The sequence below is a fragment of the Ruditapes philippinarum genome, unplaced genomic scaffold (assembly GCF_026571515.1).
Source record: "Ruditapes philippinarum isolate M1 unplaced genomic scaffold, ASM2657151v2 ctg122_1_1_1_1, whole genome shotgun sequence".
Taxonomy (NCBI): Eukaryota; Metazoa; Mollusca; class Bivalvia; order Venerida; family Veneridae; genus Ruditapes; species Ruditapes philippinarum.
The window spans coordinates 67,695-139,783 of NW_026861047.1; the positions used below are offsets into that span (position 1 = coordinate 67,695).

The window sequence follows — 72,089 nt, forward strand, 5'->3', positions numbered from 1 at the left end:
GACATACCGAAGGCAATTAGTACAGCGTGTGAATTGATTGGTGCAAGACTTGATCCAAACAGGTTTTATAATTTTATCTTCTTTACTAATTTATTGCTATTAAAATGCCACGATCATCTTTCATTAGAAAGATGGTTCGTCTTTAAAGCACGAAAAGGTTTCTGTAACCAATTTAAATACTAGAGGTCTTCATGCTTTTATTCCAGTTTATTAATGTTTGTTATATTTAAGTGAGTTTTTCTGAAAATGCATTAGTCCGTCTACAATTTCTCACTGACATAGTGTTATGACTTCGAGCTCCAATAACTTCCAGTATTTTTGAGAAAGTTTGTCGTTTCCTTCGAAAGAAAGGGTGAAAACTGTTCGCTATATATAACTTGAAATACTACTTGAAGCGTTAAACCAATTTATTTAAATCATCGATTTATCAATTGTCTTGCACGTTTTTATCCTTATTAATAAATGATTTAATTTAATTTTGTATTTCACTTTCAGAGACTTCTATATGCACACTAGCCAGGCAAAGGTTTACCCTGTTCATCAATTCATGCCTAATTTCGATAAAGAGGAAGCATCCATGTTATATATCACACCTTCTAATGTAACAGAAATCACTCCAAGGCAAGTAAAGAAATACTGTTGTTTTAAAAATATCAGTCTTAACTCCAGATTTTCGTCCCATGAGAATTCTTGAACTTGATTTTTTTCCGACTGTCTATTTTCTTGTAAATTTCTAGAGCAGTCTATTATTCATTTAGACGTCATTTCGTCACCTGGATAAAACGTTAAAGTAAAGCAAAACCTTAGAATGTTAGGACAGTTAATAACGCTAGATTAGAAAAGTTAACGTTTCAGTCACTTCCTGTGGTCGTTCCTTTTAGAAGTTTAAATCATTTATTTTTTTAAATTAATAGCGTCTTTCTATTACTTAGAACACCAATCTGTCAGTATATAGATATAGTGTGAGAAGATATTCAGAATCTTTATAATATATGTAGAGTTTGGTTTTCTGTTGATTGATGTTTGTAAAACTCAAGGGATGATAATCAAAATATCTATAAAGTATATTCTTTTCTTATAGGAATCATTACTTCGACCAACCTCTTAGAGCTAAGCGAAAACATGGGAAGAGAAAAAGTGGAGAAATCAGCAAACCAGCCACGGCATGTAGAGGTGTTCGTCCAGTACGTGAGCATCATAAGTGCGACGAGTCAAAAATTCTGCCACATGTAAGACTTGGGATTGGGCTTCCTGAATAATGAACATTACAATTACGATCAGCTATGTCCATCATAGTCATTTTACTTTTTAAACTGAGTTGATGTGTATGTAGTTAAGACAGACACGTATAGAAAGTATATTATATTTTGATAGTACATGAGTACATGGACATGAGTGGTGATATCTGATCTATCTCAAAAGATATCAGTCAAAAGCAAAGTAATTCAGATTAGAGGACAACGGCTACGGATAGAGTAAACAATCATACAGTGGAAGTTTTTGTGCAAACCTCGAATGCAAAATCTTACCGCAGATCTCACAAATAAATGTTTGTCTTTGGAATTCTTCGCTGTGTACTTTATTTACGTGTAATTTATTTACGTGACGTGTTAGATTGAACCTTGATGGTGTTTTGTAATCACAAATGTCACAAGTTAAATTCTTTTCAAAGTTTATCTGCTTTTCACGTCTGTCACACTTTAATTTTGGTGCACTATAAGGACTCAGATGTATTTTAAGATGTGTCTTCAAATTATGTTTGAACCTTGTAGAGAATTGGCATATTTCACAACTAAACTTGTGCCGCTCCTTGTCCTTTGTAGGGCTGATGTGTAGTTCTGCCTTATCATTGGTACTCGTATCAATAAAATCAGAATGACGTATCGGGGATATAGCTACCTCATCAACAATAAGGCTAAGATCCAAAGGCTCCTCTGGCTGTTCATCAGCACTGGAGTGTTGAAGAAGATGTTTTTTAAGAATAAACTTGTTGCCAAAACTTTTCCCACAAATTCCGCATTAATGTTGCATTTTCAGGGGCGTGCTATGTGTGTTTGTTACACTAAAGCTACTGTCCATACCCTCAATTATGAATGATTCATCCAAATCCATCTGAAATGCATGTATATTGCGATTTATAGAAAGGAACTGGATAGATATGTATTTGACTTTAAATTACCATAGCCAATTATAATAAAGTGTTTAAGTTGTGTGAAAACAAAACTAACAAGTTACCTTAGACACTGGTAATACTTTAAACTATTTAAAAATAAGTGGGAATAAACTTGTAAGAGTGAAAACTACCTTTCAAACCTTGAACAACAATATGCGGGAAACTTCTTAATATGATTTATTAAGAGTGATCATAGTCGTACATGTCAGAAATAGAAAGTCAATGAATTTCTGAGGATATAAAACCGTGTTTTAAATAGCAGAATGAAATCAACGGTAAGTTTAAATCTTTTAACAGGTTGAAATTAGTTACATTGTGTATCTGCAAAAAAATCTTGTAATGATCTTTCGAGGTTTATTGATACGTGACGTTATATAACGGTCACGTCAAAACTAACAAAAATGCAGTTGAACTTAATATAAGAAATTTATAGTACATATGTAATATTTTAACTTTATATCTTAAAAAAAAACAACGAATGGTTAGTGAAGATGAGGTTTGTTAGTTGATTATTCCTATCAAGACTTTCTGATTCGTATAAACAGCCACTTCATGCCGGTATTTTCGTAGACAGTGAAAACATGATGAAGCTCCATTTATATGCAGTTTTAGTTACTTATATAGAATTAAAACATGCTCTTGTGACACAATATCTGCACATTATGCACAATAAAATTTGGAACATATGACAAAAACACAATAAAAATCATCAAAAGTGACTCGCAAGTTATGGTTCAGTGAAAACGCAAGTAGGGTACAGATCATTAAAATTGTTTTTGCAAGACGGGTACAGTTATCAGAAATGTCGTCTCTATTATTTACTATGTTTTATCAATATTCAAATATATTTTCACAAGTTTCTGTCCGGTAACATAAGGTTAAGAATATAAAGACTTAGTAAAGATTCGGATACGAGTTATGGTGAAGTAAAACAATTTTAGGCATTAATTTGCTTGTGTAACCGGCGTGTGTTGACATACACAAAACACGAAGCGAAGAGCACAGCGTTTTATGCGCATATATTTTATGAAGAAGGGTATGGATGTATATATAAGCAAAGATAAAGCATTTCTCAATATGATTCAAATGTTAACATACCGTAACATATTACATTCACGCCGATCTTTAATAGTTGAATGTGTCACCCCGCCCGATTTCACGTTTAGATGCTGAGATCTTCTCACAAGATCCGGTTGGGGTTCAAATCGTTTATATACTGTGAAATCCCTATAAATGTTAACAGTGCCTTGAAAACAGACAGTTTTAGAGAATAAAAAGTGCTATGCTTCATGTAAGAAAATAATTATTACTGTCTTTCCGGGGCCATTTTTTGTTATTCAGTAAGTTAAGTAAGTGTTCAAGAAAAATCATTCCCAAAAGATATATCAAGAATAAATTCAATTGTTGATAAAATATGATAACAAAAAATGAATAAGAAAATAAAGTATTTGGCTTCTCATTTTATTTAAAAATTGCTCAGCAAGACTTCTTTCTTACATAAACCACAGCACAGTAGTGTGATCAAACCATGAAATAGCAAAACTATATAACACTTACGTAAAAACAATGGAACGTGACGTCATATTCATGTATATTATAATCCCAAACTCATAGTCTGGAAGAAAATATCAGATAGCGAAAAACGCCCTAATGTTAACGTTTCACTATGGGCGCATCAATGAAAAATATGATTCATAAATGTAAATGGTTCTTATTTTGAATATATGATAAATAGTATATTACTAGTATATTCGTTATATTCTTCATTTATTGTACCAATTCTTATTTAATACCTTTTATGTAATATTGGGTTGTCTATGATCGGAAGAATAATTGGAAGTATCAAAAGAGTATTATACGTCAATCATATGTCGATCATATGTTGATCTTTTCAGTAATGCTTTTGTTCTTAATTATTACATTTCGACACTTTCAGTTTCTCTGACACTTAAGATTTAAACTGATAAATTAAATAACAATCGTTCAACAGAATAACCTTTTTCTGGATATGCTCACTTGCTTGACAAAGAAATACTTGGCAAGAACAATGTAATATACTTCATGATAATGACATGACCTGCGCATTGCTATTATATGTCAATTTTCTTTAATTTTAATTTTTAACCTGGGCGTTCAAAACGTACTTGGATTATAAAATTGGTTACTAATCACTTAATATTTGTAATTTTTATTTAAATTATCGAATCACTCTTTGTCTAGCATCAATTAAGTTATTTCTTATTCATGCGAATTTTAATTTAGTAGCAGAAAACATAATTGGATATTTTTGTTTGTTGTATTTTCCTTCAAATGAATCATTTATATGAAATATGAAACTTCCAACTTCGTCAATCATTGCGCTTATTTTTATACCACGCACTGCTTTGTCCTGTAAATAATTGACAAATAGTGTTTGAATATCAACTCCCACATACTGAATAAATATTTGACTGCGATAATCGTTAAGTGGTGTCAGGCTATTATAACTGAAACGGCTAAATGTGAAAAATTCAATGTTTAGCTTTAATTACATAGATGCTTTTGTTCCCTTTGGCACATTGATTAAATTTTTCCATTATTATAAAGGGCAAACATAATTTTTATAACGTTTAAATAATGTTTTTTTTGGCATGATAAATGCACATCACCTTTCGAGGTAGTGCTTAATGTGAAATAAATTGTTTGAAAGATGGGAAAATGAAAACAAAGTACTATCTTGTCTTCCAAACAAAATACTAAGCCATTATAACTGTACTACTTGCCAACAAGCAACATATGCATAAAATGGTGTAAATATTGACCAATGAGTAACTTATGGGAACTTGAAAAGGATATCAAAAAAAGGAGCTTTAAAGATCCATTATGCCTCAAATGTTTTTACTTATACTTTTGAAAAGCTTTATATATTTGGTGTACCTTTGGTGTTCTTATATAGATTCCATGAATCTTTTTCATCTGTTGCTTTTCTTGCAATAAGTACACTTAAAGTGAATAAGTAGTTAATATGGAACTAAAAATACTTCTTTGTTTATATTTTCCTTCTTGGATGACATATTATTTCACATTTATAACTATTTCCTTTAGGGATGTCATTTATCGTCCAAAACTTGAGGCAAAGTTCGTTGTTTGACGTCAAGGTTGTAACGAAAGTTAAACAGCACAACCACATTTTAGCAAATTTAGATTATTGTTGTATAACCTTGCTTGCTATTTTCAGGGGAATAAAACAAATCAATCTCTTTTTCTATATATCATCCAAAGATGTAACATGTTAGATGAATAAGATAAATCTGCCACGAACACATAAATCGACAGTTTAAAATGAGGTAAATACTGTTGTCTAGCAAACTATGTCTATCTATAAATGTATTGACATACATTTATATCAGAAATTTTAGCATCGTTTTCTTTTTATGATTATAAAAAGTCCTCTCATAGATTTCTCTTTGCTGTAAAAACTTATATAAACAAAATGCTTTATTTTATATTAACTCATAAATTAAGCATATTGTATCAAGTTGAACGTATATTATTTTTTTTACAATTTTAACATCATCGTTAGATGAAATTCATAATGCTTATTGTTACCTTCCTTGACTAGAAATGATTAAGGCAGGCTATTGTGTTTTGTTCAGTAGTGAAACACAAAGTATGACACTATGGCTATATTTTTACGCATAGGGGACCACAAGAAGATGCTACATTCCAATTATGTCTAAGTTCTTTGAATTAAATTTTCAGATAAGAAGTTTATATTAGTCTATGTAAAATAAGTAACGGGCATGGTTTATATAACTGCTGCATTTATCATTCAAAGCTCCATGCTTACTTTAAATTCTTGACATTACAACTACAAGCACATTAAAATGTTCTTTTCTATTTAAGTCTAATAACCCTATGGGCTGGATCAATTTTAAAACACACTGTCATGTTTTTAGAAAAATATTGTTGCGTCACAAAATAATGCTGCATGCAAATATTTAAATTCTGTGTATTGTAGTTTCTAAAAAGAGTGTTCTTAAATATTTCATTTGTCAAGTCTATTACAGCTTTTGTCAAAGACTTGAGTTTAATAATTACGAGGAAACGATTTTAAATTTTTCACAAATGGTTACCTACAGACAATAGTAAAATACATGTAAAATTTGGTCAAAATCCACAGAGCGGCACGGAAGTGTCACATTGAAGGTTCCATGATAACCGCCGTATGAACACATCTGCGGATGTTTCTAAATTCAAAATTTTACCATTTCATGTTTAAATGTTGAATTCTGCTTAAGCCGGTGCTAGGGGGCGTGGACGGTAACTTGCACTTTCCAATACCGTCCATGAACAGGCTCAATCAAACCGAGCCTGCAACATTTTCAATTTTGCCGTGTTGGGCTTTATTTAGGGATTCTGTTTTTATCTATTTTAATAGCACTTGCTATTAATATAAAATGAAGGTATGATTATTTTACTGTACTAAATATACAAGAGAATTATACAAAATTAAATCAAACAATGTTTTCATACTGACGACAACGTCTTATCATATCATGTATTTTCAATATCGAGGGAATAAATTTAATTACAAGAAATTATTTACAGTATACAAGAATTTACAAGGTGTATTGTTTCAAATAATAGCGTATAAGAATGGAAGAAGTGGACGTGGGCGAGGAAGAATCTTATTGCAAATACTATACAAATTTCAGGTTTCTATCACTACAGTAAGTGAACATTTTTGAGTTGAAGTATCACGACATTTGTACGGAATCTTTGTTCGAGTAGTAAGAAATGCAACATACTTTGTTGCACTAAATTGAATAATTAATTAATTCATTCATTCATTTATTCATTATTTTTAAAAATCTGATGCAATTGCAATTAAATTAAATGTCAACTTGCGTATGAAGATCTTTCAAAAAACACATTTATCTAAAGATTCTCTATATCCCCCCAAAAAGTGCAATTTTTTATCCGCTTTAACTTTTTTCCAAAGTGCAAAGAAATATCCATCTATAAACATACTCTTTCTCAGTTGTTTCTACGGCAACCGGAGCTCTAAATAGTATGTTAATAGACAATGAAATTATGTGTTTTCTTATAATTTGGAAACCTCATTAAGGCTTTTATATTTATATTTTATAGTCCCTGTTGCATTTAAGTAAGTACTTTATTCGGTTTCTAAATTGCGTTTTCTTGAATAAAATAACATGGTAAGAATTATATTGGTCACGATTGTCTCGTTTTTTTACCGTTTTTCCCCTTTTTCTAGAAATACATACGCTACGGAATTTAATTACAATGGCATTTAAAATATTCATTAAATTTAACTTATACGTCTTAAACAATTCTAATAAAAGATCATTCATTCTATTCCATACAACAAAGTGATAGAAATAAAACCCTTATAAAGACAATTCTTCCTATATTCTTTTTCTTAAAATTGTAACGACACTTTTATAGATTGATGAGCTGGTTTCCAATGAGATTATTTTAATTGATAGAAGTATAGATATTAGATAAGGAAAACAAACGAATTGTATAAACAACGTTCTATTTATAACTCAAGCAGTATCAAAGTTTGGCAAACATATGCTCCTAAAATATTGTATAACTTTATTGATATATTTTATGAATTCAATGATACAATTAAAATCATTTTTAAACATGGTCTGATGTTATTCATCATTGACACAGACAAAATCAAGTTTACAATTACTTTCTCTCATATTCTGTGCGTCTTGGCTTTCGTTTTGCCAATTCAATTAATTAAAATTTAAATGTATTTTACTAATGCAACTTTATACGCTTACTTCCAGACTATTTATCTCTGAACAAGAGATATTTTTCAAATGCATTTCACACTGGACGGAAATATTACGTGTAAGATATAGAGGATATTTGTTTGTTTGTGTGTAAGATGAAGTTTTATTTCATCGAGTGGGCTTTAAAAACAGTATTCTCAAGAGTGGCGTAGCCACGAGTGAGAATACTGATTTTAAAGTTCACGAGATGATATTAAAATTACATCTTACACAACAAACAGACAAATTTTCTTTTTATTTTATGCTTAAAAACAAGTTAAAACGAAATTTCCATACTTCAACGTTAATATTAAAACTGTTTCCCCCATTGAGAGCCCCATTCAGTCGGAATTTCTCATTAAAAACAAGAAGTCTTGAGCTGAAAATACGTCCGCTAAGGAATGTATTTTTCAGACTGTTAAAATGAAACAAAAAAATTTAGAGACGAAATTTGGTGATTGGAATTTGAATGAACAGCATTGTCAAAATTGTCAGCAAAAATAAAATTGAGGTACCACATGGGGAAAATCTTAAAAAGTAGTTTCGTCATTGAAAAGAGTGAAATTATATTTTGATAATTTTCACTGTGAAATTACCAAATATAATGTTCACGGATAAATCAGTAATCCACTGAAAAGCATAAAATAAAACCAAAAATTTGCCTCGAACTAAACGGCATTACCATTTTATTTGCAAACTACATAGATGTTCGATATCTTATATAATTATGTCTTCTAAAAATTTTGTTTTGCCTTATTCGTTTGTCTGTCTGTCCGTCCGCATTAAGCTTGTCTGACATTGACATTCACAGCTCAAACTCCTGGGGGGTTTCAAAAAAAGTTTCAGATGATTGATCAGTCCCAACTCTAGTTGCGCATATCGACAACATGTTCAACTGCTGGAGGGATTTTATGAAATTTCATGGGAGAAATCAGACCATATCTAGTTATGCATAACATTTGCATGTTTCGCTCGCTACACATTATGGTCACCAGAGCTATAAATCGGAAAATCTTGTCCAGAGTTCAGGAATGAACTGTACCATACCTTGGTGTGCATATTGCCGGTACATTATGCTTCAGTGCACATGTCAAAGCTAAAAGTAGAAGAAACTGTGTCCGTGTTTCACGGCAGGATTTAATGTCACTCAACAGGAGTGATGGGAACCAACAGTAGTTGTGCATATCACTGTTATGTTCCGCTTCACTGCACAAAATGACCACCACAGCTAACAATATAAAAACAAAAATGAGCCGGCCTTTAAAGGGATCTTTAGGCAAAAAAAATACAAAAATATTAAAATTATCACATGTAATGAAAATCACGCTTTAATGTCATTTCTTAAATCTCCAGCTTGAATTTCTGTTACAGTTCTGTATCTTTTGGTTTTGAAGCGTATATGATGAACAAAATTAAAACGCCAATAGAATCACCTAATAGTTTTAAAACAAGTGATGTGACTTGAACAAACCCATGTAGTTTCAATAACAGATATTGTGGATATTGTATCACTGGAACAAGTCATTCATTTAACATGTTCTTTAACGTTTCCAGAGTTCACTGTGACGGCTGTTGTGAAATCCCAGAGCTCTATCCTGACCTACGCGGGTCAAGTTAGGTAACTACCATTGTTTGAGATCATGTGAAGAAAAGTTTTGTTCCTTTGACTGTCTAATGTATTAATTTTGAGCGAATTTACAGAATAATGAAAGAAAACTCAAACCTAAGAAATGAAAATTTTATCTGTGTCTCCCTTTAAAGAACAAACTGCAGGTGGGACTTTAACAAAACTTCACAGGATTGATCAGTACCAAACTAAGTTGTGCATTTCGCCTGCACGTTCTGCTTTGCTGCACAAGATCGCCACCAGACCTAAAAATAGAAAAAAATGTCTCTAGTTTTTACAGGTCAAACAGATGGTTTGGTTTTACATGCCGCTATAACGCAGCACCAAAAGTCCCTGGTAACAAGTTAACTTTCTGAGCTACTCAGTGACCGAAAAGCCAATTTACATTTGTTTTTAACCTTTTGACTACAATTTTTACAACAATAGTTACAAATAATATTCAAAAAAATGACAGAATATAAATGAAGATAAAAGAGAGTGTAATATTTATCAATTGCATCCGATGATATTTTTTAACCATAATATAAATGAAATTACGCATTGATTTCATATAAGGATTTTTTTACTGATTTGAACACCCGACGTTTTACATATTTTCAAATTCTAAGCAGTGAGTATCCATGTACTATAAAATGAATTTGGTTGTATATTGTTATACTTGTAGAGAAAATGTGACACATACGTCTGTAAAAGACGAGCTTCTCAAATTTCAAAATATAAATGCTATTTGGCCGACATCCCATGTGTAGATTTTGTTTTGCAACAATCTTGCTCTTTATGGCAATGCATTCAATCATTTCAGTTTATTGACTTTCCGAGGACAAACATCTTAAGAGAATCTAATTTGCAGTAATTCATGTTGCATAAAGAAGTAATTATCTTCTTACCATTGTTTGTTTTTTCAATTTCAAAGAAAATTATGTTCCTGACCAAAATACACATCAGGAATCTATTGAGATGTCGAATACGTTTGTAAGTACACACTAGACAGGAATTAAGATATTGTATGTACTATGTACTCACTAATCTTTACAGAACCAGTCAGTGTTTGTGTGCACCACTTTAACCTTTCCAACGCTGCAGCATAAGATATCGGAATATTTATGGTAAAAATGCACATAATATAAAAACACACTGTCCTTTAACATGTTTTTCATAAATATTTAAGTTTATTTACACTAAGCACGAAATAAGAGCCACTGACTTTAAGACGCAGTGGCCAGCACTATAGATTTTTGTTGATGGATCCTTATACTTATATAAAAGAGATGTAGAGAATGTAAGATCTGAATGGCTAAAAAGTTATCTGAAAATAACTGTATAAACTTAAATGTAATAAGCAAAGTGCAATAATACTAAATATGTGGAAAAATATAAAAAAGTGTCATTATAGTATTATAAGTCGGCGCAATTTTCCTAAGTAGTTAACATGTTTTTCGTAGGTGTTTTATCTGGTACTTTTTATTGGCTTTTTGATTTTGTTTTCGAGGATAAAATATTTTCTTAACTGCATATTATTTACGCAACAAAATTTGTTGTTGTTTGGTTAACCTTATAGTCTATTTATATTCCAATTGTTTATTTTTCGAAGATGTTGACTCCCAAACGTTTCCGTATTGATAAGGGTAATTTTTTTATATTTTAAAGAATTGCGTACTTTGTCGTTAGATATCCGTTCTCTCATTCGTGAAAAAAGATTTGCGAGTTCCAGTGTTGCACCTCAAAGTGATATCTGTGAATATAAAAGATTAATAATAGTTGTCATATGTTGCTATCCGGATCTGTATATTCGTCCCCAAGGGAGGAACTGTTTTTCCGATCCGAACCGCAAAAATATGATTATTTTTCTCTTATTCTTATTCTTTACCTTAATAAAGCAATTTTTGTATGGAAATTTATGTAATTACACCCATAACAATTTTGTTTCAACAGCGTATGTATTACAACTTGATTCATAAGAGCGAAATTACGTCAGCTGTCGTAAAGCACGCAACTCATATGGCACCTCATGCCAGATGAAATGTATGGCAGGGGTAAAACTAACGGAAACACAAGTCTGTAATGCAAGAAAACGTTCAGCATCTTCTTTTTAAAATCATAGTTTACTGATATTGATAGTATCCGTCTCGGTTAAGATGCTAATAACGGTAAATTAGACTTTCATGGTATTCTATTTCTATCAACATTAATTTTCTATTGGCACTTAAGTGGCCAAAGTCTGTCGATTGACAAATATCATTTCAGGCATTTCCTGGTCAATGACCTCTTCAGTGACATTCTCTAGTCTTGTGTTTTATCTCTCAAAGATTACCTACAGACATGAACATGAACAAATGACAATTGATTAATTACATTTCCAAATTACGTTGGTACACCGAATTGAAATCCTGGTATATCGGTAACCTTCCCTTTCATTTGACGACTTAAGGTGTGTGTTATTTCCCAGATAATTATTTTTTTGTTTATAAACAGTTCCAACAGGTTTAGTTCGCACGTGTAAAATAATGCATTTGCTTATTCCATTTACCTTTAAAAACGAATTGTAATAATATCATCATCCATGCACATCTTTTAAATGCACATGTGCATGCAAAAGTACATTAAATGCCATAAATACAACATTTATACTAGTTTTATACTTATTACAAGTGAATGCCAATGTGATTATTAATCAGAATTGTTAAGGCGAACTTCTAATCGCACTTGTTATATCACGTGTTCTTTTTCCCCTCTTTTTTCAGTTGAAGAACAATAAATGTCATGTTATAACAATATTTGAATGTAAACTCCCACGCAATTAATATCTGCGTCTCCGTTAATGCATTCACGATGCGAGACCAGTAACGGTTTCATATTATTAGCTAAGTTATATGGCCTAACATTAACTACCATTTGTTTGCCTATCATTATTTAGTTTCCCACTTTTTCCCATGGCAATTAAACAATATGTATAAATTGATAATATTCCATTAGATATATAACATAATGTGCAAAGTTGACATTTCTTTGTTCGGGTTTGATGTTACACCGACGATATTAAGGTCACATTGCAACTTTGAAGCATGTTTGTTTTGTTATGTCGCTGACTTCAAACCACTTGCCTTTCAGCGCTGTTGGATTGACGTCACTCTTGAAAGGTTGAGAAATGTGCTTTGAATGAATGAATGAATGAATGTTGTTACATAAAATATATGAAAAATGGGATTAACATTTTGCGAATGTTTTAAGATTTTGCGTTTCTTTAAATCATATACAGAAATACCAATTGTGTAATTAAAAACTGCTTATCAGAAAATTTCAAAGCTCTTCGCAAATTTGCTCAACAATATAAGATTATTTAAAAAGGAAAGGGCGTTTTCCTAAATGATAAAAATATATATATAAGATCTAAAGGTTAACAATTAACATTTACAAAATAGTTAGGTAAACTCATTTCATGAAATAGTTGAGACGGAATTCCTGATTGTTTGTTTGTTTGTTTGTTTGTTTCATTTTACGCCTTTTTCAACAGTATTTCAGTCATATAGGCGGGTAGTTTCCTAACCATTGTTCCTGGAGAGTAACACCAGTTCTAGACTACCTTCCTCCGCGCTAAACTACCAAAGCATCTCCCGGGGATCGAACCCAAGCCAGAGAGGTAACTGGATTAGAAGTCATCGACTCTAACCCCTCGACCACGGATGCGGTCAGGAATTCCTGAAGTTAACAGAAATGTCTATATAGCAACAATGGTAACGGAAACAACAACCATGATAATAAAAGAACAATTGAAATTTTTAATCAGATATTAAAAAAATACTCAAAACATATTGTATTATTGAGTCGAAAGTAGGAAAACAAGGCTACTACATATAAGTGATAATAAACTTATTCAATGATAAACCTGAAGTTTGCAAAGATTTATTTTCAAATGTTTAAGCTGTCTTTATGGTGGTGTGAAATAAACTATATCCTTTTAAATTATATATATATAGTTATATTTGATTACAAATGAAAATTTTGTCACACACAGGTGCAAACCACACTTTATAAACTAATCCAAACACAACATTTTAATCTTAACTGTGAGATGAAACGGTGATAAACTGGGAGGAAATACTTGTTGCTTTAATGTCGTTCAGCACGACATTATTGTTGTGCTTGTGGTAATTTAGTTCTTTCTATTCGGCTTTTTTCTTGTTTGCTGGTTCCAGTATACCTCCCTTGAATACTGTTGAATCACCCTTAAGATATGTGGCCTGCTTTTAAAATTTGTCTTTTGAAGTCTTATCTGTGATATGCAGGCTTCATAACCTCTGATCCCCTTTCAAAAGTCCTTTTTATTTAGTTCCACCCATTGTTTTCTCGTTTAGGGCACCTGCATTTTTACTTTGGGACCATATGCCGCTTTTTAATGGAATGGCACTTACGTGTCACATTGAAGGTTCCATGATGACCGCCATATAGCACATCTGCGGAAGTTTTAAAATTCAAAATTGTACCAATTCATGTTAAATGTTGAATTCTGCTAAAGCCGGTGCTAGGCGTGGACGGTAGTTTGCACTTGACAGTACCGTCCATGAACAGGTTCAATCAAACTGAGCCTGCAACATTTTCAGATTTGTCGTGTTGGGCAATATTTAGGGACTCTTATTTTCTCTATTTTATGTTTTCTTTTTTTGAATTATGCCACTACTTTATCTATGTACAAAGCATTATTTGATGTTACAATACAAAACGTTTATAATTACGTATTTATAACCAATATTTGACTGTTTAATTGAGTGCACGTGGAATTTCTCTTTTTATAAAGTTTGGATGTATAAGGGGAATATAAAAAGAATACAACGGTGTTATAGCATTATCGAAAATCGCAATAAGTGGAATAATGTAGAAAAATAGGTTATAAATGGACCATTAAATGATATATCGACAGTTTTTTTATTTGTCTAGAAAACTATTGCAAAATCAATATAAGAAAAGACATTATATCACATATTTTGTTTCGTTGAGAAATATGTGAGTTTTATTGATATATCATTTAACTTCTTGTGTGGATATCACCTGAAGGTTCACATGATTCAAATGTTTTTGCACTCAGTATTTCTTAAAAAGTTGTAAAATAACGTATTATCAGTACCTATGCTTGGATCGTCGAGGGAAAAAGCAATTAATCGTTTAATAATGAAATTATATCCAGTAAATACCCTTCTAATTACAGGTCTATATGGAATACGTAATTTAAAAATGTCCTTACTTCTGTCTAAAATATAACACCACGCAATGTGGGTGTTTTATTTGTGGACTCCGTTTATATTTACGAGTAGGAGTAGAGCAAATCGATTTGAACTAGAATAATCACTCTGAGTGTAATTTTCCCTAGTAAATAATTACGCGAATGAAAAACAATATACATGCACACAATATTTACGTATCATATCATTTTGAATACATTTAGGGGACAGGGGACATATCCGAATGATGGCCCGGACATTTTTTAATAACTGACACATGGTGCTTTGAAAGTACTGGAAACTTCTGATATTTCTCTGTCATTGTAATTCTTTTTTGTTAGTGTGTAGGAAATGAGCCGTATTTTGGGACTTTTACCCGAAACTAAGCATTTTGGTAGCTTTGTATGTATTCGTGACTCTCCAAATAGATGTGAAAAAGTTAAAAATTAAGCTATGAGAGTTGGCACAAAACAAGTAAGAAATTTTGGATAGATATTGTGAAAAATCTAAACATATGACAAACATTTATTTGCCAGTTTTGAAAATGCCATTGATTGTGTTAGTGATATTTTTTAAAGAAAATGGGCGAATTTTGGAGTATGCTTCACCTTTATGAAGATTCCCATATTGGTATATTTTAGGTGTGATTTTTTCTGGGTGGGTACATGTAAATAGTATTTGCTGTCAGTCATTATTTTAAGGAGAAATGTATGCAAACCATTACCTTCTTCGATGTATGTTATATATCCTTGAATTCTGTTGTGCAACTGGTTATCTGCCTGTGAAACAGATTTCGAAATATTTGGAATGGTATTTCTGGCCACACTGAAATACAAAATTGTTCATTTTAGGTCCCCTGCCCTTTTAATTAAACTTTTTATTACTCTTTATGTCCCTTGTGAAAGAAGGGTGGTCTTTACTTAAGTTTTGTTTTGTATTACCGGGACTAGAAATACTTTTTCAGGATTTGTGTACCTTTTGATTAGGTTGCGACCAATAACTTTTGTGTAAAGTTTAAGATAATTCCCTCAAAGACTTTTTTCCGGAATGATCAATTAATGCAGTGCAAAAATTAATGAAAAGCGTTGCATCGCTTATTTGACCCACATTAATCAAGAATCGCATAAAAATCGATTTTCCATTTAAATCTGAACATAGTTCTAAATAATCCTTTGCAGATTTTTTCCATTCTAAGCTCTTTACTTGATCATATAAATATTTTCAAGTTGTTTATTTTTAGGCTTTTTGACCTCGGTGGATCTGCTTTAAATATAACCAGGGTCAATACGTAAAGATATTACTTAAGTTTACTGTTCAATCATCAACACATATATCAATGCTTCAGCATATAAACAAGCCAACCATTACTACTGGACGCCAACCAAACCGGTTAAACATTTTATCCTTTGGGATAATAAGAATTTATATGATAGAGAAGTCACTATAATTGTTTTATTGTGGTGTTTAAATTGTACAGACATATGCTTAAAGAATTGGCCCCGCTTTTAGAAGCAAATTTTTGAACACTCGTAAAATTAATATTGTGATGTCAGCCAAAAGGATGAAAACTGTAAACTTTCACATCTGAAATCAACAAGGGAGTTATGTGCCTTTCTAAATCCGTTAAGTAGTCTTTCAATTGCCTTTAAATGTGGTCGAAAGGAATCTTTTGTATATATATTGCATATGATGGATAATACTGTAGAATTTCGTTGTGCTTCTTTTAAATATAATTCAGTAATTCTATAATTTACTTGGATTTGTTTTAAATATAGATTTTACGCAAGGTAATCACGAATTGTATAAATGTGACCGTCTATTAACACTGTGATGACCCTAGGCCTCACATAAGTGAACGAGCTGAACCTGGATTACAACCTCAGAAACTCATAACAATGCCTTTAAGTAAATGACTAATTGAAAAACATCATTAAGGCTGTTGGATTCTATTATGACAGCCGATATACCAATTATACAAATGTTAAGAAAAATATAACGAAGTGAATATTCCCCTGCATACAAATATGAGGTCAGCATAGTTGTTACAAAATCAGGCAAAGTGAATTGCTTGATTGTTATCTCTAACACGTACAAAATAACGTATTTTTTCTCGTCACCATCGATTTGTTTTGCAGAAACCTACATAGTTTAAACATTAAAGCTGATCTCGTTTGTCACATGTCTATACATATTATGATTTAAGATTTCTGCACAAAAATGTTTATGATCAGTTTGTGTATTCTTGATTAACAGAAATAATTTCAATTTAAAAAAACTTACTTCACTTGAAAAGCCAAAGTAATGAGGTGTTACATCTTCTAAAGATATCATACAACATAAGAAACCTTATAACACTGCATTGTAAAGTAGCTGGAAAAACATACAATCAGATATCACGAATAAATAAAGGTCAATTACGCCTAAGTAATGATGCGTAACATCACTTTCTTGGGACATAGTATAACATTAAAAACGAGTCAAATTGGAACCTGATGACACTGCATCATAAAGAAGCTAGGAAAAACATACAATCAAATATCATACAAAGGTTAATCGATATTAGATGATTGCTTCGTTCCAGATAATTACAACTGTGACATCAGTGCGTTTGATTTAAAAAGAACGAATAATGAGAAACACTGGCTAATATAATATATCAGAGTTGTGTAGTTTGTTAATCATTTAATTCAAATCAAATCAATCGATTTTTCTGTCTGAGTAGTTTCAACTTTTTTAACTATGAAAAAGAAACCGTCTTTCGATCATTATGTTTCAATTTTTTATGAATGTTTGTACTTAATAATATAATTATCCTAAAACATACATGTAAGCACCGCCAAAAGAACAGATCTAAGATTGTTTTTACTTAAGAATTTCTCTTTTATTTAGATTGAATGTTGAAGTTTGCTTAAACAGGTGCTAAGAGTGTAGATGGAACTTACTTCCGTCCATTAAAAAGCCCTAACGAGCCTGGAACATGTTCATTTTTTAAAATTTCTAAGTTATTGGATATGAAAGCTAATTTATTAGACATTTAATTAGTTTTTGAATAAACTTAAGCAAAAACAATAAACAAAATTTAGCATTTCACATCTTATATATCGTGTATGTTATATTGTGAAAATCATTTTATATTCCTTTAGCCTCATTAAAAACAGCATGAAATTTGATACTATCCAGGGAATTGAATATTTTATGTTTTATGCAGCCACGTTTATGGCTCACATAAAATTGTAATTATCTAAAAATACGTATTAACAAAATAAAGCTGCTTTAATGACTAAATAACTAAATATAAGAGTCTTAATTAAGCCTATGACTTACATTTGAATGAGCTTTACTGAAACAATTGAACCACTTCCGACAATCTACAGGATTTTAAGGACGATTATGCCTCAGAAATTAACATTTTTATAATTCTTCAGAAAGGTCAGGTATGTGTTTAATTATATTTTGATCACGTATTAAGTGCTTTTCAGATGTTAAAAAAGTAGCACTTGCTGTGCAATGGTGTGTTGTAAAGGTAGCAAAATGTAAAAAAGTAGTCTTTTGACTTCCATACAAAATAATAACTGACTGTGATTATACCAATTGTCAAACAGCAAAAGAGTAATTGTTTGATAAATGTAACAAGATACCAATATAAAAAGGTTTTGAGAGATAATCAATGGAGAAAGCTTACGATAACAGTATCTTGGTCAGTGAATTGCCATCAGCAGCATGTTATTATCTTGTATATTTGTTTCAATAATATCAACTGATAGATAGTTTGCACAAAGAATGATAATCGACTGTCTGTGTTTATAACAAAAGATTGTTTTTGTAAGAGATCAAACAGTTAATCCACTACATAAACAATTTTATTTTATAAACACAATAAATGATAAAATATACATTTGCAAAAGTCATTTAAAATTTGCTCATCAATTCTGAAATTTGATGATTCTATATTCCTCTACTATATTCCTCAGCACTGCATTGAGAGTAAAAAAAACTTTTTAGGTGATAAAATTGAATATCTTATTTTCTAATTCTTTAAGGTTTATTCATCAAGAATTTACAAAATTATCATAAAGTTTAAAGATTTCTTTAAATGAGAATTGTAAAATTATATACTATTTTTATTATCTTTTTATTGTTGTTGTCATTTTTTATTTTGGTGTTATACGTATCGGTACTTGAAACAATAGGACTACTTTGAAAAAATCCAAACACTCCTACATTAATATCGTAATAATTTTCTGCACATGTTTGTTCGACAAACGAATACGAAAACGAAGTCGTAAATATATGAAATAGTGAAAACATAATCTCTAAAGAAAGCCTAACACGGCAAAATTGAAAATGTTGCCGGATCGCATGAAAGTTTTCAAGTGTATCCTATATTAAATCCGTTAAAGAGTCTGTTACTTGCCTATAAAAAAGTCTAGTAATGTATAAAAATGGTTGTGGTATTTCCACGCCCCTAGCACCGGCTGAAGCAGAATTAAACATTCAAACATAAAAATGTTGAAATGACGAATTTAGAAACATCCGCATACCTGTTATCATGAAAGTGCCATTCCATGAAAAGCAGCATATGATTCCCCAATAAAATAGGCGTGTGCCCCAAACGAGAGAACAATGGCCGGAACTAAATAATATGCAATTTCGAAAGTTCAGAGGTTATGAAGACTGTATATTACAGACAATGATTTCTTTTTCAAAGACACATTCATTTGAATTTGTTTTAAATATACGTTTTACCAAAAAGTAATTAGCTGTTATTGTATTAATATTACCGTGTATTCAGACTGTGGTGAATCTAGTACGTACACTTATCTTGCTATCTTATAACTGGAATACATCATTATGGCTGATGGATTCTTTACTTTAGCTGATAAACCAAATTTTACAAACCTTACTTAAGAAATTAATCAAAGTAAATATACCCTTTGTATAAGTACGTCTTTTCTTAATCTAGATAGATCTTGTCTTTCAAAAACTAGAATGTATTGGACATTCAATGTTAAGGCATGTTCAACGTGAAACAATGATAGCCTTGTTCATATATCATGTGCCTTTCTTTTGTTTCGTTTCACCCCGTTTGAGTTAAGCGCGTAAGAAAATGGAAAAAAAGGTAAATTAAATCTTATTTCGATATTTCACTCAATAATATGAGCTTATAATAAAAGTATTTGTACTTGTATGTACTTGTACATTGTATAAAGTTTATCATTAACACGTACAAAATTATCGTAGCTTTCTTCTCATCAACCTTCACTGTTTTGAGGAAAATTACAGAATTGAAAACGAATCTTGTTTTTGCACATGACTATACACGCAATGTTAAAGTTCTGTTTCATAACAAATATTAATGATCACTAAGTTTATTCTTTGAATATCTAAGAGATAGTTTCTTTGAAATGAAGGTCAAAAAACTTTTCTTGAAGAGCCTTAGTAATGAGGTGCAAATTCTACCCCTAAAGACAAAGTACAAAACAAGCAACAAGTTCAATAGGAACCGGATGACACTAGATGATAAGAAGCTAGAAAAAATATACAATCAAATATCAGACGTAAGGTAATCGATAGTAGATAATTTCTTCGTTCCAGATAATTACAAGTGTGACACGAGTACGTTTTAAATAAGAATAATGAGAACATTGGCACATAAAATATATCAGCGTCGGTAGATTGTTAATCAATCCCTTTCAAATCAAATCAATTGATTAAACCGTCTTTGTGGTTTCTCTTACTTTACTTAAATTGTCTTTCAGTTATTATGTTTCAAAATATCATACTAATAAAAAGAATGTATGCACATTAAAATGTAATGAACGATTTCGATGTTGTTGCATTATTATCCTAATGCATATATATTCTTGTAAAGAATTCAAATGTATTTGGACAAAAAAAGGAAATGGAATTGATGATACATCCTATATTTCACAGCAATGCTATGCTTATAATGGCATCTTTCTTACCCTATCTACTATACTGGTTTGACAGTTTATAGGTGATAAAGTTGAATATCTTATTTGACTACATCAATTTGTAATTCTCTTAGGCTTTTTGATCAAGAATTTACAAAGATATTTTAAATATGTCCTTAAAAAAGACATGTAAAATATAATTATGAAACAATATCATCTTATTAGTTAAAGTAAGGACTTGCTTAATTGTAATATTGAAAGAGGTGTACCAGTTCATCGAACATAAAATGCTTCCTCTGTACACGTAAATTCTTCTATGAAACAGGCATTCTTTTAATTGGTGCCCATACGCCGCCTCTGAAGTAATGACACATACATGTCAAAATCTTTTTATTAAAGTTCAAAAATTTCCGCCGTATAAACACATGTGCGGATGTTTCTAATTTGAAAATATAACAACCATCCTGGTAACATGTTGAAGTCTGAATAAGTCTTTGACAGGGGTGTAAACGGTAGTTTGACCCTAACGTAAACGTCCATACATAATGTCACCGAAACTTCAACATGCTTATTTTTGCCGTTTCATGCTTTCTTTCAACGTTCCATATTTATTCTTTATTACTGTGTTAATGATATGATAGCTTTATAAAGGATTAAGACATTTATTTTTGATACGCAATATACCATGCAAAAAATTAACATTTTTTTTTAATCCTTTGCTTTATCACAAGTGGAATGAGTCTGCCACCTTTTTATTTTGAAAGCATGAAATATGATACTATCTAGGGGAATTCTATATTTTATTCTTTATGAACATATATGTCTCATATACATCTTTAATGTATATTTTAATCTTCTTAAAAGTGCGTATTACAATGATAATGCTACTTTCTACTTCTTTATCGCTGTTCATTTATGCTATAAAATCTTTAAGATTTTCCCTACGGCTACACTTACTTTTGATGTATATAAACAGCCTGCAAGACGTTGTTCATTATTTCTATTTCTTATCTTTGAGAACGCATTTAACAACTTAATAAGTACTGATTGAACCTTATGATTTAATTATTGATTAGAGATAAACAATGAAGACTCCTTACGATAACAATAACCAGGTCAGTAATTACCATCAGCAGAATGGTATTATCTTGTATAATTGTTTCAATAATATTTATTGATGAATCATTTGTCCAAAGAATGATAATCGATTGACTGCTGAAGATAACAGGTTTCGAAATGGCCATTAGAAGGGCATTCACCGTAAATACGTTGCCCTCAATCTGGTTTGTATTTCGTCTTGTTTGGAAATTATACATTGGCAATAGTTTATGTGTTTCCATTTATGACCATATGTAATTTCTCTCTTTGTTTAAGATAAAAAATGCCGCGATGTCCAATATAAATCAATAGTCTTAAAATGAATATAAATAAACGTACATTTAGTATACTGTAGAAATATTTCATGTAAAGTATTTGTCTCCCATTATGTACACATATATTTAATTGCGCTAGTTATTTTGAGGATGCGTCTGTATAACCGATATCGTAAATGTTAGTTGTCTAAGGAGGTCATGTTAAGTATTTGTAAATCGGTTAGCTACAAGTACATATAATGATACCAGACATGAAAACAAATGCAATAAATTCATTATTTCAAACTATATGAAATCAATAGTTTTATGAATAATTGTTTAGAACAGAATTAACAATAAACGTAATGATAGCGTGTGAAGCGATGTAATGACATAACATTTGTACTCCTTCAGAGGACAATACTTCGCGTTATTTAAACACAAATTGAGACATTATAAAAACTAAATTTCGAAGCCTTTACTTCATAGACACTTATTTTAACTTACAAATTTATTACTCTATAAATATTTCATTGGCAATATGTATACCAAATATAATAAAATTAACAAAATGTTCTTTCTTACATAATTTCAGTTAATAATAAAATTTGATAAATAAAAATATGACATTTAATAAAATATCAATTAAAGGTTTTACTTTAAACTCATTTGAAAAGTAACTGAGTTAATGTAAATTAGTAAACTGTTTAGTTTATAGTTTTGTATCACTAGAAATATTCGTCACACTTTCATTTAAAAACAATATAAGGAAAAAAATGAAACAAACTTTATATTCGTCATTAAATGTTAAAAGCAAGATTATTATATTAATATTGATTTTTATAACACTGGTATAGATTTTGTACTTTCGCAAACTTATTGGTATTGTTTACGTTTCCTTTTTTGTAAACAGGAAATATTTAATATGTAATTTGTTTTTAAAACTGATAATCCAATTATACAGACCAATAAGAGAAAATAATATAATAATAATAAATGTAAAATATTCTCATGCTATTTTTAGACATAACTCATACTCTCATAAAGAAAAGTTTCCATTCAAAACAGATGCTTATGAACATGCAATGTCTCCTAGGTAGTTTACTTCAGTTTTTTGAACACTATTTAAATGTTCAATTGCTTTTGTATTAAATACCTTTGTTTGTTTTATTATTATACTCAAAGAGGAGTATATGACTTACATAAGCATGTAATCAGATGAAGTACGATGTTAAAACTAAATATACATTGTTGTTAATGAACACAAATCACAAAAAGGGATAGAACGTAATTTTTAACTTATCATAATTCAATTCGACACATTTAATGTCAGTGGGGAATTCAATAGGACATTTCATTTCTTAGAATAAAGCAAAATGATTTATTTTTAAAGCCCATTTTAAGCAAAGAAACCACATGTCAGATGTTTGATTACTGATCTATTTGATCAAAGCCCTATTGTTTTGAAAAATTACTTTAACTTCAATATTATGTTGAATAAAACATTTTCCATGAAATGCGTTTGAAAACATTCATTGTACTCTATCGTGTAAGCTGTCCAGAATTACTTTATCAAATTTGCTAGAATATGATGGATATTATTCATGAGAAGACCATTATCATGTTACTATAAAACGATCAGTTATTGCTTAGTTCAATTACATCCAAATCATAAAGATGGAAATAGCAACGATATATATTAAGTTTAACCATTTGGGCGCCAGCCGAAAATATTTGATATCTTTATAACTAATATCAATCCAGATCAGTCTGTCCGTTCAAAAATACAATAGATTAGTCAATTCAAACAATCAATGAATAATTTCAAAATATATTATCATGGGCTTTAATCTTAAGTCCAACACATTGTACTTTTTTATTCATGCATAGTTAGTTGTTTGCTAACGCAAGAGGTATAAAGTTTTTACATATATAAATGGTGTTTTGTACAATGTTTAGGAATTTCGATTGGAAAAAATACATACAATATTAAGTGCTTGATTTGAAATCACAGCTGTGAGGGTTGAGCGATTTGTAGTCAATCACTTGACAACTCCGCCCCCGACGCCCTATACAACTTAACACTACAGGAACAATAATTATATCTGCATTGCTGGGTTGCAGTATTCGCTTGTCCTTTAAATAATCGGCTAATGATAGAAAGTGGCATTGTAATGTCCTGATAGAGTTTATACAAACATCCCAATTAAAGTAAATATTCAAAAAATTGAAAGTTTTTTCTTCGTTTAAGAAACCCCAAAAAACATGTTGTTTGTGCATAAACTACAGCTTGTTAATCATGCTTTTTATTTATTACATCATGTGTCATATTAAATTAGAGATATTAAATCATTTTTTCAACAAAAATACATGATCATAATATTCTGCTAAAAAAGTCAGAAACTATGATATGAAATTGATTTCATACTTTTGTCTTCGGCTGCAGCTAAGTGAAATAATCTATATTCTAACATAACTTGGTCCAATACATCTCACTGGTTACCAATATATTATTGATAATGCACTAAGGGATTATAAAGCATTTTATGATGTAGTATTTAGTATTTAAACCATTCGTTGTTTAAATGATTTCTTTCTTTTCCCGAAAATTATCATATATTTAATGCGATGGAATAAATGTATTCCATTTCAAGATGGTTTATTTAATTTCCTCATTCTCGTCTTATAACAAGTAGCACTTTTCTATGATCTGATTACTTGTGAAAGCACATTACATTCTATATTACTGTTTTTCTTTAATATCTAAGTTATCTACATTTTTACTTATAAGTGTGGTTAGTCTGAAAACTCTTTAGAAACAACTAGATAGAAATAACAAAAAAAAACACAACAATTTTTGAAATAACACATATTTTCAAAGCAAGAAATACATAATGATACCAAATTGAAAAAGAAATCCATAATATACAAAAATTATGATGCCTCTGATTCTTAAGGTGTAGATAAAGTTCTTGTATAGCATAATAACATGTTAGAAATAATACAAAAGGCCCTATAAAACATTTATCTTTTTGAATTATTATAAATAAAATAGTTTTTAAAATCAATCAGATTTAATAGTTTGTTTTTATCAATATGTAAAACTCGACTTCACTAATTTTACTTAAACTTACATGATGAAACATACCGTTAAAATAAAGAATTCCACTTAACATTGAAGGAGTATTAGGCTTTTCAGTATTATCTTTGGTAATGCATTTTCTACAGAATTTGCAAAATAATAATAATTATGCAAAAAGTTGAGTTCCATGATATATGTTTTATATTGCACATTATTTGTTATCTTATATTCATAAAAAAAGATAAAAGTATGTTACCAAGATGTCATCTCGAATGACATTGAGCTATAACATTAAACATCATATTCCCTATTTTACTTTTCATAAAATGTAACGTCGTATAAAGGCATAACTAATTGAATTTAAATATTTTATTGCTTTTGTAAATTTTAACCAATTTACACTCAGAATTTGCACTCAAAGAGAATTACTCTTAAACCTTTTTATTCATATTTTAATTCATTATTCATCACCACATGAGCATATCTGTACTAAATATCCTCAAGAGAATGAATTTAATAGAGAGTAAGGAAATTCAGACTCAAATTGAATAGAATATTAAAAATTCATCATTTAAATTTATATAATCATAGGTGTATAGTTCTTTGACATCTGATACCTTTAAACTGAAACATGAAATTACGGTAATTCACATTGATGTTACAATCTAAAGGGCGTTCATCCTCATATAAATTGCAGATAGAAAAGTCATTGTAAAGCGACAATTATACAACATATATATACATTGTCAAGTTGCACACATTGCATTCGATACTCATAGTGCAAATTAAATGGCAAATAATAATATTTTTTGCGTGTATAGTAATGATTATAAGCATTAAAGTTTTATAAATTGCGGTCCATCATTTTGCTATATAAATGTACTGCAAAACGTGTCCTACAAATAATTCATAAGTCACAGACATTTGCCATTTCTTATGTTGCTTTCCTTTATGTTGATGACTAGGCGTAAGCTTATAAATGTGTTCGTCCGTTCGAAAAATAAAAAGAAGTCGTTTATTTTTTCACAAATTTTAATTATACATCTGTTTGTGGAATGATCTTAACAAAAATAAAGAATTGAATTTACAAAAGAAATCATGGTGCCAATAAATATACTTGATGAATGCGAATTTTATGTTTGTGGTATTTTAAGGGGTTTTATAAATGTTTTGCTGGGTCGAATATCATTAACAATATTTTGACCGATTTAGACTTGTATTTTGACGTCTGTCTGTGCTATGCATATTTGTTAACCTCCACCTCTTTTGAAAATTCTATTTTTATTTAGCTCCGTTAACTGTTTTCTCGTTTAAGCCACATGTACCCTTTAACTTCGTGACCATAGACCGCTTTTAATGGAATGACACGAACGGGTCAATGTCGTATGAGGAATATGTGGATGTATTCAAACTTAAATATGTCATCAGTGTCGTCATGTGTTTAATACTTCATAAGCCGGTGCTAGGGTGTCATGGACACTTACACATGTCCCTTAACAATGTCAAAAAAACTGAGGTGCCACATTTAAATCTTTGTCGTTAAGGCACTATTTTTGGGATATCTTTTATTTTGTAATGACACATTTTGTAAAATAATCAAAACATGTTGCATCATATTAATATAACTAGGTACACAGGTTTTAAATAATAATAAAATATGAGGACTGTTGAAACAATCATTTTCAATATTATTATGCATGTATTGATAAAATATAACATTTTGTGTTTCATTCAGGGATAACTATACATAATTATTTCTTAGATCTTTTTCATGCATAACGTAGATTACTAGCATTATAACTTGAGATTAGAATCAAACATTGTTCTATTATTGTATAATTCCTCTAACAATTAACCTTGAAATTCTAGAATGCGCAATCATAAACCATTTTCGCAATGGTAACATTAAATAAACAATAATAATTTGTTTGCTTGTATCAATTTCAAGGCCAGGTCGAAGTCCGATTGTTTACCATATATTTGTGATTGCTTGATTGCTCTTTGCCAGGATTAAGTTCAGCATCATATTATAATATTGTCATACAATGACAGAGTTAAATGCCAACATCTTTAGGAATCTTTAGCCTCGTGGGTAAGGTAACTATCTCAATCAAACTGAGCCTGCAACATTTTCAATTTAGCCGTTTTGGATGTCTCTAAGGAAACGCTTATTAAACACATGTACAGCCTATTTCAAACGAGACACAGAATAATATTATTTAAATTTGAAAAAAAAAAGAATTGTACTGATTTCTTTTAAAGTATGGCTCCATTTATTTACTAACCTTGTCCTTTTTTTATAAAAGACTATCAATTAATTTATCAGTCCAGACCTTTAAGTGATAAAAAAGAAAACTTGCTTTTTTAGGAAACAGATGCTGCATCGATCAGTCAACAGTGCTCCTGTTTTAGTTAATTGAGCGGGATTGACTTCAAAACCTTTTTTTTCATTTTCACTTCTTTGGTAAACAAGGCTGCTTTCCCATTCTAATGTTCTCCATGGTTTTACATTCGTTTTCATCATACATGTACTTACAATAAATGTTTATATAGACATTGAGTGGCAAACAATTTTGGATAATTATATGAACATGACCACTTCGGTAATGGTAATAACCTTTCTTTTCGGACCTTTTGAAAGCCATCTTGCCTAATAAGTGTGTCATTCTTCATTCAACAACAAAAAAAGAAAGAAATATTTAAAATGTTCTTTTTAACAAACATTTTGGAAACATTACACCTGTAGTTGTAAGAGAATATGTTTTACTGGTGTTCTGTTAGTTAACGTTATACAAATTTTGTAATAAAAAATATTTCTTTAGTTTAAGAATCAAAAGAAACATCCACTTGGCACTACAATATGGAAGAGTTTCAACTAAAATGATAAAGTGATATTGCTAAGAAATGTTTTGGCATGGTTTCTGATTGTTGTATTGTCCTTCTTTACTGGACAGAAACTGTCTAGATAATCAAAGCGAGACAAACATATTTTATCGTTACGTTCACTCCAAATATAAGATACAAGGGATGAGATTTTGGCTTTTTGACAAATGTGAATGTTGTTACACACAATATTTTTTGTACGGGGAGTTAAGTCTGAAACTTAAAGAGTACTTCACTACCTTATGTTTGTTAGTAATGAAGATAGTTTTATCATAATGATTGATATACATCATGGCTGCCTAAATATTTTTACATCACAGAGAAAAGTACAAAAAAGCAAACATTTATAAATGAATTATTAACCTTTAGTAGACAAGTAGACAAAAGTATTCAAATTTAATTTAGAAATTTATATTTATAAGATAAATGCAGAGCAAACTGTTTGGACATCTAGCAAGATGTTCACCATTATGCAACAAGTTGACACAGGTTTAAATGTTTGCACGTGAATTTTACAAGCGTACACCACCACGACGAATATCGTTAATAAACAACAAATACCAAATGTACGGTAGATAAATTTATATGGAAACATGTCTTAACATTCATCATAACATCATAAACATCAATAAACAACTTTTACTTTTTACATTCGTAACATCAGGTCATGAATAAATCAAACGTATAGTACACAGTTTCAAAGTTAACATCATAGAACAAACATTATATTTGATGTCAGATAAATCAAATTTATTATAGGAACACAAAATAAATGGTTTACATAACATAATTAAATATTTTTTAAATGCGCAACTTGCATTACGTTGTGATTCAAAGAGTTCTATTGAACTAACTTACCATCTTATATTATGCTTCGATATTCGATATTTGAAAACAACTGATAATTACTGTAAAATCTCTTTTGAAATGTTAAATAAACATCTTTTGAATACAAACAGAAAATATAATATGTTATGTATTTTACTATACTCACTACAGGTAATCACAGTATAATTACATAGTGTCATTAAAAAACTAGCAGTTCTCATAAAAATATACCAAATTAATTTGACAAGTAACAGGGAATCAACACAGTTTCCCAAACAAAATTTATACATTCACTAATTAGACAGGTTCTGGAGGAGTTTAGCAGATTTCAATACATTTATGCAATAACAGTAATTTGCCCAAAGATGAGCATTGTATATCTCTAAAGATAACATAAATAAAACTTAATTCAAAGCCAATTAAAATCTATCACATGATTCGCATTTACTTGTATTCACAATATCATCTAACCGTTATAATCCTCTTGTTTGACTGACATCTACATTAAGAAGTTTAACTCAAATATGCTTGTATAAATCTGCTAAAATTGGAAATAAATGCATTAATATTGACTGTTTAAATCACTTTTCTGTGTGATTGTATAAATACCGCCTTTAAAATGTCTTTACATGACAAAAGGTGAATAATTGCAAATTCCTATTTTAGTTTGTAACATGTATCATACCTTTAATAGTATGTTAAATATACGAGTATTCGTACTTAGTTCACAAATGAAGAGTAGTTTTATCAAACAGCATTACGAAGGCTTTATAAAGTTGTAACAGTTATTTGAACACATTTATTCAAATTGGAATAAAATTTACAATTTGCTTATGATACATTATAAAAAAAAAAACATTGCACACACGTACAGCTTGCAGGAATCATACCTTTTTCATTTCTAAACATAATTTATCTATTAAAGTTATAATCCAAAGTGGTACGTGCAGACTTCAATTTTTGAAAATATTTAAACTTTTTTAAAGTCATGGTATTTGTTATATTGTATAACGGTAAACGTTAAAGATATATTATGCTCAAATTTGATAACTGATAACTGCTAATCTACAGTTTCTTTTTTTAATGTAAAATAAACTTATTTTGAGTACACACAAGAGAAGATATGTTACGTTTTAAACTCTACACATAATATGCACATACAGTATGAATACAGAGTGTCATTAAAAGATCTTCCATTTATTTTAAGAAAGAACTAAATTAACTTGACAAGTAATAGGACATGAAGCTTCCCAAACTTAGTGTGTGTGTTCTTTTATTAAAATTTGACTTATTCAGTTAGAATGTTCTAGATTTTAATATTTCTTTTGCAATAAAAGTATTTTTGCCTAAAGACGAGCATAGTAAATCTTTAACTAAAGAAATCTAGACTATTAAGACAATTATTACAAATACATTACTTTTAAACGGTAACTTTGACATTTCATATGGTGAAAACTGATGGCGAGAACTCCATGCTTAACTTTGAATGCCAAATAATCATTTAAATAAAGTAATCAGTAGCTTATCAAATATAAGTGTTAGAAGATATTTTATTTCTAAAAAAATATACAACGTATAAACATCCTATTATTACGTAATAAAATACTTCTTACGTTATGGTAATATACCTAAGTAAGAAAACAAAAAATACATGTTCATATTGATTTACTCAAACATTTTCTCACTATCGACATTGATTGACGAATATTCTCTAATAAAAGTGGTGGTCGGGTAACGGAAACTGAAAATTTAGAACCATTATTTTAATATGTGCAATGCATGGTTCTGTGCTTTTAAATGTATAATCTTAACCTAAATAATGATTTTTAAAAGATTATTCATTTCACTCACTTTCAACAAAAACACCACATTTCCTTGACTATACTGAATTCTATTTGGTATGTGGGATCAAGCTTTAGTTCCTCAAGGAAGCGTTGAACCTCCGTCATCCACGAAATGGCTTAATTAAATCGAGTCTGTAGCATTTGCCTTGTTTCTGTTTAGTACTGGTCAATAAAATCACTGGCATCATACTTAAAGTTAGTCATTAATGCATGTATAAAGTAACAAATCACATGACAACCTATTTTACAAAAGTATTTTCATGTATCATGAATATTGTATAATATGTTTATTATACTTAAAAGTTCATTAATATAATGATTCATTGTTTTTTGCTTTAATTTTTTAAAAAGAAGTCTTAAAATGTTTTCAAAACTTTTTAATGGATTAAAACTTTCCCTATTTCTACAACATGATAATTGAGCAACAGCGAAATGACTTGGTCCAGTAAATCTCCGCTGGGTCAATATTTCTTGTCATCATCTATATTGTCGATGTCAATTGAAATGTCCATAGAGCTGAAATTGTAAACATGCCATTTAACCATTCAATGTTGAAAATATAGAATAAAAAACAAATGATGACACTAATGGCATAGATTTGTTATTGTTTTTGTCTAATATACATGTATATAAAAGATACATTTATACAATGCTCTTGTGGAAATACTATTAAAGACATGACAGGGCACCTTAAAGTGTAACAGTTTGATATTAATTATAGCACATTTAATTAAAACACATATATGTAATTGCAAAATCATTTACATAATCAATCATCTATATATAATATATAGATAGGAACCTTTTTTTAAAGTGTTTATTTAAAAATGTCAATATTAAATACATTCGTATTTCTAAAGCATCGTTCTGCAAAACGGATTAAAAATACAGGTTTATATTCGAAAACTATGTATTGATTTTTCATCAGAAAACAATCATAAAAAATATATAAGCAATCTTAAAGGATTATGTTCCAAAAATAAATATAGGTAATATAAGGTTTAGTTTTAACTATATGAAAAGAATGATAAGCCGTTTCCAAAAAAATATATATATAAAGAAGAATGAACAATTTTATAAGCAAGCTAGTATATGCAAACAGCAGAAAGCGGCAATAAAAATGTTTATAGACAAAACAAATGAAAGCAGTAAGTGCATGATGTAAAAGGTCCGTAACAATATATGTCAACCAATTTAACATTATGATTTTAAGATTGAAAAGGAAGCAGAAAAAGGAACCATGTCTTAAAATAAAAATGGAGAAGTTATACTATGTGAGAGAATATAAAACTGTGCTTTGAAAGATCCATACTTTAGTCTTGTAGGTTGATGGCTATTTAAAGAATGAAACATGTTTTATTTATATTTGTCTGCATACATTTTTTTTCTTTTTCTTTATTTTCAAAATATGCGTCTTCGTGTGTTTTTAACAAAAAAGGGTAAGTCATTAGATTTGATTTACCTAAATGTTGGCCAGCAACACAAATATTCTCATTAACAGGGATTACAATGAACCTGTGTATCAATAGCTTAAAAAAAATATAAAACTCCGGCAACTCGTGTAATATAACTTGACAGGTGGTTAATGACAACAACTTTAATCATGTACCACCTCAAACCTTTAACTGTTACTTTATCTGACAAACCCTTTGACTCTATCTGATACATATTTGAGTGTATAATACACCTCAATTTTAAAATTATGCATATTAGATGGAACCAGATTATCTTATCTCACGAAAGTGTGAATATTTGTAAACTTGTGTATAAAGTGTAGATGTCAGAAAAAGCCGACATAAGGTTTGTTGTTCTTAAAAAGTATTGACAGTTTTATTAAACATCCTAAGAAATCGTTTCATAATTCAATGATTTCGTTAATTTTGATGTCAAAAAAATAATGAAACTCATTCTTACCCTGTCTCTCCTTGTGCCAATGGTGCTGAAGTGTGTACAAAGGGCACTTGATTGTCTTTCAATAACTGCGGTGATTTGTGAGTGGGGCTATGATGTGAATTGTGAGAATGTTGACTTTGATGGGATTGGGACGTGTTTCTATGACGTGAATTGTGATGGGAATGATTACGTGAGGAATGTGTAGATGACTGTGAAGATGATCTGTGTCTATTTGTTCCACTGTTATGCCGTCCTGACCTTTGGTTTGGTGTATTCGGGGCACTTGAGGTGTGTCCATCATGACCAGAAGGAGAACTACCATGTGAGCGAACGCTGGAGTATGGTGATTTGGCGTTTCTTTCATTTGAAATGGTAGGAACTGTTGCCTAAATAATATAGTACACATGGTTAATGAGGTATTCGTATCACGAATATTCATTTGCAAGTAAACATAGTATGCATATGGAACTATTATACCATCACCTAGTGCAGTAACGGAATAAGGCCTTCTGATTTTAATAGTTATTACAGTTATTACACTATGGTGATGATATGTTCTCAACAAAGTTTATATAAATCAGATGTAACCTTATTTCATTCATAGAACTTATACTTTCAGACGAAAAATACATTCGAATATCAATTAGAAATTCTATGACATTTAGTGGAAATAATCTTATTATCCAATTATTACGCAATATATCGTTGAAATGTAATTATTTAAGACAAGATGAGACAAAAGATCATAATACAACAATGCTTAGGATTGTTAAAGCTTAATTCTTTAGAAAACGACAATACACCCTATATGATATTTAAGTTGCTAAAAAGATATAAACAAGTTATTCCTTTTTTCAAACAATGTGTTTTTAGTTTTGAGTATATCGCTTCATTAAGGTGCGAGTTGTTTTATTTGACGATAAAATATGACAATGATTATACTTTCTGGAATATTCAAGAGCGATAACCCGAATGTTCATTAGTTTTGTGTTTTATGTTTAATTACAGTAATTCTTAATTTTGTGATAGCAAGACTTTTACAGTTGGAATCATTGCAATACGATCTGTTGTCATTTTGTTAATTGGAAATCACATCAAATCAGATTTGATTACAAGTGATGCTAGTCTGACACGCAAGATCGATAAAATCATCCATCTAGTTTGTTTTACACTGTAATAAGAGGATTCGTATGTTGTTGTTTTTTTTCAGAAATCACTACCACAAGTTCAGTCACAAATATAAGCCTAGATAAAACATATATAAATTGTAGCCCCAAAACCTTTAATGAATCATAAAGAATGCACACCGGTGTAATTTTACCTGCATCTAATCAATAATTGGCAAAATGGATGCATATAATGCACTGTGTGTTTGTAATGAAATCAAAAGCAATTTTTGTTGCATATGAAATAAATTCTCTACCAAGAAAATTTCAAATATTATACAAATTCTGTGATAAAATATATACAAATTCTTCGAAATATATACACTAATTCAACTTTACTCTTTTGTTTTCTTAAACACGTTTTGCTACTGTATAGCTATAGTGTAATACATCTTATACAATTTCGTTTAGAACTTCTAACATTCTTTCTAATACATTTTTTTAAGATATCACATAATTTACAATTTCTTTTGTATAATATCAATATTTAACAGTTATTTGACTTAATAAGAAATTCATATCATTGCTACAAGAAATAAATTGCGCAGTAAAGTCAATGCAGTATATACGTATATACGTAAGAGTTTATTCCTAAGTCTTTTGTAGGAAGACTTTTAATGGAATATGGTAATTTTGAAAGTGGTCTGCCAATTCTTGATAGGGAGATTTGACGTTTTTCTCATATAACTGTCTTTGTTCAAACAATATAAGATGGCGTGTCTTTTCGAAGCAGATCACAACCGACGGAAATTAATTACAAGGCGTCATAGGCCAGACATGCAGATTGGCTATATGCATGTGATTTTTCTATGTCTCTTGCCAAATCAAGAATTCAATATAAAAATCCAAATCAAATGAAAAAGAATGTCATGCAATATCCTTTTATATGAATTTGATATGAACTATACATGTTATTTAATAAAAAAAGTTTTACTGAAAGTGTTGTTTACAATAATAACAAAAAAACATATTTAATCACGTGACAACATTAAGATTTATATTAGATATAAATAAAAATGATCATAACAAATACACAGAGGCACTTTTCACGCATCTACAACATAAGGTACATTAACAATAGCTTGAACGCAATGAAAAGGATAGTTTGACACTGCTTTTTTATATTGGTTATTCAATTAGTCACAAAAAGTAGTTACAGTCAGTTATAACATTGAACTTCAGTGTCGAAATATCAGAAATTTGAATGAACCTAATATTTGTCATGTGTGATCCATGATTATCATGGTTGAAAACAAATATAACTTACTCACGATGTTCTTGCTTTTTAATTCAACGGGAAATGAGACCAGAACTCAATTTATCAATTTATAGAATTTACGTTTCATTTAAATGTAAAAAAAAATATTTTGATAGATAATCTCTTGAAATAAGCAAAATTATTTTTAGTTCTGTTTTTAAAAGTACATAATATTTTCTATCTTTACTGTAAAGCACCTTCTGTCTTTACTGTAAAGTACCGAAAAGTTGCCTCTAGCTCAGACCATAAAATGATGAAAATTTACAAACATTTATGTAATTGAGAGATACAGTGCAGAATAAAATGAAACTAAATCATGTGTTTGTTTTCAGGACTGAGACTAGACAAAATAAATCCCCATGAAGTTTCCCTGATTATACAGACGATTATTGATGTAGATTATAATTGAGCCGCGTCACGACAAAACCAACGTTATGCGTTTGCGACCAGCATGGATCCAGACCAGCCTGCACATCCGCGCAGTCTGATCAGGATCCATGCTGTTCGCTATCAGTTTCTCTACTTGTAATAGGGTTTGTAAGCGAACAGCATAGATCCTGGTCAGACTGCGCGGCTGCGCAGGCTGGTCTGGATCCATGCTGGTCGCAAACACATAACGTTGGTTTTGTCATGACGCGGCTCAATTGTGATCCATCATACAAACAAATGTTTAGAGAGATACAGTATTTGTTATGTCTGCAGACCTTGATTGAGCAAATAATTCCAGAAATCAATTCAGACATATTTGCTAGTGATAAAGAATAAGAAAATCACTGATAAAAAAACCAAAAAACCAAAGCATTATCTTGATATTAGGATTTCAAATATAAAGATAAAAATGTGACAGCTATGTTGAATATTGAACATTATTTCATCATATTGATATGAAGAATCATGTGATTCTAATGATTGCAGTGATAAAAGACATGTTTTCAAGAAAAACGTGACAATACGTAACTTCTTTCTTATCTTTAAATGTCAAGAAAGAGAACAAAATGATCCTACGCACACGCGACTATTTAACAGGCAATATAATTTGCATATATAATAAAAAATGAAAACGTGAAACTTTCAGCTAAATAGAGTTGTCTATAGGAGATTTATAAGTATACAAACTACCACAACATATCAAACATTATACAGATTTTTACCTGCAACGGGTCAGATTGCTCTGTCTTTTCTTTGGTTTTCTTATGTTTCTAAAATCCGATGACAAATAATGATAATTGAGTACGAATATTAGATACTTTTCCCCTTATTATTATTTATTTTTCAAAATTGTTCATCCTAAATCTCATGATATCTCTTCAATAAATCTATCTGCTAAAGCTGTTTTCAGCATGCAGAGGATTGCCAAAGAATGGTTTTTATATACATTAATTTCAACACTTTCATAATATTCAGTAATTTATTTTATGCTTTTCAGTGGATTACTGATTTATCCGTGAAAATTATATTTGGTAATTTCACAGTGAAAATTATCAAAATATAATTTCACTCTTTTCAATGACGAAACTACTTTTTCAAGATATTCCCCATGTGGTACCTCAATTTTATTTTTGCTGACAATTCTAACAATGTCAGGCTGTTTAAAGAAAAAGCAAAGCTGATATTGATAAATAACTTAAATGTCAAAAGTAATAAAAACTTTAAAAAAGAAGAAAACTTACTTCTATTCATTCAAATTCCAATCACCAAATTTCGTCTCTTAATTTTTTTGTTCTGAAAAATACATTCCTTCCCCCATGCAAAACTGCTCTTGATGACATTTGGGCATATTAAAGTATCCTACGAGCAATAACTGCCGTATGCTTTATAAAAAATTGAAAAGCATTGACCAGCCATCACTCGAAGAATAAGTAAAAAAACCCAGCGTTCTTGAGCAAGCTTCCAAGTTTTCCATTTTCCTAGCTCCTTTTCTGAATGTTTTCACATCTGTCAACACTTATTTTTTGTCTGTTACAATCCTCAAATAAGTTTTCTTTCTTTTAAAAAGGTGTATGACTAACAAATCCAAATTATATCCCTCTGAATCTTACACAATTATTTTCCTCCCATGAAATACACAACTTTAAAAAATGGCTGCCGCTTACAATTTACAAAGCCAGGTCTAATATAAATTCGCAGTAAGTAACAGAAATATGGATGGATGGTTGGACTTTTCTCCTACAAGAATTGTATGTTTTTATTATTAAAACAAGCGATCATTCATATTTTTTTAATAAAATGAATAAATATCACCGTCATTTAATGTTGATTGGCGGACTTATTTTTCAGCTCAAGACTTCTTGTTTATAATGAGAAATTCCGACTAAATGGGGCTCTCCATGGGGGAAACAGTTTTAACATTAACGTTAAAATTATGGAAATTTCGTTTTAACTTGTTTTTAAGCATAAAATAAAACGAAAATTTGTCTGTTTGTTGTGTAAGATGTAATTTTATTTCATCTCGTGAACTTTAAAAACAGTATTCTCACTCGTGGCTACGCCACTCGTGAGAATACTGTTTTTAAAGCCCACTCGATGAAATAAAATTTCATCTTACACACAAACAAACAAATATCCTCTATATCTTGTCAGTCTGTCTCTTCGCTCATGTCAATGAATAAAATGAGCCGCGTCACGATAAAACCAACATAGTGCGTTTGCGACCAGCATGGATCCAGACCAGCCTGCGCATCCGCGCAGTCTGATCAGGATCCATGCTGTTCGCTATCAGTTTCTCTACTTGTTGGTAAGCGAACAGCATGGATCCTGATCAGACTGCGCGGATGTGCAGGCTGGTCTGGATCCATGCTGGTCGCAAACGCACTATGTTGGTTTTGTCGTGACGCGGCTCAAATATATTCGAAATTAATTCAAAAGCTGTAATAAACATAACAGAAATGAAATCAAACGAATCATGTGCAACAAACTTCAGTCGGTGTTGTCGTATGATTATGTTTTAAAAGGAAGCATCGGTTTGGGAAAATGCGAATAAGCTATGTTGCCTCCCGTTTTTGATTTTATTTTAAAAAATTGAAATATCATTACAAAACAGGTATTAATAAAGATATTCAGTCATCCATAGCTTCCGTTTGAAATTATCATACTTGTGTAGTTGCAGTGAGTGATATTTTGTTTACCATGTTGTCATCACATATATCTAACAGCACCATGGGATAGACGTTTCCTTTATCAAACTGCCGAAATAATTCATTTGTTAAGACTGATTTTTTACTTCTCGACAAACATCCAATAAAAATGAACTTTGTTTAACAAGATATGAAATACCGCAATAAAAGTTACATACGTCTATATTTATACGTTATTTAATTGATGAACATCGTTTAGGTTGTAGATGTAGATTCATCAAGTGTTAATAAATACATTTGAAAAGCTTCAATCAAATGTTATGCTGAAAGGACATATATTACATTTATATGAAATATTGCACATGATAAAAAAATATATGCATCAAAATCATATTCATTACAGATTTTAGTCGATAACGAACCTTATTTGTTTCGTTTGCAAAAGAAGTAAAATATTATAACATGGTAAAAAATAACCACATATATATATATACATGTATAATAAATAGTAATGAAATTAAATAGTGGTCGCTTGTTTCTTCAGTTTATTATCATAAACTTTATTAAGTTTATTCGTCGTACATTTCAAACAAATTAATACGAGTAATACTTACACGTGCGCGAGTTGAGCTAACGGGGCTCTGTACACCCCAACAACAATAATATATCCCTGAAGCACATATCAAACAAACTCCACATGCCAAACTTGCAGGTCCAATAAATTTGTACAGTCTAAAAACAGAAAATAAAACACACAAATAATTATATACTTTATTAACTAGTTATTAAATAATGCTCAATGAAAATAATTTCATTGTAAAGTATTGTAAAGATTTAAGAATTGAATATTCTTCAAAACTGCATAGTCAGTGTTGAAAAAAAACCTTATGGATTCTTTATATCTTAGATTTCAAGATATATTATAGATCAATTTTGCAGTAAGAATATATTTGTCAAGGATGAGCAAACATTTCATGGAAAGTTATCAACAGATTTTATCAAGAATTTCGCATAAAAGACGTACAATACGAGTATTTAGCCAAGTAAAGTTACATTTGCAAGCCTAACAAACATCAACAGATAAACACAACAGTGCTTGATATATAAGCAGACACAAATGCAGTTAAATACGACACTGACAATTATTTATGTTGATAAAAACAGTTTTAACTCTAAAAAAACATCATCTCTCTTTTAACATTGTTTATCGGATTTTATATCACCACGTACATTCTCTTTGTCCCAGAAAATATATGAGCCGTGTCATGACAAACCAACATAATGGGTTTGCGACCAGCATGGATCCAGACCAGCCTGCGCATCCGCGCAGTCTGATCAGGATCCATGCTGTTCGCTATCAGTCTCTCTACTTGTAATAGAGTTGGTAAGCGAACAGCATGGATCCTGATCAGACTGCGCGAAGGCGCAGGCTGGTCTGGATCCATGCTGGTCGCAAACGCACTATGTTGGTTTTGTCGTGACGCGGCTCATATCAAGTAGCCGTAAGCAGCCTTGCACAATCAATATCTCATTATCTTGAAATCTGTTTTCCTGGAGTAATATTTCAGTGTGACAAAGACATATGTAGAGTCTGTCGGTTGAATCAATATTTATGAAGATTATTATTCAGGTCATCTTTTTATCTTATGATATCGATTTATATCGATCCTAATCAAGCTTAACCTTGACCTTTAACCGGCAAATCAAACAGCTTCAGCTAGATGTATAATGGCAAATTTATGGCAAAGTATCATCAAAATATTCAGCATGAGATTACTACTGTTAAGAATTTATTTATTTATAAGTTCGATATGCTATATGCTTATTGAATGCGTTCCTGGAACCAACCGGTACTTTTCAATATGTATAAAGTTTCTTGCTCATGGGACAGCGGCTTGCTCCTGACTGGGTCTGCACCCACAAGACAAGCATTCGTCAGATTACTACTCCGACGTATAAGCCACTAATAACAACTTATTATCTTTTCTGTGAACATTCTATGGATAATCTTAAGTGATATATGGCTAGTTTTGGACAACCACAACAAGCAATTATTTCAATCAGATTATCATGTGAATTTGAAACTGTCTATGTTAATATCATAATCATCATGTTAATATTATACATCTACCATTTGTAATTAATATCAGATTTAATATAATATATAATTCTGGTATAAACATATGTGAACAAATATACAATGTCAAATTTAGCTTCTGAATAATATATTACATTGTATATGAAAACGCTTATAATCACTGTAGGCATAGATGAAACACTTTGTAATTCATAGGGAAAATACAAGGTATATTTAGACGACTGCCTTATTTACATAATAAGCGATACGATATGAACTTAAATGTCGCTTCGCATTGTCGAGTGTCGTTTTAGATTGTCACGTGTTGTTGTCTGAGATTGTCGCGTGTCGTTTGATAATGTCACTGTCGCATTTGCAGGGTCGACACACGACAATGCGAAGTGACATCGCGACAATGCGAAGTGACATAGCAACAATGCGATACGACACTCGACAATAGGCGACATTTTTAAGTAGATATTGTCGTTTGAGATTGTCGCCGTCGTTTGCGATTGTTGGGTGTCAATTCGGTATATTTCTATGTCATTTCGCGTTGTCGTTTGTCGACCATGCAAACGCGACGACGACATAATGAATGGCCTCAACAGGATTCCGTAACATATAGACTGGATGAAACACTTTTACAGGTTTAACTTAAGTCATGCGTAGTAAGAAATAGTAACATAATTTAGGAAGTATATACTAGTATGTTAATTATCATATTATATTCAAGTCAAATAAGAAATTATTTATTGTTATGTTATTTCGTATGCAATATTGAAATATAGTTCAATACATTATGCACATTATAGTCCTCTGTAAGTTGATAATATAACATTAGACATGTGAGTGTCACATAATATTACGGCAGCGGCTTTTATATCATAAATTAGAAATATTTCTAGCAGATTGTATTGCAATGTAGTATATTGCAAACACAATCGTTTATACACGGCTATAAAATCTGTTTGAGGATTTAAAATGTTCTTCATAAACTATATGAGTATAGATTATAGTTAACTTCAATGTCACGATTTTTCAATGAAATTCGACCATATGATCGTGCAGTATTATATTAACTTGATTAAGAATAGAAAACATATAAAAAGCTTTAATAGTAATAATTAAACAGTGATGTAACATAATAGTTTTGAGACATTTCTGTTGAAAATGTGTCAGAGTTAAATCATATACATACATATACATGCACAGTGCGTTAACTGGAGTGCAGGTATTAGTTACCCGCACTCCAGGGCATGCCCATTGATTGGTTCATTTTTGCTGGGGTTTACATTTTGTGACGGAAGAGAAAGGGAAAGCGACAATAATATCATATTCAGATGCTCGTTTATTGGTTACTTTTTCCCGGGGTTTCATATTGTGACAACAGGGAACGTGTTTTGATGTTTGACTATGATACAAAAGAGAAAGAACATCAAAGCACGAGGCAATCTGATTAATACTACGTCCCCTCGTACAAATCAGATAGCCTCGTGTTTCGATGCTCTTTCTATTACTTAAGTTATTCAAAACGTCTATTTATATATTATTTATACATAATTGGTTAAAATACTAAATATATAAAGATTTATTTTTATATGTGATTTACGGACATAAACGACCCTCCTCTCCCCCTGTACAAATCAGATAGCCTCGTGTTTCGATGCTCTTTCTATTACTCAAGCTATTCAAAACGTCTATTTATATATTATATTATACATAATTGGTTAAATACTAAATAAATAAAGATTTATTTTTGTATGTGATTTACGGATATAAACGCCCCCCCCCCCTGTACAAATCAGATAGCCTCGTGTTACGATGCTCTTTCTATTACTAATTCTGCTTGCACTATGCAGCATTTATAATTAAGTCGCATAACTGAATTGTTAGTAGAAAATGTTTGCACAAGAATAGTGTATATGGCATACATTGATTGAGAGGTTCAGACTATTCCAATAAATATAGCTGATGTGTTTGGAACTAAAGGTAAAGCACTATTCATTTCAGTGATTTTATGTTTATCAGAGTATTGAATTGCGAAATAAAAATGTCTGATGTTTGCATATCAGAAATATCCCAATCTTTCCTATTTTCAGCGAGATAATAAAGCAGGCATAATAACTGTCTTGTTGTTCCCAAGAGTACTACAGGCCGTTAACTGATAATATATTGTATACTCTTCTGTCATGTTTTTTTGGTAGACAGAAATACTATTCAAAGGAAACGTCTATACTATCAATGTACTCGGAATACAAACGTTTTATCAAATCATATTGGGTGTAAGAAGTAAACGCATACATATCTTCCCTTTCCCTCTATCGCCCTTTTGTTATATTTTCCGTTCCTCAGAAAAGCCACAGTGTACAAAAAATGTGTGCGTAATTTTGATATCGATGTAGTTAAAATTGTTTGGGGTAATACTTGCTATAACCTTTTTGCCCTGGTTGATTTATTCCCTTATTCTACACACTTCAATTTACAGTTGTATAACACACTGCTTGCCATGTTATAATCTTAGATAGCGGTACAATATTCAGAAATGGTGAATGTAAAACACAAACACACACAGCTGTTGAAACAGAGATTAAATTAATTGATTACGATGAAGAGGTTAATTACCTGAAATAAGCAATCTGTTGTTCACATGATTTCATTTTATTTCAGTATATGTGATTTAAAAAGGAAAATACAAGGACATATTCGACACAGCATGATATTAGGGAAATACATTTCAATGTTTATATTTAATCAATTCTGTATAAAAGGTAACATTCCTGAGTTGAGAGAATATCTATGCTTTTATTTTGTTAAAGTCATGCCTGTGAATAAAGGTTAAACTTTAACGCAGTGTTCTTATACTAGTATTCTAAGTGCAAGGGTTATTTTGCTCTTAATCCTTCTCAAGGAAAAAAACGTTATGTTTGTAAAAAACCTTTTACGGATATGATGAATATCTATTTTGTCTGTTATAACCGTTATTGATTGTTCTATTCCTGATCTATTAAATGACATGGTTTTGATCTGAGCTTGACCTTTTGAGTCATACTGTGAACCTAAGCTTGACCCTTGAATGCTCTGTAAAATCTGTTTCACCATAATCAATATAGGGATACAATATTACAGTATGTTTCTTATTTTCTGTAATTAACATACCGTAGGACTTAATCTGATCATGAACGATTTTTATAATTAAAGATCTTGTTGATTGTGTAGTACAGTAAACTGTCTTTAGGACTAGGGGAAATATAACCAATTTGGTGATTTTCAGAGATGCATGTTTTCTTCATCGAAAAAGAAGTTGAACTGCAAGGTTTTGAAGAGAATTTTGTTAAGTGATCAAGTAAAAACAAAGTGTACAAATCAACGATCATTTTGTAATTGATGTTCATTGTAACACAAATCTTCCTTGAAAAATAATTATATTTATCATTCAATAATTGTTATACAGTCAAAAATGATATATGTATTATGTTAAACTCAGGGTGATCCCTCGGAAGCATTAATCACAACAAAATTACATGAAAATTGCAGACCGGTTGGTTTGAGTCTGTATATGAGGGATTATGAAAAACTGCAACATCCCTCACGCCCCCTAGCACCGGCTTGAGAGGTACTCAATGTTCAACATTTAAAAGTGCTGGAATCAAAGCGAGATAAATCCAAGACAATATTTCAGACTTTGAGTAATGTAGAAAGTGATAGATCTAATTATTCAACGTAATTGACATAAAGAATACATTATGTGTTTTCTATTCATATGTCTCACTCAATAAAAGTTCCGCTTTCAATACAATAATGAGATTTACTTGGATATTAGCCTCTAAAGAAGAAAAGGTTCATACCATCCATAAAATACAGCTTATGTGTCTGTTAATGACAAAATCAGCATTTTATAGCATTTCAAGATTCATGGATGTGCGACAGCGTGTATAAGTGTGTATGATAACGGGGAAAAATTAAGTGTTGTTATGCGTTGGATAGTAGCGTTTGCAAATATTCACTATAACGGCTTGCCATAAACATGATAGGGTTGCGTGAGCTTGCGAAAGTATGACCATCCCATGATTCAGCAACTTGTAACTGGTATCAAATCTGAATTTAAAAGTACCGAAAACATTTTCGTTTCTTCGTTGACAGTGGTCGTAAATGTTAAACCATAACACAATCTTACAACATCCCAGATATCGAAAGAATCAATGTGGTATACAATATCGTTCAACAACAGTCATTTCAAATATCTCGGGCTCAAAGAAACAAAATGTCAATGTCATACTTCATTCAGTATTATTAATTTTCTTCGTACATGTAACTATTGACTACTAAAATGTGTTCAAGCGATTGAACTGTATTTTCTAAAGTAAGATTATTATTTTTAAATCTTGTTTTAAACACGATATCTCCTATTGCGCATTGAACGGAAGCAGGACAGAGTAATTGTTTCCAATACCTTCAATCAAAATGCAATAAACTACTGCAGATTGCATGGAAATAGAAACATACAAGACCACCCGCTATTTGAAGTCGATACAAGCGTGTGCATCAACCTTGTTTTGACGATGACCTTTCACAAGAATAGAAGATTTTGCACATATTGCTTTACAATGACTTTAAAACTCTTTTAAGAAACTTACAAATTAGAAAAAATACCTACTTTATACAATTTTCTAAACTTAGTTTAAAATAAAGTGTAATCTACAATTAAATAACGAACTTACATATTGATCAGTATACGCAAAACGCAAATGGTAATATAAATCTTCGTCAATTAACAGTTTTGTAACTTAATGGTGGATATATGTTGCATTATCTAAATCAATATCATTGCTAGTGAAACATGGCACCAATATTTATTCAAACTTTAATTTGACTGACACATATCGATAAGACATTTTCATACCTTGGATTATTTTGGCATCTTTTTACTTATTTAGTTACTGCTAAAATGTCCATGCCATATCATCAAAACTAATTCTGTTTTTAAAACATATCAATTACAGTATATATAGTTCGTTAATATACAAAATGTATGGACTTTTTAAACATTGAAACTCTTAAATACAATGTATATCGTTTAAGCTGTAATATAATTAACTCCTGGATTTAATGAACGAATACATGTATCTAGTCGAAGACCTTGACCAATACTACAAAGTGATCCTTTTTTCAAACAAAAACTATTTAAAACTGTTCCCAGTTTCAATTTAACATGACAACGTTGCGACATTCACTTTCGTAACTTAATGCCAGAAAATACCGAATGTTATTTCAAAAGTTTTTTGGAACTTGGCAATTTTTTTGACATTGTTGATATAATATATAATATAACAGTATTGATATGATAACGTGTAAAAAGTTTGATATGATATTTGGTAAATTCAGTTGACCATCTAAAACGTTTCTGTGTCGTAGTCAATTTGTTATCATTTCGTGTATGTTATTTTATTTATTTATTTTTTAGATTTAATGCCAGATATCATTGAAAAACGAAAACGGCATTGAGCAAAACAAATTTTAAGAACTTTCCACATCATAAATGTATTTACGTCAATTTAAACGCAAATATCATGGCTGAAATTTTAAAACACTGAAAAGCTGTATTATTCTGTTTAGTGACTGTGTTATGGGAGGGGGTGTAGTCAACATATTAACATCATCAGGTTACCATACTGGGTCATTTTCAAGAATTATTTTTGTAAATAAACCAGCCTCTATCTCAGAAACAAGTAGCAGATATCTACTATCCTTTACCCTGTGTGGTGGCAACTGATGAAACTCATGTTACCATTCAGTACATATTTTGAAATTCCCCGTACATGAGGAGTGGATTGACATATACACGAGTCCGGCTAAGATATTAAGCGTGGTAAGCGTTTATCTAAGTGTTTAAGCATTGATTTTGAAAACAGTTGAACAATTATAAAAAAAGCTCTAATTACATTTCAGTTGATTTTTAATAACATTATTCTGAAAATGATTTCCGCGGAGTGCTAGTGTTTCCAGATTAATGTAATTAAACTAATCTAAAGATTCGCACACACCAGCATATTGAATTTTTGTACAACACTTGTAATTGGAAGTTATTGTGTTGATTTTATCAATCAAAATGCAATATAATGAGATTGATTAAGTTAAGTTTCTTTGAAAGGAAACCAAAACTGAATAACTGTGAATAATGTGAATTTTATAATATGAGTAGTATGCAGTTGATTATATTAAGCACATCGTAAGGTGAACAAATGTAAAAGTTATTTTGGATATTGAAATAATGTGTTTTGCAGTCCTCTTTGTAACAAATAATCAGCATTTTTCATAATAAAAAATATTGTAACTTTATCAGGAGGTGGCTTTATTTGAATGTTAACATAAAACCTTGTAATGAATTTTCAGACAATGTCTTATAAAATTATAGTATACTTTTCCTGTCATATTGCCACAATTTATTTAAAAGTGCAGATATTGGTTATTACAATCTCAAAGAAAACTGCTTATAGAAACTTAATCTCGGTTTTATGTTTCTCACATTATCTCAGAAATATCTCAGAAAACACGAACTTTTAAATCGGTTTGAACTCTATTAAATTTAGTTTCCATCAGACAACTGGGATGTGAAATCGACAGACATCTGTATTGGAAAACAATGATGCTAACAGAAGTTTAAAAATTGATCTGTACCAGTAAAATCTACTGTTAACCTGAAGAAACTCATGATATCTGATTCATTCCAACATCCAAATTATTTCAATTATTTGACTTCAATCTTTAATCAAATAACGTATTATTTCAGGAGTATGTTTAGTGTTTGTTTTCGGCATTAAACAAGTCTTGAAATTAGTTCCTTAAATCAAAAGTATTTTGATGCAAATGTCCTTCGTATTTTTAAAAATGTAAACAAAACCCTTAACACTGCCTGCATATTGAAGATTTTGTTTCTATCAGATTTTATATGTTCAAAAAACATAAATGACAACATCTTTTAACAAATTTTACACAAGAAGACGTCTTAATATTTTTTTTAATTTCTCGACCATGTTTAAAGTTTTTTTTAAGTAACACATTAATGTCTAGACATATTTTGTTAGTTTAACAAATGGGAATTTTTTGTTTGCCTTTCTTTGCTAGTATTTAAAAAAAGATTATTAGAGGTTTTTAGAGATGGCATTCGTGTACACCTCGCTCTCCAATCCATATAAACCTGAGATAGTGAAAGTTATCAATTACATTTTGTTATTATTCCTTCCAAGTTGCAACGTACGCAATTTATTGTTTACATAAAATTATCCATTTAATATACAAAACTACAGAGCTGGAGTTCCTAATACATTAACTTTTTAATGGAGATTGCATACATCTATAAAAAACGTATAAAATTATATTTGATTTTCATTTAAGGATTGCTGGGGCAGGACATTGGTTTTTATAAATTTCATGCAGAAATTGCGATTAAGAGGTCATGGATAAAACAGAACGTTAAATTCCCGTTTAACATAACCTTTTTAATGCGTATGCTAGTGTTTAATATACACATGTTTGGTATAATTGAAACTGAAATATATTTTCCTTAAAGACAAACAGATTACCACCTACCTGCTAGTGTGCTTATACGAGTTAGCTAAAGCATATCTTCTTATGTATCTCTCCAGCTTAACAAGAAAGTGATTTAAATTATGACAGATAAACTGCCTGAAACAACTATCGGCAAATTCATGAACACATTACATCAGCATGACCAGTGATATTTTTAGAATACGACTGTGATATGTGAAGCGAACATATCAAACATTGCCCTCTAGTGTTATTTGTATGAAAGGAATGTAAAATATTTCATATGCCTTTATAGTAATTAAAGGAATTCAAATTGAAATATTAAAATGGCGTTGGGTTTCAAATGAATTAATAAATTGTTTTATGTGGTTGCTTCGAACGATCAAATATATCTATAGGCATATACTGAAAATAAATGCATATAAATAGTCTTATCAGTAATTCATAAATTATGTCGTTCTATATATGGTAACTTTATTGGATACGTTGATAATCTCGTATTGTTTAGGTCGTTGTCACAACTTGTTATACTCAACATTCTCATAGTCCTTTGTTTACATTTTTTTAATCATCGTCATTACTATGAATCTATTTATCTACATTACAGTTAAGAAAAGAAAGAAGAAATACATATGTTTTATGTATTTAAACTTTCTTTAAATAATTTTACATTCTATTAACATTAAACATAATCCTCCCCTTACAACACATTTAAGAGAGAGTGATACTTGAGTCATACTGTGTTCTAACTGTATCCATTGATACCACAATAAAAAAACCCAATCGGATAGCTAAAATTAGGAAGACGTGGGTTGTGCAGCGTATACTGTTTCTAAACATTAAAAGGCTATTGTTAATTGAATCTTTGAATGTTTGATTGTTTCGTAGATGACATTGCTCTCGAAGGAAATCGTATTTCAGAATGTACAGTTTTTGTAATGGAGTGCATTATCCTCGTTATCAGTTTTGCATTTCAATTTATACAAAATACCAGACGAATGTTTTTCTTTGTTCGCAATTATACAATAGTAATTCATTCATTCTGACACTTTTTCTGAAGCTTTTGTCGATTTGGCAACAATGATATTGTTTTTATCTAAGATTTCCTCATAAACAAACGGAACAATATTGAAAAAAGCATGTTTTTCTTTTACAGTAATCGTGCTTTGTAATGGTTTTTATATAACATTGTTCAGATAATTAAAATGTGAGTATGATAGTTTTGTATTTCACTGAAATTTTATAAATAAGCAAGTATGACAACTCAAGTACATGTTGTCAAATGGCTTGCAACTTATCATGAAAGCATTGTGAAATGTTTGTGAAAGAGGGATAATTGATCGACTTTAAAAAGTGGAGCAACTTGACCATGTATCCTTAAACAATCAGCAATGAAACACTACTAGTATAAAATTCTTGATTAGTTTGATTTTCTACTGACCCTTTAGCCGTTCAATTTATGCTGTTATGCTCATTACAAGGATACACATTTTTGAAACGTGATATACTAACATTTTTCATGAACACACAATGATTAATAGCTATAATGCTTATATTACGATTACATTACATTCTTTGTATTAAGTCATCGATTAAAGAATACTTTGAAATGAATACTAATAATGTTTTATTCATTTACATCTATACTTCAAATTATAATAGTTTTTAATAATCTGCACAACAAAACGTATTAATTTTGTAATTTTCTCTAAAACCTTTCAAACACATGTATATATGTAAAAGTGCATGCGTTTTTTTTACAATACTTTAGGTGGAAACATTATATTTGAAAATAGTATTGACGAAAGGTTAATTAGTAAACAAGAGAAGAACTCACTCTTGAAAATTTATACTAGGAAGTTACATCCAAATCAGGAAGCAATTACGTAATCACTGATAAAATCAATAAAATCTCTTTTTAGGAATTTTGTCTCGTCTAATTGAAGCACATACTAATCATCCTTGCCATGTTGTTTCTTGCATCAAATTAGAACAAAAACAACATTCCCGAGCACAGTTTGATATATTTCAAGATATCACGTTTTCCAAATGCAGGTACAGTGTGTGTATATAAAGAAATAATAAGATTAGAACTTACAATAAGAAATTGTAAATTACAGAAAAGCAGAATATGTAAAAGGGGCAGCAAAAATAAAATGTTTGTTTATTTGGTTCAAGGCCTTTACAAATCTAAACTAAAGGTTCTGTAAAAAAAGGAAAATAATGTTCAATGCAAGGTTCAAATCATTGGTTAGGAAAATCTAAATTTAAAAGCGTATTTACTTAACTATTATTAATAAAGTTTCCAAATAAAATGTTAGCATAGTAAATAATATATGGTTGGTATATGACAAGCGAGAATAAGCTTCAGACCATTTGTATGGTAGAACAAATGCATGTACCTACAAAGAAGAACCTATTTAGCCCACAAATAATGCTGAGAGACAGACCTATTACAATGCCGCTCTGAGTTAATTCTTCCTCATTAAATGAGATTCGTTCAGAAGTTTGACATCAATCAATAATTGAAATGTCTAGATTCATTTTAGTTCCAGAAAAGGAAACAAGAATATATAGGAAAATATATACAAAATGGTAAGACAGAAGAAATAAATGGTAAAGGACAGACTCATTTCTACAATATTGTGTAAGCTGGGATATAACTGAAATACCGTACTTAAAATCAATTCTGATAATGTTTTAACCGTTAGGAAAAACAAGTAAATGTTGTTTAACTACAGTTTACTGAAATATGACATAGAATTGCGAAGTAGATAAATCATGATGAACATTATAATAAAGCCAAGGAAATAGAATTGGCAAACCCGCATTTATCAAGTTACACTTATTTAACGCAAATCACCTAAAAATCTGGAAACAAAGTGATCTCTCGGAAGCATTAATCGCAACAAAATTACATGAAAACTGCAGACTCGGTTTGATTGAGTCTGTGCATGCGGGATAATAAATAAGTGCAACATCCATCAGTAATACTTCTCAAAAAGAAAAAAAATGAACATTAATCTAAATGAATGTTAAAGACTTGATTTTTTGTTAATTATTTTGATTTAAATGTACACTTTCTCAATTTGATATATTTTTAGATTATTATTTTTTAAAATAAAGGAAGTATGCTGTATCATAAACTCGTTATAAAGACTATTGTTATATTTCAGTATATAAAGGGTTGTTTGCAATATAAACATCACATAGTGGTTCGGGTTATATTAAAATAACCATATATACTAGTTCATATAACCTGTCAGACATCTTTATAACAATATACTAAAGCTATTCACTTTACATAAGTCTGGAATTTACACGGAAAAAATTAAACATTTTATCAGATTAATGTTTCATTTTCATGCATTATGCTATACATGAAGTAATTTATGGTGCTGTTATGGTGAGTTAATGATATTTTCTAATAATCACTTTCACAATATTGTTTAATTATGCCATTTAATTATGTAAGTCCTATTAGCCAAACATGACAATTTGCATAATTACAAAGGTTCAAATTAAGAATATATTTTGCGTTTGACAATTATCTGTAATCTATAGAACGCATTTGATTAAAATGTACACTTTTTACACCATTTCCTTATTTACAGCCTGAAAAGTTGAGTAAAATACTACATTATATGCGTATATGCATTGCATAAGGATATGCAGGAATGCCAACATGCAATATGACGTCTAATATGATGTCAATAAACCTAAAAGCGCTACGGAAATTTCTAATCCGCTCAATATGGTTCGTTCTGACCTGCTTAACAAGAAGGCAGTGGAGTGCATAATTACATGGTAAGCTATATTCACGACATTAAAAAGGAAGCGACATCCGATTCGACGCCAATAAACCAAATGACGTCAGGACATTTACTTCACCGCTCAATGGAGTTTGAGTCACCTTTCGATAAGCAAGTTAGAATCGGAATATATATTACTTTTCTAGGCGTTTTTGTATAATTATGCACAGATGTTTTTTTTTTCTTTAACCGCACAGGCATACCCGCAGTTGTGGTTACATGTATATCTGTGAGACTCGAACCGTATATTATTCTACAACAACAAACACCAAATTAATTTACACGTTATTCCAAAAGTTTATTACTTTTGTCTAGACTCTTTCTGTAAGTTATAGATAATTATTTTTGATGCATTGTCGTGCAAACATGCAGGATTTATTGTTCATAATGCAATTTCATTAACCACGAAAATCCGTAATTTGTGATAAAATTACTGTGCATTTGAACTCGACTCGTGCACTATACTACATCAATAAACTAGAAATTTAGTTTTTATTTTCAAAACAAGTATTAACACTTTGATTTTACGGTATTTTCCAGGCCTAGTTGGCTTAAAGCCTACTTTTAAAGTAAATACAAACATATTTTAGATATTTGTGGCGCTAGATATTTCATTTTTGACTGAATAACAAAAGAATAATAGAAATAGGATATTTATAATCCCCAATGCACTTTATACGGGAATATTTTCCATTGAGTAAAATGTTTATTTTAGATGAGCAGGAATATGAAATGAACATAAAACCAAACCGATCAATATGTCTCGCTTCCTTTTGAAAAAATTACTATGAAAATGCCGGGTTCTCTTAAAACATTAGAAAATGACATTAAATGCGAGAATGACAAATGTCCAAATCTAGTTATGATACACTCCAGAGAAAGAGAAAAAGAAATTATTTCTGCACAACAAGATTAGTCTGGAGATTCTATACTATGGAGATAGGATAATAAAGTAAGTATTACCAACAGTTGTAAGATATAACATACACTGATAGTTATAAAATTGAGAGCGCAGGGTACAGCCTTTGCATATTTACATAATATGAAATATCGTCATAAAAGAATGAAAATATTAGACAAATTTATATACAGATTACAATTTTATGAATTTCTGTCAATTGAATAGAAATCAAATATCTGTCTTGTAACAATCGTATCTGATGTTATAATATTAAGTGTTTTTTGACATTTCAGAAAGTAGTAAAGCTGAACATAAAATTTTAATTTTTATAATGGAAGTATGTTAAAGGCCATAATGTTGGTACAAAAGGAGACATAAAAAGTATTTGATCATAGAAATACTTCATTATGAAATGAAGATATTTTAGATAGTTTGCTATTAGGTTAAGCCTAGATCGATAGAGCTTTAAAATTTTATCCTTTTGTTTCTGTTTGGCGTAGCGTCTCGGAGTTAATGCGGAATGAAAGTAGTTTCACCACGTTACTTCAGATGTAAAACAAAAACAGAGGGTTTAATCTTTGTATAATGAATGTATTTGAAAAACTATATAAAGGTAAAATGATGATAGAAAAATATGCCCGACAATTAGAGACAATTTGTGAATGCAAATTGACGATAAATTGCAACCAAATCCGAAATTTCGTCCACAGGTAAACATTTATACAATGTACTTTCGGATTCTATAAACATAATAATAAGTATATAAATAATATACAGCTTTACTTATATATCTAAACATTAACATAACTTAGGTGATGGGCACGATGAAATGTAAACTTCATCAACAAATCCAATTATGTTTTTATTTTTTAGCTTATGTTAGACTGAAATACCGTATCCGTTCTATGTATTCATACTACATTTATTGTGTTCGAGGCCCTTATCCTTCATTTCAGGACTGCTATTTCGTGGTATACATTTTATGCTGTGTATATTATTATATTGCAACACTGAGAGTTTTATAACACAAGATGTAAGTAGACATAGGAACTAAAGTAATATCCGTTATCTTAATTTCAAGACAAGAAATGTTGCGTGATAAGACTGGATTTTTTTCCTGAATCTTGCGAGACAGTACCTAATTATATATAACTTTCAATTATCTTATGTATTATTATGTTCAATAGTTTTCCTTCCCTTGTATCTTTAAACATACTAAAAAAACTAATAAGTCTTCACAAATAATTCTCTGAGGGAACAAAAGCCTAAAAAAATAGAAATATAGTACAGTTCATTTAGAAATAGAGTTACATGAAATAAGATAAAAATCAAAGATCGTTTTTTGCACCATAGTGTCTGAGTTCAGAGTCCACAAAACTACATATTGAGTCTCAGATTTATCACATTTCAACTTATTTATAGATAGTTTTGCGACATTGAAGCTCAAAAAAAGTAAAATGTTGTCATTTTTATGTCAACAGTAAAAGAGAGATGCTAATTTTAATCAATATATAGTGGTCTTAAAGTAAGTATTATTATAATAGAAGAATATTTATCTAAATTAAAGTATCAAAGTATGTGATTATAAAGTCTAACAGAGGTAAAAGAAAGTGACAATTTAAAAATAATTGGCTTCATAGATGAAACATTTCACGTACTTGCCCTATTGCGGACATATGTCCAGAAACAAATGATGTTATCTCTTTTATGTAATATTATTTCATTGAATTCAATATACATTTTGACTCTTTCTTGTTTTAACATTAATAATATTATTATAGCACCCTTGTGACTTTAATTTGCATAACCTATAAGATAACAATACACTCTTTTCAAACGTATATATTGGATTGAAGGATATTCTTATAGTGAATGTATTTCCTTTGATTTCTGTTCACATTAATCATAAGTATTATTCTTTTTTTCGATAATTAAAAGAAGTTATTTTGAATTCTTAGCGTTTTGTAGCGTAAAACAACACAACGATATGGCAGTTACTTATATTATAATTTTTGTTTCCGTTACATTATGAAAATTTACAGCATTTTATTTTTCAAATTATTCTTATCAAATGTTGCTTTAAAGACGATTCCAACTTAAAAGTTCCCATCCATTTTCTCTCAATACATAAAGAAGCACTTTTGCATGTTAATAACAGCATCACTCATAGTCAACAAAGAAATACATAAATATTTTTTTCAAGAAGACTTCAACCATGTTTGTATTCCCGCAAGTATTAAAATGATTACTATATGAATAAGGAATGACAACTTGTTGATTGTATGAAAGATAAAACCCTACTTAATGGCTTATTTTTGACGTACATTACATGTAACCATCAGAGCAAAATAGTTTCTATTACAAAACTGATTTCCCACTGGATATATCTGAAAATTTACCAATGTGTTAACTAGTAAATTCAAATAAAACACTTCCATTTGAATTAAATATGTGTCTATACCTAGCTGTAGAAACAGACAAGATTGAATTTCACGCTCCACGGTAGCATTCAAAGTTGAATCGATTCAACAAGCAAATACAACAAGTGTTATTTTATCATTCCGTTTACTTTATGACATGGAAATGACAGAGAACTATTGTACGTCTCATGGTGTTTGAGATGGTGTAATCAATCATTGTAAACGGTGATCAACACTTAAAATTTATCAAGACCATAAAAATTATACCAATTATAAAATTGTGACTTATAAGTCTAAAAAACATCACTTGGTTCTCGTTTGTTATGGTAATTTTTATCTTAAATAGACTGGAACGATCTATTCTATACTTATGTGCAACATAAGGTGATACTACTATAGTATCAGTTTTTTGATATTATGATTATGAAAATATGAAAAAGGTAAGCAACATCTGTTCAAAAACTTACACTCGATCTCCGGGAATTTCGTCCAGATTATCGTTATATTCTATTCCAATTATAGTCACAATTAGTCCAGGAATGAATAAAACAGCACCAACAAATAACATCACAAAAAATCTTTGCCACGAATATACATGGGGCGTCGGTAAAACACGTCTTGTCCCAGATTTCCGGTTCCGCATAACACTAGCATATACAGCCGGCCTCATTGTTGTAAATCTCTCTTGTTTTCAATCTAGAATATTTAAATGAATCCTTGTTATGTTCCAATCACAGAATATTTACAAAGACGCTTAAGACGTCTCAACTTCATGCTGCAATAGAGAATAACTATATCAGTCCCACTCTAGAGATGTAGAATATGTTTCATCTATAAAAGGAATGGAAGTCAGCCAATATAATACCTGCTTCAGAGCACGATCTATCGCATTCTCCTGTTGTGCTATTGGAAAATAAATTTGTTAGATACGTTAAGCCTCGTGTGTCAACCTTCCCCGATGCGTTTTCTCGATGACAACAGGAACAATAATTTTAACTTGATTTTCACTGTTTGGTCATTGATCTTTAAAGTTTTTCTTCAGGACCTAAACGTATTCCGATAATTGTTAGTAAGTTTTAAATCTGTTGTGATGTTTTAAAGACAAAGATGTTTACTTTCAATTACTTCTAAGTTATCAAGCTCACTGTTGATTTATTTACCCGCCAAAGAATTCAAATGCAGCAAGAATTGTATAGACAAATCACTCTAGTTAACTAGTAGAAACGTAGCATTACCAAACTGTTTTTAAAAAATTGTTCAGCTAAACAATTTGAAAACGTACTGTCAAAATTTTCAAAAATTTGGACAATGAATCATCCTTAAAAGGCATACGGAAAAAATAACGAACTTTTCCCCTGAATATTTTCTTTTGATCTTTACCAAAGCGAAAAACATTTTTTTCAATCTGCAAGACTTTCCCAGAATATTGACTTTTCAATAAAAAACAGAAATTAATGTGAGAACAGGATTGATTAGCTCTCAAACGAAGACACAACCTTAATTAAACAAGAACAAACTTGTATATCCATGGAAAGGATCGAAAGGTCAATGTTTCAAAACATGACATTATACTAAGTGGGTTATCGGGAAAGTAATTTAGCAATTTAAATTTCAAGTTTATAAATGCCTTTGCTGGATTTATAATAATTGCAATAATTTGTTAATTGTCTGATTTTAATTGGCCCATAATAAACTGTGTGACAGACAATCAGAAATCAGACAAAAAATCTACCAATGACTTAACATCGCTCAAAATAAGATTGAAAACAAATATTAAACAGATGCACCTTTTGTTTATACCCTTTATGTTTTAGATTTATAAATTTGATTACATGTTTTTGTATATCTGGCAATTTTACTGTCACAGGTTGAGTTATTTGCAATTGTTCCGCATGCGTGGACAATAAGTATTATTTTCTAGCTTCTAATTGACAAACAGTGCACGACAAAATGGACGTAAAAATTAATAAAGAAATCGACTTGTGATATTCTCCCCTGCGGGGAGAAAATTTTCATTGGATTTTCACTCAATTATCTCCTCTTTGGTTGGCATCCAAGACAAAGTATTGTTGCTTTAGGAGTCAAGGAAATCACTTCACAGACCAAAAACAGAGATAACTTTACCACCAAACTCATGGAGAATTTGCATTTTGCTTACCAAGTTAAAAAAGGAAAATTCAGTAAAACAGTCTGGTTGCCACAACATGACAGTAAGTTGTACAATTCAATCCTTTGAGTAGGAGACAGAGTTGTAGTCAAGACAGACTGTGATACCCGATGGGAAACTTGATAATACGTACTTGTCATGAATGTATGGATTTCTTAAAGCTTCCCATTGGACATCACAATACTATGACAGTACCATACTAAGAACAACCATTGTCTTACTAGTTTAACTGCCTATAAATCGTGGCTTAATAGGATTAAAGATATTGAGTTAATTTGATGTGATGTAAGCCTCGCGCAAAAAAAATTATCACTTATCTTACATGTGTTGAAAAGATAATATAACCATATACGAATCATAAAGTTGTAAAACAAACAATTAAACTTGAACCAAATTGAAATGTAAAAATACGTCAAGAATAATTTACCACCTGTAGAAATTCTTTTCTGTGTATATATAGGTACACCAATGCAACTTATTTGAACCATTTTTTTTGTGTTTAATGCATGCACTATTCACATTAGATTTACGAGATTACAAAAAGTGATTTACCAATAAATTAAAGAAAGTCATAATTTATATGAAACATAAACATCGCATATTATAGAATAAATCGTCGACGACTGTGACTGTGAGAATATAAATTATTTATATAAAAAAATATTTATCAAAAATCCAACTTTGATGTTTGTATACATAATGAATTTATGGATTTAAGATACTAAATGGTAACTTTATGGCGTGTTATTAAACGTTCATGTGTACATGTAAAACAAGGATTTGACCATAACTATACCAAATATTCCTAACCGCGTTAGAAATTACTAGTTCTGTATAATATAGGTTAGTACTGAGAACAAATCTTTATCAAGCCATTTAGTTTTGTTTTTGTTCAGCAACTCCACATTTAACATCGCCGGATTTTTAAAGGTTATCTGCACTTCCACATTCATTATCTTATAAGATTCATAAGATCTCTTTAGTCTTAAATGTATTTTATCAAATCATGTGAAATCATTCGTTATGTCGTTCGTGATATAATTGTCGTCTTTCTATAATGTGTTTTTAAACCATTTTAGTATTACTTTAACATCCCCAGTAAGCTTCTAACAACTTCTAAGACAGTAAGTCTCAGCTTAGTGACAATAAGTCGATATAATGCTGGCAGAGTGTGCTTCATACACAGATTAGCTGTCAATTCTTTTATCTCATTTAATTTAGTGTTGTAAAGATAACATTATAAATAACAACACTTTCTACTATTTTCTTTTCTACTTTTTTTATATTGTGATAAAAGCGTCTGTGAACAATTTACATAAAACTTAACTGTCTTGTTTGTCATAGTATATTCCCCTGTCGATGGAATTTAAAGGGGGCTAATGAAATAAGATTGCACATATTTATACTATCATATTTTGATATTTGTAGGGTGTTTTTTTACTTAGAGAAATATTATTTTAATTCTTAAAACTAGTGTTTTAATTGATTAAGGATAAAATGCGGTTTAAAATTTAAAAATAGCATTCTTCCTAGAGAAGGAGAGTTATTATAGTAAATGTGTGTTTTTGTTCGGGATGCCTTAATAAAAAATAACTAAAACAGAATTGTGCATATTGTAAAATTTAGGATTTGTCAAGCAATTATATCCATCTGTATCAAGGAATTTTATCAAAACTTCCAAGGTAACTTTAAAGAATAACTGAACTAAATTCATGATATCCATGTCACATGATATTGTCCTCATGGAAGCAAACCAAATTTTATTTTGATCATTTAATACAACACCAAATTTCAGTACAATTCATGTGCCGGTTTTTAAGAGGTTTGCTCATTTGATCAATGGTGAAGAGTTTCTCATTCATTTTGAGTAAACACGGAGATTTGAAATTGTGTGGGTCGTTTATTTGCAACCGTGTTGAAACTTGATTTATTACTCGAATGAGAGATATTCTGTTCAAATAAAAATCAAAATGTTGTTTACACTTTCAGGTAAAAAATATTGTTCTTTTATTTGAATATCTCAAAGGCTGAAAGTGGGCAAAAGAAGAACAAATAAAACGGTTTTTTACATTTTTAAAGTGAGAAATATGTACAAATAAAATATACAATGCACGTGAAATTTGTTTTTTATCATTTCACAATTGTCAGCATTTGAATTCAATCTAAAAAGTTACAACATATTACGATATTACTATTATTAATATTCAAACATCACATGCCTATGATACAAATCTAGCGGTGCAACGATTTAATAATGCCCTTGTCATTAATTGCAAATGAGTTAATTTTCCGTTTGTTAACGAAAATATTTCTATGCTTATAATGCTCATGCATGTATTTATGTATTCCCTGGGCAGTATAGATAGTCAAAAAATATAAATAGCGATCTGACAAACATCTAGATATTGTATGAGAAGACCAAATAAACATTGTGAATTTCCAATCTTTATTTAGATTTTAAATGCATTACAAAATATCACTGTGCTATATGCAAAACAAAATACATTACTTACTTTGAACCGATTTTTTTTGTAGCCATGCGATTTCCAATATTCTTCTGATATTCTTGATTCATTGAAATTTATTCACCTCATCACATTGTTTTGATGTTGTAAATTTGCTTAAGTTAATCATTTAGATATTTCATGTGTTAATGAATACCATAAACTATCATTGGCATTTAAATTATGTCAGCAAAAGACGTCATTCCTCTATTTTTAATTGAAACCACTTTGTAAAATGGTTATTTAAATGTCTTAACACGGACTTAAAGGTTTAGTACGAACATAATTTTGCATTACAATTCAGTTGACAGACTTAATCAATAAGCCACCAGCCAATCGGTCATACACAGAAGTGAAATCTTTACGGATTTTTATTCAATGTTTTATTAGTTGAAACAAGAATATATCAGATTTGTTAAAAAAAAGAAGTTTTGTTCAAAATACCAGTCATGTTTCATATTTTACATCATTCAATGGGCAATTCTTATCTTCATATAATAATTTCATATAATAATTATGTAATGAAATTAATATAAACACGATTTCCAGATCCATATGCTTGTGATTCGCCTTTTTTAAACGCTTAATTGGATGGTCGGGAATTGCCACATTGAAAATATCAAGCTGTCGTTTTTGAAGGGTTTACTGAAATATCCTTTGCAATGTTTTATGCGGATAATATTGGAAAAAATGGCTTATATACCCTATTGCAGGTGGTTGAACCAATTTACCTCATTCGTTATGGTGGATGATTTCTGTTACTTTCTTGTTGTAAATGAAGAAAGGAAATAAACGGCAGCAAGCTAAATTCACTTGTTTAAACCTAGCATTTTGCCGTTAATGAAAAACAAACGGAATAGTCAGTCTGACGTCATAACACGTTATATATTTAATGAACACAATTAAACAATCTTGTCTTCAGCATATATATGAACCCTTTCAAAGCATACGATCAAACAACACATCTTAACATAACTTTCATCCTCAAAGAAATGTTTATTTTTAAAGATATATTTTCTGACTACATTTTAATAGCTTATTTCAATAAGATGATGGAAGTTTCTTTTTGGATCTATAATTATATATAATTATTTAGTCTATGTTTTAATATTTTTGTTAGACTGATCTATTTAGTTTAGAGATGTTTTTATTGTGTTAAAATCTTTTACCGTATTAAAATTATATTACAATTTCCCGATGCCAAATTCAAAAATAGTCTTATTTAACACGTTTCTTAGTTATGGTATAAAGTTCTTATGCATGTGTAAGAACAATTATTAGCAAAAATTAAAATTAAATATAAAAGATGTCTGACTGCTTAAACTTTTACATGTATTTTACCGTATTATTGCTCTTCTATGACAATTATCCTTTCCTTATTTCCTTTTGGTGTTAATGTAATTTATTATTTTGTGGATTTTCTATTAACTTAAGAAGCTCCTATCTTTCTTCATTTTGTTTAACATTTTCTCTAGGGAGTATTGATGTCCGATGTTCATAGGAATGAATGTATTGCATAATAAAAGTCAAAGTGCCTCAGTGTATTGTCGAACTATTCTTTAATGAAACAACACAACTTTATCAATATGTAAATATATCTCATTGTGTATTATATCTTTTACAAAATTGTCTGTCTTGGACGTTGTTGTAATTTTGCTTTTGTTTCCAAATGAATGTCAGGCATACTATTTCTAAGACATAAAAATACTTGTCAGATATTTTCGGAGTATTCATCCTTTATTTCATTTTCACTTTAGTAACGTGCCGATGATGTAGAGTATTTCACAATACACACTGGTAATTTAATAAGTACATTGCCTGCCTTTATGTAATGTTTAGGTTTTGATAACATACTTTGCAGTGCCTCAATTCTTAATTCATGTTAAAGTACAATTATAAATTCAGCTTTTGTCGCTATGCTATATACAGTATATCGATATTATTTAACTTAGACAACTATTAGAAGAGATAAGCAGTTGTATTTGGATTTTGTGTATAGTTTGCAACCCTTCATTTGTATGATGAAAGGTGACATTTACCCTTTTATCTTTTGAAGACAAAAAAGTTGGTGTTTGTGACTGAAATCATTTCTGAAACCTTTTTTAATTTTCCTTTCTTATCTGCATTCACCTCTGCATATAACAAGCAATGCATCCATCAATCCACTCATCCATACATAAAATCGGTACACCATTTTGATTGCATATAAACAAAGTCTTAATACATCGCAAAGACATTTTTCATAACAGACTGAATTTGATTTGATATTAAATCAATTAAATTAGAAGAGCAATTTCCTATTTAGAAATTGTCAACAAAGTCGTTCAAAATCAATTTGCCTAAAATCATTACCTCAAGAAAATTTAATGATTAAATCAAATCTCAAGAGCATACTTTACCAAAAAACAATCTAATCTTAAGTGAACTTTCGTTATCTAAGAACGTGATCTTAATGAGAAACGATAATTAACGTGCAAAGCTTTTATTTGCCTTGCCAATGGGCGTAAAGTTATTAGAAGCAACTGTAAAACAAACCCTTAAAAGAGCACGATTAGAAGATGACCCGTGCGTTGACAAAAACGTAACACTTGATGGAAATTAGTTTTAATTAAATAGATACTCAGGCAAATTAATGACAAAAATATTAAAAATCACGATACTTAAATCACGATATAAACATGACAGTTTTTTAAAGTCCCAGGATGAATTTCTGTATACATTCGATATATTTTGTGTATGAAGCGTAAATATATCTATATATGTTGAACGAAATGTAGACAGCGACAAAATTACAGAGTAGCTTTAAAACAAATCATGTGATTTGAACAAACCACAGGCCCCGTGTTCACAAAGAAATGATCAGGATCAGGATCAGATGATCCTAATTTTATTTTCATTGTTTTATAAAACTAAAACTGATTGCATTATGCTAGAATTAAATGGTACATATTCAAAATATAAAAAAAATGCTTATTTGCAAAGAAACCAACATATTTGGGATAAAATCAAGAAATAACAAAACAAATACAAAAATAATCGGATCAAAATGAGGATCAATTTTAGGATCAAGATCAAAATTTGGATAAACTGTAATATTCTAATATCTTGTAAAAATAACAATATATTTATTCTAAAATTCCATAAACATGCTATTTCAAGTCCAGTTTTATCAAGTTAATACTGAATATTTAATCTATGAGGATAAATAATCTAGAATATTTGAGTTTTTAAATTTGATCTTGATCTTGATCCTGATCTTTAAATCTTTGTGAACACGGGGCCTGGAGGTTACAATAACAGATATTAGGAATATCGTACGATTGTCATTCATTTCAGATGTCCTTCACAATAAGAAGAAATGTAATTTTTGCCTGTGTCCCCGTTTAAACTCAAAATCAAATAAATTAGAAAATATATACCGTCACCTTAGAGCAGTAACCAATTAAAGCCTTATAAAATGATATATGAGTTAACCGTTACTAGGTGACGATACGAATCAAATGACTGACAAAACTTAAGCGATGTTATTGAAATTGTCGAATTTCGTTTTATTAATTCGATCAAGGTTTGTAATATGGCTTAAACCGTGTTAACAAACTAAGTGGTTAAATGAATACTTTACGGGACGCACGAAAGCTCTCTTTATAGTAAGCTGTATTGAATTATGTTTCTACTAATATGCACAATAACATATCGAAGTGTTAAGCATTGGTAACTATAAAAAATAAGTGTCTAAAAAGTAAAAGAATGAAAAACAGTTAGTTGAATTTAATCGTTTATCAAATTCCTTTATTCGTTTAAATGCTCAAGTCGTATAACGATCATCATACTGATACAAATTACACCTTTGCTGCGAGAACTGTAAAACTTTATTTTGTATCTTTACCTTGTTCATTGCTAAAAATTACAGGCAATTATTACAAGCAATTACTGCTTTTCAATTTCTCTTTGTCATATATATCTAATCATTTAAGGAAACATTTATGAGTAATCAGTCATTCAATTTAATAACTGCATGTGCTTATAAGGGTATAAATAATGGAATACCCGTCTTCTTAGCAAATATCTCTTTTCTCTACAAAAACATAATTAATAATAGCAATAAATATTTAATATTTCTGAATAATTACATCTAAAACAAAACAAATATTCTTTGATATTTCAGATTTAATATTCAATATGCATGGATCCTGGATTTATATTAATAATCGGAACAATAATGAATCTCAGTTATCAAAACCATTAAAAACCATTTATGCTTCTTGCAAAATCAAATTTGATGTTTATAATCAATTTCAAAAATATTTACTACGCTCAATTTGTCGAATTTGCATAAAATCATAACGACTAAATATTTGTTCTCTGAAAATATAAAAAAATCATAAACAATTATTTCGATTTCATTGACATCTGGATAGAAGTCGTTTTTAGAAAGGCAGTAATGGGATAAAGTCAACAACAATGTCATATTTTATTGATTAGTTGTATTTCCATGCAATTGTTCCTTATACGCTGGAAGGAGATCACGCAGTATACCATAGTATAGTCTAAAATATAAACACGGTCCTTTTTTCTTTGCATTTCAAAATTATTGCATGTTAAATGCTTTTGTTTTATTGTCTGCACAAGGTCTCACGTGACTTAGTCAGAAAAAACTATTTCGTAAAATTACAAGATTGTAATTTATACTTAAGTTTCAATAAAATACTTATCACTGCTTATAATCACATAAGTCATATTTGACTTGTATTTCCATTGAAACAATATTTGGATATATAATGCAGTATGACATGTATACAAGTTCAATATTAACTTGGAATAAATGACACTAGTATTCATTTTGTGGCAAAATCAGTTTTGTAATTGATCAATGCTTATGTTGTGTTTATATTTCACTAGGAATATTAATATTACATTACAAGCATACTTATGAGTAATATAGTATTTTTCGATATCAAATTAGAGCATAATATGTATTGAACGGTTGAAATTGTTTTACATATACATGGGTACATAAAAAAGTTTTACTTACTTTATTCTCACTTTACGTTTATTTTGTTAACTGTGTTAAAGTCGAACCTACAAGAAAAGAAAAAAATCACAATACAACATCTACAGATCTTTCTTTTATTACATATTAACGTTAATGCGTTAAAAAAAATTTTTTAACAGAAACTTTATGTTCAACAAAGGCATAATATTACAAATAATGTTGTACAATTAACTCTGGCAAAGAAAATTGAACGTTGAAAATAATTTAAACAGCTGAAATTAATAATGTCTCAAAACAAAAACAACAACAAAATACTAAATGTAGATTTATTGTTTGTATGAAAGTGTATTATATTGATTAACGACTGAATTAACGCAAAAAGACAATGTAATACGATAATTCATACGTGATAACATAAATGATAATCACTTTTAATAATACCATGTATGTGATATATATTTAGCACGATTCTGACTGTGTTCTCTTGTTGTTGCAGTTGACTACAATAATATTCAGCTAAACACAGCTTAATAATATCTGCTTGCCATTTGATTCCACACTGTCTAACTTTTTTTCTGTCCGTAAATCACGGCTTAATGACAATAAGCCGATATAATATTGGTTTGATGTACTTTAAACATTGATATGATATTGGTTTGATGTACTTTAAACATTGATATGATATTGGTTTGATGTACTTTAAACATTGATAAACTCTTGTCGATTCTCCTATAATATTAGACTAGTATTGAAAGAAAACACAATGATAATAAATATTCAGATCTTAAAGCGTTCTGTTTCTGTCTTCTTGTTGATGAAAATAATGTGATAAGGTGTTATGGGAATTTGACGTCAGCAGAAATAAATACACTTATAAATTTTAAAAATTTAGAAAAGCGTTATATAGTTTATTGAACTTTATTTATATTTACGATTACACTGAGAATGGTATGATATGAACAGAACAGAACAGAGTTTATTTCATAACTTGTACACACATAGGTACATCGTTATAACAAGCATTTTGAAATATAATTTTAGGTCACATATTTTACAATTACACATAAAGAAAAATCAAATCAATACAATACTGAGCAATGGGATATTTAATACATACAATGTAATACATTACATATACTGACAAAACTCCATTAATCAATTATATATTCATATCTTTAAATTACTTCTGTAAATGAATAATGAAGAGTACTAAATTTAAGCGGAGAACAAACTATAACTTCGCTTTTAATCGAATTTGTTTGACAAATTATTTATATAATATACAGAAAGAACATCAAGGTATATATAATCAAAACTGCATCATAATACTATTGAAGATTTCTAAAGTAATCATTTCGTCTGATGTTTGCCTTTTTTAAATAATAACATAAGTTTGTAAGTACTTTATGGCTTTTAGATTGTAGTAGTTCTATAAATTTGGCCATACTAGGCCTAATGTAAAAATAATGCTTAATATATTGACTACGTAGATTTTCATAAGCACTGCATTTTAAAACAAAATGATATGTACACAGTGTGTGAAGTTTACTTATGAAGGATGTTTTTATTTTAAACATCACTTATATACAGGATACAAATGTCTTTGAAGCGTTTTATATTTTATTCAAAAATGATCTTTCCAAAATATTTTATGTTGTCATGCAAGGAAATGTAAGAGTGGTTAATAACCTCGTTCTGTCCATATGACGTGCATTGGAAACATTTAAATAATCAAAAATCAATAAAAATATTTTACAAAGCGGAGGCTGATAATAATAATTGCTAAAAATGAATTTCTCATTGTTTGTCAAGTCAGAAAGGAAAAGCGTACAGACATCTGCATTTCTATATCATCTTAAAATATCCAAGATGAACGTTTTGTTTGACGTCAGACTCAATACAGCGGAGATTATTTTGTATTTTTAGAAGGCAGTCTATATTGGATATGTTGTAACCATACATGTAATGTACTATTAATTAAACTTGACAAACAGTGAAAAATGAAAAGATTCCAAATGGTTTCTGTTTTTTTAAATATGTCTATTATTATATAATACAATTTTTTATAGTTGAAGATTATTGTGATGCATAAACCTACACGATAATTCTTTATATTTATATTGTTCATGTGCAGATTTTTCTAGCATTGTTGCAATTCACATTTCATTTTCCTATTGTGTAAAATTTCATACACAATATACATTTGTATTTGTGTATTTTTAAATAAAACAGAGTCTGTATTTTCTGACATGTTTTTCAAGTATCATCTGAATTACATTCCTATATATATTTAAGCCAGGTATTCAAATGAGGTATCTTATGACTAATGAATACATTGTCTTTTTAATACTCTTAACGTCAGGTAATGAAATAAAAGCCGTAAGTGCTATACATTAAAGCTTATGACAACAAAGTAGTCAGGTTCACAGCTTTAAAAGGAAATATCTCTTTAAAATATTAATGTTTAAAAAGCCGACAAAGGCACACATATGCAGTATCAACACCAGTTTACTTAAAATCGTTTTCGTATAAAGCGTCGCAAATGCAATCATAGCTTAGGGAAGGAGTCTGATATTGTTAGTATTGCTTATGGCATTCATTTTCAAAGTAATGTCAAATGGTGTTTTGAATTGGCGTACTCAATTGACATGTTAATGATATGATTTGGTTTTCACATGGTTAAGTTTAATGGTCACACAACAACGAGTAATCTTCCATCGATTAAAATAAACATAAACGTATCTTGTTTCGTTTAACATATGTTTCTTTGGGTTTGTGAACTATAATATAAATTAAACAATCGAATTGGATTATTTGAAGGCAAAGGAAGAATAAAAGGTTTAAAAAGAAAATTCATGACTTTTGTCTTAATATTACAAATTTTATAAAGCATCGAAACATCAATATTACCAAGCATTGGAACATAAAAAAGACTGTTATAAAAGTTGCTTATTGTTTCACGTCTGGGCTAAATACGAGCAAACAACAGTAGAATCTAGAAAAACAGTATCCCAACAGCCTACTTTTGAATTGATATAGCCATTAAAAAGGCAATGCATAGTTCACTGCAAGAAAGGTTGTTTTTTTTTTCACCCTACCAATATACGCTGTTATCAGTGACTGTTATATATTTTTTTTTACTTTTGTATGTTAAAATCGATTGGGTTCTTTAACGTTTCTCTGGCGCTGAGTATCTAATTTATCCTTTGGAGAATGTTTATTGTAATTACAATTATATTGTTTTACACACACCTTGTTAATATCACTTTTATGTGTCTAGAATTTAAAATGTCTCGTGATTCGTGATTGAAATCAGTATGGCAATACGATAGCTTACGGATATTTAAAGGTCATAACTATCGAAGATGATTTAATGATGCAAATTGCACCTTATTTGCATCTAAGATACGATGTTATATCATCCAAGCTCAAATTCTTTCAAGGTCGACCGATGTAATAATGGTTGAAGTAAGTGAAATTCAAGTGTTTGCGAATTAAAAGTCAATTCAACACATTATTTAGCATTGCCTTTTAAAATTGATATTGTTGCCCTGTCAAAAGAAACTAAATGAATATGCTCAAAAACAAAAGTCTGGAGTAATTCACAAAATGTGATTATATATAGGTTTTAATATAAGCAAACCTTTGGTGTTTTAACGTTTTTAATTTGCACAATAATCTCCAAACATCCGATATATTAGTGTAACAAAAATAAGAATGAACTATGTTTAAAGATAGTAAGCCGACTGTTGAAAAACTTTATTAATGTTATTTTTCAAAAATAGAAATATCAAGTCAATGCTGCTACTAAAGTAACAACTTGTTTGTTATTATCTTGATCGTATTCACTTGATAACATATTTTGAAAAACTTTTGTATCGAATTTCGTTGTTATTGAAACGATAACAAAACGACTCGTGTTTTAGACGTTATACAATCTTATAAGCGGGGCAGTGTTTTTAGATGAAGTGCAGTGTTATAGGAGCGTGACGTCATATCGTACCACAATGGTAACAGATAGCTTATAACAGAGCACTTCAATGCCTATCCTGACGACACGAGATGTGCTATGTAAGAATGAACTTTAATGATTATTTTAAACTATAGTACACTATATGGCTAGAATGGAAATTACTTTTAACAAGTTCAAATTACATATTGTAGTTATCATACTGAATTATGGTCGATCCGCACTTTTCCCAGTAAACATAACATGCTTCTACCCTATGAACTATCAGACAAATCATATTTTCAGTTTAAAACGCTCTTTTTACAGTGGTTTATATTTAAGGTCTTATGACACAAGAGCTCATAATATAATGTAGTCAATTCAAAGGGAGACACTAATTTATTGTTTAGCAATGTTTTGTGTAACTTTGGTTCAAATAACTTTAAACAAAAAGAAACTGAATTCCCTGTTCTGATACATTTTATATTTATATGAGCAAGTAGTAAGATAAAAGGAAATGAAACGAGACTTTAACGAGTCTAAAAAAATCACAGAAAACATATCACTTTAATTATTTTGATAAAGTACTTTCATCAATCGATACAAAATAAGTTCTTGCTGCCTGTTTAGTACTTTAACTTGAAAATTAATTGTTGCTGTTCGACTTTACTTATCATACTAGACAAAAAATAGGCATTGCTTAAAACACGTTATATTTGATTGTAAGATTGTTTTAAATAACAGGATATAAATTATACATTGTACACTGTATTGAACATGTTTATAGGTTTGTACCTGAGAATATGCTAAAAACTCCGAAATGTCGCAAGAAGACAAAAAGTCTTACCAAAGAGATCAAACATATGGCACAATTTTAGTTGTAAAATAATTGACTATGCCTATGTCGTGAAACTTTATCTATATTTTACTCTCATGTATTTAATATATATTGTACATTAAATTGTGTTAGAATTAAAATATTTAATCATTATAAATATTACTAAAAACGATTGACAGACCAGGTCTGCAAGGCACTATGAGTTTTTGTGAAATATTATTGTTATTTTATAACACTATATTTGTATAAATATACTGGCATATATGTCTAACTAAATTGGAAAAATTTATGTTACCTATTTTTAACCTCAAGGGCGAAAAATATTTATATAGGTATACATATTATAAACGAACAATAAACAATCATAACAAACAAATAAATCGTCACCAATTTTTTATCATAGAACAAAAGTATAATAATTATAGTATGGCATATTAAACTAATAGCATTGTGATTGTTTATAGATATCAACAAATCATCTAAGTTGGATTAAATGAATTATTTCATAGATAACTGAATTATAGCTGGTATCTTATAGATTAAACTATTTGATACCGAGAGGAATTGCATGCCAGACTAAATAATTCCGTTTAATTTGAATCCCGATGCCAGCTAGATGATTTGTATTTTAATGAAAAGTAAACACTATAAATTTATACAGAATACAGCTGAAGAATAAGTATTTTATTATATTTTATTTGCTTTCTTTTTGTTGTTGTTTTGAATTTACTACACAATGATTACGATAGTTTGTAAATATTACGAGTATTCATAGACCATTTAGATTTTGAACTTCGTCATAAATTTACAATTTCTCTAACGTTGACCCAATATTATTTTGTACTATAAATTGCATTGCCTTTATCTTACTAATCACTTCTTTGGTAATGATCATTTTTCATAAAAGCATATTTATACACTTTCCTTTTCTGTAAAATTATGTAACGACAGAATTGTTATGTTCTGTCACTGACTTACTTTACGTTTTCTGCTAATGCTACAGGAATATATCTAAAATATCAGCAAGCACGGTTATAGATTGGTAAATTATCCAGGCAATATCATTTAGTGTGATTGATTCAATTACGTCTTGTAATGGAAACAATTAAGGGCACTCTAGATAATGATAGTCCCTCTAGACATGTAGATTGTCAATCAGATCAATTTATCTTCCATAAAAAGCTTGTGCAGAGAATAGCTGTGTATATTTGTACCTTTTCCAGTCAAAAACATTTTCGTTTTAGTGACTTTATGCTCATTTTCGCCATTTTGATGATCGTCCATTTAGGACTTTAGATTGTAATATACCCTCATAAGAATCTGATAAAAACACTTGTTATTTGTGTGTTTTTTTTAATCAAGGACATATTTCAAATATAAGCACAGTATTGCTTGTTGTTATTTTGTACTTTTAATGAGCCTAACAATATTAGCGTTATCTTGTGGACCCTATAAGCTATTCGGTATTAATATTTTGTGGTTATCACCGTATTTTGATTGGCATTAAAATTTTAGATAGTCCTATCTTTATGCGCAATATTAGCTACACATAGTGGCTTTTGGTTATCTACATGTTTGTCATGAGAGTAAAATAAAAGAAAGGATGATCTTAGTTGGCCATTTAGGCTATACAGAATTGTTTGTGTTTATCACCGTGTTTTGTTTAAGAGTAAAATTATTGTACAGGGTAAGGATTAATCGGTGTTGACTGTAGTTGTTTTCAACGTCCCTTTTTAGCTCTTGCAACTTACAGCAACTTTTATTTAATGATATGTTTTTCTCATAAAGAAATCACGTCATAATGTTCAATTACCTTCTGTTGTTAATAATTTGTTACCTTGTTACCTTAGACTGTCTATTTTTCTTTTATATGTAATGGAAACGTCATAATCAGAGCCACTCACAACAATACATTTGAAATATTTCTGTAAAGCATCTTCTATCTATGCTTCCTTGTTGTAAAATTGCAATCGAACCCCATCAGCGAAGATCTTGTTTTAGTTTGCTTTCTAACAACAGTGATCTATAATATCTACAGCAAAACATATAATTATACTTTGATATTTTATTCCAATTCATTTCATATGCATGTCTCATTGATTTATTTCATCCGGAATAAAAAAAATCACACTTATCAAAACCATTTAAAAGCAATTATGCTTCTTGCAATACCAATTTTGATGTTTAATATTAATTTGAAAAATATTTGCCGCGCTCAAATTGTCGGATTCAGATAAAAAATATAACGACTTAATAATTGTTCTCTGGCAATATGAAACTCATAAACAATTATTCAGATTGCATTGACATCTGCATAAAAGTCATTTCATTTTCAAGTTGTTACTTGGAATAAGGCAGTAAGGATTTGAAAATCTAATCATCTAAAAATATAATCATCTTTTATTTATTAGTTGTATTATCAAATGTTCCGAAGGAAACCACGCAGTGCGTTACTTTAGGTGGACTACCATAGTATATTCTTAAATATATACCAGGTATTTTTTTCGTTGCCTTTAATTTTAAAACTATTCCACGTTAAATGCTTTCGTTTTATAGGCAAAAAATATTTCGTTGAATTACAAGATTTGAATTTATGCTTAAGTTTAATCTGAAATCAATTGAGACTGATTTGCATAATCTATGTTTTTGGACATATTGCTTTCAAACACAAAAAAATGACTTGAATTTCCAATGAAACAATATTTGGATATATAAAGCAAAATGTCAAGTATAGAACTTTCATATTAAGTCCGAGTCACTGACACTAGCTTTCAATTTCTGGC

At 29.9% G+C, this 72,089-nt stretch overlaps 2 protein-coding genes across 5 annotated transcripts in view; one reads left to right on the forward strand and one right to left on the reverse strand.

The window, feature by feature from the left end:
* The window catches only part of LOC132714356 (uncharacterized), a 2,503-nt gene extending 1,244 nt beyond the window's left edge, over positions 1–1,259 (forward strand). Inside the window, exons 1-3 of the mRNA XM_060697216.1 lie at positions 1–62; positions 496–621; positions 1,082–1,259. The exon at positions 1–62 is cut by the window's left edge and continues 1,244 nt beyond it. Coding sequence (XP_060553199.1) covers positions 1–62; positions 496–621; positions 1,082–1,259 — 366 coding nt within the window. The remainder of the gene's footprint in view (positions 63–495; positions 622–1,081) is intronic.
* Positions 1,260–28,604: 27,345 nt separating this feature from the next.
* Positions 28,605–55,926, reverse strand: LOC132714349 (LIM domain-containing protein A-like). 4 transcript variants are annotated; one of them, XM_060697201.1, is made up of 6 exons: positions 55,323–55,913; positions 38,715–38,832; positions 36,178–36,225; positions 32,624–32,988; positions 32,022–32,042; positions 28,605–31,225 (listed from the first exon to the last, which is right to left on the reverse strand). In XM_060697201.1, the coding sequence occupies exons 1-6, from the start codon at positions 55,523–55,525 to the stop codon at positions 31,171–31,173; spliced, it is 810 nt and encodes a 269-aa protein (XP_060553184.1). In that variant the 5' UTR covers positions 55,526–55,913; the 3' UTR covers positions 28,605–31,170. The 4 variants fall into 4 exon arrangements, with proteins under 4 accessions (XP_060553184.1, XP_060553185.1, XP_060553182.1 ...); XM_060697202.1 differs by lacking the exon at positions 32,022–32,042 and having other exon boundaries at positions 55,323–55,916; XM_060697199.1 differs by lacking the exon at positions 28,605–31,225 and having other exon boundaries at positions 31,679–32,042; positions 55,323–55,926.
* Positions 55,927–72,089: the final 16,163 nt, after the last annotated feature.

Coding starts and splice junctions, on each gene's coding strand:
- LOC132714349 (XM_060697199.1), bottom strand. CDS start 55,525: ATGAGGCCGGCTGTATATGCTAGTGTTATGCGGAACCGGAAATCTGGG. Junction 32,989..36,177: donor AGCAATCTGACCCGTTGCAG/GTAAAAATCTGT, acceptor TATATTATTTAG/GCAACAGTTCCTACCATTTC. Junction 32,043..32,623: donor TTGGCACAAGGAGAGACAGG/GTAAGAATGAGT, acceptor TTCTTTAAATAG/CCATCAACCTACAAGACTAA.